Source organism: Podarcis filfolensis (assembly GCF_964270895.1).
Source record: "Podarcis filfolensis genome assembly, chromosome: 14".
NCBI classification, from domain to species: Eukaryota; Metazoa; Chordata; class Lepidosauria; order Squamata; family Lacertidae; genus Podarcis; species Podarcis filfolensis.
The window spans coordinates 11,202,359-11,274,174 of NC_139616.1; the positions used below are offsets into that span (position 1 = coordinate 11,202,359).

The 71,816-nt window shown below is 45.8% G+C and overlaps 1 protein-coding gene across 2 annotated transcripts; it reads right to left on the minus strand.

The window, feature by feature from the left end:
• Nucleotides 1-9,927: 9,927 nt before the first annotated feature.
• Nucleotides 9,928-51,677, minus strand: CYP19A1 (cytochrome P450 family 19 subfamily A member 1). Of its 2 annotated transcripts, none has more exons than XM_083586727.1 (10): nucleotides 51,303-51,677; nucleotides 28,913-29,088; nucleotides 23,350-23,500; nucleotides 20,155-20,309; nucleotides 18,111-18,287; nucleotides 16,445-16,559; nucleotides 15,602-15,716; nucleotides 13,544-13,706; nucleotides 11,908-12,149; nucleotides 9,928-11,344 (listed from the first exon to the last, which is right to left on the minus strand). In XM_083586727.1, the coding sequence occupies exons 2-10, from the start codon at nucleotides 29,049-29,051 to the stop codon at nucleotides 11,090-11,092; spliced, it is 1,512 nt and encodes a 503-aa protein (XP_083442853.1). In that variant the 5' UTR covers nucleotides 29,052-29,088; nucleotides 51,303-51,677; the 3' UTR covers nucleotides 9,928-11,089. The 2 variants fall into 2 exon arrangements, with proteins under 2 accessions (XP_083442853.1, XP_083442854.1); XM_083586728.1 differs by lacking the exon at nucleotides 51,303-51,677 and adding an exon at nucleotides 29,346-29,434.
• Nucleotides 51,678-71,816: the final 20,139 nt, after the last annotated feature.

Consider the following 71,816-nt stretch of genomic DNA (forward strand, 5'->3'; position numbering starts at 1 on the left):
GTTATCGAGTGTGGTGTCCGTGCTAACGTGGAGTTGCACCAGGAATAGCAAAAAATGGGAAGGGGGCAGAATGTTCAAGAATAAAAATGTGGCAAGCAGGACCAGCAACAAAGAGTTGCAGTGTGGAGAGCTCCAGTTTGGAATTCAAGTCCTTCTATTCCCCTTCCCCCACAGTTTTCTGTTTCCCTCTTTCCTCCAGAGAGTGTGCATTCTGCAGCTGCTGAGCATGCTCAGTGCTTTATTGTGTATGTATGTGGGGGAGAAGCTCTCCAATGGTCCGCATGCCCCCAAATATTTTTTGTTTTTCTGCAAACCTCAGGGCCCCCCAAAAGCTCCTGATCAACAGCAGTGGTAGGTAATTACTGCAGACCCACTGTTTTTCAAAAGCTAAGCCACCGGCCCGCTACTTTTGAAAATTTGGATATCTCTATGGGGACGCGGGTGGCTCTGTGGGTTAAACCACAGAGCCTAGGACTTGCCGATCAGAAGGTCGGCAGTTCGAATCCCCGCGACGGGGTGAGCTCCCGTTGCTTGGTCCCTGCTCCTGCCAACCTAGCAGCTTGAAAGCATGTCAAAGTGCAAGTAGATAAATAGGTACCACTCTGGCGGGAAGGTAAACAGCGTTTCCGTGCACTGCTCTGGTTTGCCAGAAGTGGCTTAGTCATGCTGGCCACATGACCCGGAAGCTGTACGCCAGCTCCCTTGGCCAATAAAGCGAGATGAGCGCCGCAACCCCAGAGTCGGCCGCGACTGGACCTAATGGTCCCTTATGGTAGTTTTTGTTGTGTGAAAGGTGCCACAGGCCCCCTGGGTAGGTGACAGCCCCTCCTGTGGTCCACAGACCACAAAATGGGAACCACTGGTCTAGAGAAATGACTTTCTCTCACGTTCTGAATTAAATGATGGGTGAGCCTGTTCAACCATTGACCTGGGGTCTGGGGACCATGATCCAGGCCATGTACCTGTTACCCATCCTGGCAACTGGTGCTCCAATCCCAGTGGATGCTGGTCCATGAGGGAAAACAGGGCACTGCCCCAGCAATCTTACTCTGCCCTCTGCTATCCCTCCCTTCCTTCTGCCTGCCTACTGACAGCCAGTCCAGGGTGAGTCCCTAGCTGTCAGCTGCCTTCTCCTTAGTCTCACTATTGCCTTGCAGAACTCCCAGTACGTTTCCGAGCACAATTCAAAGTGTTGGTGCTGACCTTTAAAGCCCTAAACGGCCTCGGTTCAGTATACCTGAAGGAATGTCTCCACCCCCATCGTTCTGCTCGGACACTGAGGTCCAGCGCCAAGGGCCTTCTGGCGGTTCCCTCGCTGCGAGAAGCCAAGTTACAGGGAACCAGGCACAGGGCCTTCTCGGTAGTGGCACCCATCCTGTGGAACGCCCTCCCACCAGATGTCAAAGAGAAAAACAACTACAGTACCAGACTTTTAGAAGACATCTGAAGGCAGCCCTGTTTAGGGAAGCTTTTAATGTTTAATAGACTATTGTCTATTAAACATTAAACCCAGCCAGATGGGCGGGGTATGTATGTATGTATGTATGTATGTATGTATGTATGTATGTATAAATAAATAATCATTCATCAGGAAGGAGGATGGGAACCAAAGCTCTTCTTCTCATTGGTTTTGGCTCCACCTAAAGTTTGCATTCTTGCCTTTTGTCTTCCTGGTCCCAATAGACACCAGCCACCACTGGCCAATCCTATGCACCATGGTTTGTTACTATCACCATTAGGGGAGTGGGTGGCACTGTGGTCTAAACCACTGAGCCTCTTGGGCTTGCTGATCAGAAGGTTGGTGGTTCAAATATCTGTGATGGGGTGAGCTCCCGTTGCTCGGTCCCAGCTCCTGCCAACCTAGCAGTTCAAAAGCACACCAGTGCAAGTAGATAAATAGGTACCGCTGTGACAGGAAGCTTTAGTTCTGCTGGCCACATGACCTGGAAAGCTGTCTGTGGACAAACACCGGCTCCCTTAGCCTGAAAGCGAGAGGAGCGCCGCAACCCCATAGTCACCTTTGACGGGACTTAACCATCCAGGGGTCTTTTACCCTTTTTACCTTTTACCTTACTATCACCATGCTCTTGGGTCAGAATGAAGCTGAGCTACATGCATATGGCTTCAGAGCAAGTGCAGAGTTCCAGCTGAACTGAGCTTCTTGGTAGCATTCCTTTGGGAGGGAGCTGCAAAAGGTTATGGTCAGGGTTGAGAGGGCATAGGGTTGTTGCCAAGGTAAAGGTAAAGGTAAAGGGACCCCTGACCATTAGGTCCAGTCGTGTCCAACTCTGGGGTTGCAGCACTCATCTAGCTTTATTGGCCGAAGGAGCCGGTGTACAGCTCCCGGGTCATGTGGCCAGCATGACTAAGCCACTTCTGGCGAACTAGAGCAGCGCATGGAAACACTGTTTACCTTCCTGCCGGAGTGTTACCTATTTATCTGCTTGCACTTTGATGTGCTTTTGAACTGCTAGGTTGGCAGGAGCAGGGACCAAGCAACAGGAGCTCACCCCGTGGCGGGGATTCGAACTGCTGACCTTCTGATCGGCAAGTCCTAGGATCTGTGGTTTTAACCCACAGCGCCACCAGCATCCCTGTTGCCAAGGTAGGTCTAAGTTAAAGTCACTTAGCAGTACATTTGTTCAGTGGGCAGCATGCTTCGTGCCAGTGAGATGTTCTTGCGCAAGAGAATGCATAAGCAGGTTGCTGGTAGCTTTTTGTGAAATATATTGCACAGTCAGTTGCACAAGAAGTTTCTGCTAGCGCAAATGTTGCATTGGATTCCTCCAGTGGATTCCTCCAATTGGATTCCTCCTCCTGGACCTAGCAGATAGAGAACACTGGATACAGCCTCCTATCCCTAGTACCTGCCAGTCTAACAACAACAACAACTTTTTCTTTAAAAATATTTAGGGGTACGCTCATTTTGTCTCAAGAAAATCACCATTTTATAGTTCAAATTGGGAAAAATAAATACAGTAAATGGACAAAAGATTCACAAAATGTTTAGGGGTATGCGTATTCTTGCATCCCCCAGATAAAAAGCACTGATAATAATAAGAGACTGATCTTCAAGGTGAGAAGCAAGCAAGTTCTCTGATGCCGATCTTAAAACACAGGCAAGTTCATATGGACACAGGTGGTCTTTTAAATGCGTAGGATTTTGTCCGCTTAACTCTGTTAGGATACTCTTCATCAGCATTGAATCGAGGTGAAATAGGAAAGGGTTGTTTCAGTCCAAAATGGGTTAGGCTGGCCAACCTTTGGAGTTCTATGATTTCATTTTCATATAATGTACAATGGGTCATAATTTCCCTCTGTGCCCCCAAGTAATGCACTTATTTCCCTTGTCGTTTATTGCATTTGTTGATTGCAAAATAAAATTTAAGAAGGATGAAATCAAATTTCCGTACAAACTACAAGTTTAAGGTAAGCTTTATAAAGCACAGCATGAGAGGTGGGCAGTCGCCTCCCATTACAATCGGAGACATCCGTGCTGCTAAAACTCTGAGGTCTCGTTTCTCAGCGGCCTGGCTGTGGAAGTGGACCCTGCAGACCCCATTAATCCTCTCTGCTGCCTTCCTGGCTAGGACGTCTTGATTCCCTGGCATGTTAGAATGATTACCTTAAAGACTGCATATTGAATTTCAAATCTCTCTCTCTCTCTCTCTCTCTCTCTCTCTCTCTCTCTCTCACACACACACACACACACACACACAGTTTTCAAAGACCTGAAAGCTCACCCTCACCTGTATTGACCTGTAAGTTCACACTTAGATCATCTGGGAAAAGATTTTATTCACGCCCCTGCACTGTACAGAATATGATAGGTTTGTGTGCTGGTGCCGTGGGTTTCCGTGAGGCGAGCCCAAGCGTCGACCCATTGCTGTCTCTGCACCCGAGCCTGCAGCGGCTCAGCCATGGCTTCTGGTTCTTCCCGAATGCTCCCCCTACGAAGGGGGAGTGTAGGTGTGGCAGGAGCAAACTGTGTTGGTCCTGTGGGTTTCCGTGAGGCGAGGTCCGAGTCCAGTCCGAGGTCGAGGGAGCAGTATTGAGGCCGTCCGTCAAAGCTGAAGCTGTGTCCAAGGCAGGGAGTCGGGTGAGGTCAAGAGATCCGGCAGGACAGGGTGCAGGCAGGAACTGGCTACCAACAACGTTGCTCCCGCAACCTGGGACTGAGCTGGCTGGCTTTTATCTGCCTCGAGGCATAGGGAGGCCCCAGTTCACAGGTGACTCGCCTCTCCTGGCCTGGAGGCGAGCACTCCTCCTGCGGGAACTTAGTTCCCTCCGCCTCTCTGCCCTGAGCCTCTGCAGCTCAGGAGAGGCTGGAGGGTTACCGGACCCAGAGGCAACCTCAGCTTCCTCTGACGGGGCTGAGAGTGGAGCACCTGCAGGCAATGGGTCCTCCAACACCTCAGGCACCAGAGGAGACTCAGCTGGTGCCTGCACCTGAGGATCCAGCACAGGTGAGGACCCTTCAGGCTCAGCTGGTTTTGGAGGCGGGGAATCCTGTGCAGGCTGGGATTCCTCAGGTTCAGCCTCCGAATCCAAATCCCAGGCCATCACAGTTTGTGTCTCCAGGGCCGGCTTAAGCATATCCAGCTCCTCCAATGGGGAAGAGGCGGAGGCTGGATGCGGCGCCTCCCAGCTCAGCTGGCCGCTTTGTGCCATGGTGGCCACAGCAGGCAGCACACCGAACAAGCGGGCCTGCGCTGCTCCCGCCATGCATCAGCTTGGTTTTTTCCCTTTTAACCTTCTGGCACCCCGCAGAATTCGGCGCCAGCAGGCTAAAAGGGAAAAAACCGAGCCGACGCTTGGTGGGAAAGCGCACATACCTTTGCTCACTCAGCGCGCTTGTTCCATGTTCCCCGGACTCTTGCCTGGCACCCTCCAGAACTTGGCACCCATAGAGGCGCCACTAGCTTCTATGGGCAAGACGGGCCTGTGTGTCTTCAAAATGGGCATTTCTCTCCATGGTCTCCTGCACTTGAAGCATTATCTATCAAAAGCTTCAGACATCTAGTAAAGTCCTTTCTTTCTGCCCATGCTTTCTGTGATGCTACTCCTGATTTCTGTTTTTATAATATTGCTTAACTGGTTGTTTTTTTTATGTTGTACAGTTCTGTTTTTATCACATTGCTTATTTTCCTACACCACTTTAGAGATATTAAGTGGTTCAGATTCTTCTTTATTTTAAAAGAGGCAATTCCTTCTTTCTGCCTTCCCTCCATTTACCTCCCACCCACAACCATAACTCTAGCGTTCTGTACTTAATCGATAAGCTCACACAATTTGGCTCATTTCTGCTTCCTTTAGACCAGATGTTTTGGGGTGCAAGCCCCATCACTCCTCACCGCTGACCGTGATGACTGTGGCTTATGGGCGGTGTTGTTCAAAGCACTCCGAAGGGAACAAGTTTGGGAAGCCCACAAACTATCTCTATCTTTTTTCCCACAATAGCTGTGATTGGGCAGCCGTACCCATTCCTCACTCAAAAGAGATGTTGCTCTCTTTGGCATTCATTGTGAGCCTGGAAACTCCATCTGCAACCGATGGGGTGAATTATTGAATAATTTCTTGCCTCTAGGGAGTCAACTACCACCCACATGCCATAATTCCTCGAAGCTCACTGGTCCCTGCTTTTTAACAAATGCACATGTTTGTGAATGTATACCACAGGCAGTGCTGTGGGTTAAACCACAGAGCCTAGGACTTGCTGATCAGAAGGTCGGCGGTTCGAATCCTTGCAACGGGGTGAGCTCCAGTTGCTCAGTCCCTGCTCCTGCCAACCTAGCAGTTCGAAAGCACGTCAAAGTGCAAGTAGATAAATAGGTACCGCTCCAGTGGGAAGGTATACGGCATTTCCATGTGCTGCTGCTCTGGTTCGCCAGAAGCGGCTTAGTCATGCTGGCCACATGACCCGGAAGCTGTATGCCGGCTCCCTTGGCCAATAAAGCGAGATGAGTGTCGCAACCCCAGAGTCGGCCACGACTGGACCTAATGGTCAGGGGTCCCTTTACCTTTACAACAGGCACACAAAAACACACCTTATCTTTTCCTGTACAAATTTCCGTACCTAGGGACACCCCAAGTGTGTAGAAATGCACCCAGCAGTGTTTATGGCCTGAGTTTCCATCCAAACATGGAAAAATAGCAAGAGCTCAGCTGAATTAGACCACAAGCCTACGTAGTCCAGTAGCCTCTCACAGTGGCCAGTCTGTGGCTAGTCAACATGGCAGCCTCCAGCCAGTGGTCAGGGCTGATGGGAACTGAAATTCAGCATCACCTGGAGGGGAAAAGCTCTTTTGGATGGGAGGGATTGTGAATTCAGAAACAGCAGAGGGGTCAACTTCCTAGCTGCTTCCATCACCCCTCTGTAGAGTTCCAGATACTGTACAGCATTTGCCCTGTCAAACATGGTGAGCAGAAGCAGGCAGGGCGGTGGATTCAGAGAGGCAAATCAGTGGGTGGGGAAAGTCTAGAACTGGGCTAGAATTCTGAGAAAGATAAGGTCCCGACCAGAGTGAAATGGCAAACTAAGTTTTTGGAGTACGCAGAGCTGGCAAAAATGACCGGGAAGATCAGAAATCAGGAAGGCCAAGACTTCAATAAAGATTGGGGAAAATTTATATTATACATGGGAGACGACTGTAAACAACTGGATTCTTTAGCAGGATTCAAATAACACTTGTAATGTAACAAAGACTTTGGATACAATGGATAATCAAACAATTAATAATATGCAGCAAAAAAGATTAGCAAAGAACCCGTGGGGGTTGGGGTGGAAGGAAGTCTAAAGATTTGGAAGAATCTTGGTTATTTGTTCTTATATGTGATTTGAATGTAATTATCAATTTGTAAAACCAAATAATTTTATATATATATATATATATATATATATATATATATATATATATATAAATATAAAGAATTCTGAGAAAGAATACCCCTGAACATCAATGAGCAGTTTTCTTTCTTCTTCTTCCTCCTCCCTCCTCCCCTTTCTTTCCTCCACTCACCTGACACCTCAACACTCCATGAATCCAGGAAGCTCACAAGTCCTTATCAAGTGGTGCCTTTCTTTTCCTTTTAAAAACCTTTCTTTACAAACATATATACTTCTGCATATGTTGGGAGTCCCACGAGCAAGTAGAAACCAGTACTTTACTTTTGGGTGTCCCCATTATGTTTCCAAACTGAGAGGTGCTCAAGCACTCTTGTTTTGCTTGGCATTTGTTATTTTATTTTATTTTTGATATTAGACGGAATTAGGATGATGACATTTTCTGTGTGCGCCCTCTGCTGCCTGACATTCAGCATAGCACTTAAGCTCAGGTCTCATCCTCACAGATCAACAACAGGTGACCCATAGACTTTGGTTTGCGTCTCTTCACAAAGGAACACAATCAACTGTCTTGTACTGAGTCAAATCATTGGTATGTCTAGTTCAGTATTGTCTAAACTCACTGGCCGCTGCTTTCCAGGATTCCTTCCGGTCAAGAGATCTTCCTAGTCCTACCTAGAGATACCAGGGATCAAGTCTAGGACCTTCTGCATTGCAAAGCAGATGTCCTATCCCTGCCATAAGGAAACATATTAAAACCTCTGTACAATAATTATTTTACAATACAATTTTAGAGTAATTTTACCTAAAAATGCTAGCAGTTGACGCATTACAGAAGATAGCCCTCACATTGCTTACTTTCACCCTTTAAAATCAGTTTTTTTGGGGGAAAGTCATGGAAATTTTGCTTTGCACCAAAAAGAAAGAAAGAAAGAAAGAAAGAAAGAAAGAAAGAAAGAAAGAAAGAAAGAAGTTTGTCATGGCTTTAGGTCACTGAATTAGTGGGCGTTTTCCCCTTTCTTAAAAATTTAAAGCAAGCTTTATATAAAAGCTTCCCCCAACGTTGTGTTGTGTTGTGTTGTGTTATGTTGTTATGTTATGTTATGTTATGTTTTATTATTTATTAATTGTGCAACCCACCTTCCCACCAAATGATGCTCAAAGTGGCTAACAGCAGTGAAATACAAAGTATAGTACAAAATAGCAGTCAAAAACGTACAAACATCAATAAAAATCAATAAAGCTGATTGAAACAACAGCCAGTTGAACAAATTGCAACACATTAATTATACCCATAACAAGTCAGCACGTGACATTGAAGGCTTGTCTGAATAAACACATCTTCACATGCTGGTGGGAGGCCATTGGAGAAGGGGCTTAGATGGTCCTCCCTTGGCAAGGAATTGCCAAGCCTGGGAAGCAACACTGAGAAGTGCCTCTCCTGAGTTTTTCCCAAATGGGCTTCACATGTTGGCCAGACCAGAAGAAGGCTCTCTCCTGGAAGAATACAGCCATTCAGATAATCTTGGCTTGTATCCAGCTAAGTTCTCCTTAGAGAAGACCCACTGAAGTGAAGAGACCTAAGTCAGGCTGCTATCCTAATCATAAGCCCATCTGCCCTATACATTTACAGTAGATTCATTCCACTAGAGTTGCTAGGAGTCCTCCTATTCCCCTCACAGAGCTACAATTCCCATAGTTCCTTGGGAAGAGGTGTTGATTGTTAATCTGCTCTGGAAATTGTAGTTCTGTGAGGGGACTAGGGGGGGGTGTCTTAGCAACTCTTGGTACCCTTAACAAACTACAGTTCCCATGAGCCTTTGAGGGAATCCATGACTGCTTATAGTGGAAGGATATAGCATTAAATGTATCAGGCATGTGGGGCCCCATCTACCATAGGTGTCAACGTTTCCTTTTTTTTAAAGGGAAATTCTCTTATTCTGAATAGGATTCCTCGCAAGAAAAGGGAAAAGTTGACAGCTATGCTATCTACTCAGACTAAGTCCCATTGAATTAACAGACAAGGCACACCTGCAATCCTAGCCCAATTTACTCCCAGTTAAATCAGACTAGGATTGTAGTTTAGTCATGTCCATTAATTTCAGTGACTCTACTCTGAGTATGACTAGTATTTGTTACCACTCCAAAGTAAGCAGTACCTTGAATGGTGCCCGCAACTGGATCAATAACCAGTGAAATTATTGTCACAGGGAAATCACATTCTCCTTATAATGACCCCCACATTGTAGGAGAGTACCAGTTAACTGCAACTGATTTTGAGAAGCCCTTTAAATATACCTCGCAAGCAACCTGACCACAGCAAACGTGTCTACGTTTAGAAAACGCCCCCCCCCCAGCTTTGATCTGTGCAACAGCCACTGCACAACAAGGTCATCCCCAAAGTCAGCAAAACCTTTCACAGGAACTGATCACAACAAAGCAGTGCTTGAATCCAGGGCAAGAGCGTGAGATCATACAGTCAGTTTAGGCATACATGTTTGCATGCAGAGTCAGGAAAAAAACAACACCACAAGAATAAATCACAAGAACCAGAAATCAGTCCTGCAGAGCTCAACAACTCTTTGAAATCAGCGTACTATCTGGTATGGATGTGTTTGGTCCAGTTCATCAACACAGAGCAAAAACCGCAAGGACCTCAGAAGACGGTGCCAGAGTTCTCCCAAGATTGGCCAGGTGGGGCCACTCAAGGGACGATCAGGCAAAAAACAGCAAGTTCCATTGCTGTCAAGGCTGATGGATAAAGGGGAGGGAGAGGTTCAACTCTTGGACCAAGCAACTTGCTGTTCCTTGAGCTTCGTCCTGGAAGAAGGAGGTAAGCTGAGTTAAGAATCAACGCATGGAGAGAAAAGGGGAGGCAGAGTTGAAGCCAAGAGTGAAGAGGCTGAGGTTTGAAGAGGGAACTCCTAGTTCTTCTCCCATTCTAAGGTATTCATGAACAGTGTCTTCTCAGTAGCATGGATATCCCTTTTGAACTTCATTTTAAATTTAAGACTGGAATGCCTTCAGCTCCCACCTTCCAGGAGCCCTGAATGGCTGCTGCTGGGAACGTAGACCATGGGGGTACCATGTTGGCTAAGCCTGGCCGAAGGCAGTCATCACGAAAAGGTGGAAACTCTGAGCCAGGAATCAGACGTAGCGAATGCTTCTATGACTGCCCAGAGAAGTCCCACCAAAATCCAGAAACCTTCATAGTCCTTCCAGATGTGAGAGAGCCAATGGACAGCTGACCCAGAAATAGTTATTTTGGAGCCCTGGGGAAATTTGCTGCCCAGGGAATGTTCCAGCCTGTCATTTCAGTGGTGAACCAGAAAGGGCAGGAGAACATAGATCTGTGGCCTGCCAGTTAGCCCAGGCAGTTGCTGAATGCCTATGCTGCAGAATGTGGCAGCACCTGGATTTTTGTCGTCCTGGCTCTGGCCATTAGCAGTGGCAAAGAAAAGATGGCGGCCATATGCTTCGCTGCAAGCACCCAGATCGTATTCACCCAACTCTCAGCCTGGAAAAATAGTTCTGTGAAAGTGACCCGAACCCCCACCCCACACACATGCACCCCACAACATACAAAACAAATGGGAGAAAGTCACTCATCAAGTCCAGAGAGAATATGGGTGCTCCTCTCTTTCAAATCAAACAGAAGTAGAAAACCAGTGCTTTGCTGTACCCCAAAGTGAATCAGGATGGCTTGCCATGATAAGACAGCAAGCACAGCCGTCAATGAAATCTTCATGACTCCATAGTAGAGTTACATTGTTCTGTTGCTTTCAAAGAAGTCTTATCTGTGCATGGTGCAGCTCAAAATTTGACTTCTGCTTCCTAATCAACAGTGGTGCGAGAATCCAGCTGCTGCCTCTTGCATAATTCTTATCTCATCTCATCTCCATGGACCTACATAAATGGGTTCTTCAGTGCTTCTTGCAGAAAGGAATTTCCATCACACAATTTCAGCTTCACAGAATAATTCGCAAAGATACTTGTAGGTCCTCCTTGCATGAATGTTAACTTCTTCTTTTTTTGTATACCAAAAAAAATGGTGCTCCATCCTAAACGGCAGCCAGAACCTGAGTTCTATCAAATGGCCACTTGCACCAGCAATTTATTCATTGGATGAGTGAATGGATGTTCCCCAGATGGATGAGAATTCTTCATTTGAGCAGTGTAGTCCAACCAATGAGTTTTCATTAGGGTAGCCCAAACAATCAGTGTTTGGAGACTTCATGGGCTGTTTTATTTATCATGATGGTTGTTGCTCACATTATTTCTTGGCATGAAAAGCATCTGCAGCAATGGCTGGCTTTCATCTGGATGCATAGACAAGTCATTGTTTTTTGGAATGTGGTTAAGACCTTGGTCTTTTCGAGTCCGGATACTGCACCTTCTCAGGAAAGTCACCAGGATAGCCTTCATCATCACCATGGCAATAAACTTCCCAACACAGCCACGGGGACCAAATCCAAAGGGCTGAAAGTAACGATGGGGGACCTTCACAAAAAAACAATTTTCAAAGAAAAGTCAGAATTAAAAAATTTCATAAACAACACCCCAAAACACTACACACACACACCAAGGGAGATCTGTTCATCCCCATTCCACAACTTTATTTTCCTTCCAGTTCACTCTTCCCTGAGTTCCACTCCAAAATTCTGGAGAAATTAAATAGGGAAATTACTAAAAGCAATTCTGGAGCACATGCAGTTTGCTGCAGTTTTTGTGTGACTCCCTTCCCATTACGAATCAGTTTCTATACACTGATAAAACACTACAGAAAAAGAAATCTTGTGTCAAAATTCTTTTTGGACAGTGTTTTACTGGTGGGCACACGTGCTCTTGTGGCAAGGTTGAATTTGAACTTATATCTAAGTCTGCCTTTACCTATTAGACTTAATTTTATCACCAAGAACTTCCCTGTCCTATATAAGACAGGACCCAGATCATATGTCAGCGGTGGGGTCTCGGGGCCCTAGCAACTACTTGAAGAGACCAGATACTGATGCTAGTGAAGCAACAGCCTCAAACAATTAAAAACAAACAAACCCCAAACTTACGTTTTTCTCAAAATTGTCAAGTGAGAATTCATTTGGCTTGGGGAAGAACTCAAGCTTATGTATGCGCCCGATGTTCAGAATGATGTTGGTTCCTTTCTTGACAGGATAGCCATCAATCACATCGTCTTGCAAGGCTTTGCGCATGACCAAGTCCACGACTGGCTGGTATCTCATGCTCTCGAGAATAAAATTCTCCACCACTTTTAGCTTTGGGATGTCCTCACTTTGGATATCTCTGTCACCTTTAGGAAGCATGTAAGATAAAACAGCTGGTCTCTGACATCACCACTGAGAAAGAGCTGAAATGACATTTCTGCACAGATTTGGAATACGGCAGAATTGCAGAATTCATTTGTACACTTTTAAAGCCAGCTTTTGAATTTTGCTTCAGTATAAAAACCTAAAACTTGAGTCTTGCTGATCACTTCTGAGAAACAGACTATCAAGACTACATCCTCACTTGATGTCTCTGTTGTGGGACTGAACCGCTGCAGATAGCAGGTGGGAGAATCATGTGAAAACAAAACAAAACCAACTCCCTGCACAGTCCAAACTAACAGAGCCATGGTGCTGAAGCCCTGAAGTTAAGCTGGCTGTTGGGTTTCAAAGACCCATACATAGTCCTCTGCAAGCACAAACAATCAGCGATCCTGTAGAGAGACCCTTGAAATGATGATCAGCTGGTGGTGCTTGCAGAGAGCAGCACTGAGCACTTTGAAGTTCCAGCCATCAGCTTATTGTCAGGGCTCCAAAGTGGCAAGAACTGATCACCCAATGTTGTTGTGATGTGAGGTGACCTACAGCTGTGTAGGAGACCATTCCCAGTTCCCCACTCCGGCTTTTGTTAGTTAGCAAAAGGGTAGCAACATTGCACACCAATGGAAGTTTCCAGAGTGCTTTGAATGCCACACAGAGAGTATCACAATAAATAATCCAGTCTAATTTTTTGAACATCCAGCAGTTATCAAAGGCACAAGAGCCATTCTATTCCCTGCCACCAAATTAAAGCGGCAAGCCTAGTGTTCGTTGGGGTTTTACAGAAAACTTTTGGATCATTATCTTTGGATCACTAATAGTTGGGACCCTTTTCAAAGAATATTTGAAATATAAATATAGTAGTTTAAACTCTGTTGCAGCATTCAAGGAACTTCAGTAATAGTTGCAAGGCAGATATAAGAATTAAGATATATTAAGAAAAAGTTTAATTATGATAAAAGTGTGTATTGGCAATAAGTAATATGAAATCGAAATATGGAATAGACGGGAGGTTGGGTCTTTAGTGTTAAGACCAATTTAAGAAAATTCTGTGTCTATGGTTTTTCCTATGTGTAATTTGGTATTTGTGTTTTCTCTTTTTCCTTCTGTATCAATAATAAAAAAAGAATGCCACAGAGAAAGTATCACAATAAATAATCCAGTCTAATTTTTGAACATCCAGCAGTTATCAAAGGCACAAGAGCCATTCTATTCACTGCCGCCAAATTAAAGCGGCAAGCCTAGTGTTCAGTGGGGTTTTACAGAAAACTTTTGGATCATTATCTCTGGATCACTAATAGTTTGGACCTTTCCTAGCTCAAAGTACATATTAGTTCATTAGGGAAATCACCCTTCTCTTCCAGTGTCACTGAGTGCTTACCCATCACAGCCTCTATTTCCTTCACCATCTCCTTTTCCACCTGAGGGTGTTCTGCAATCAGCACTAGCATGAAGAACAGAGTCACCGAGAGAGTATCTGGGGCAGCTATCAGCATCTCCAAAACACACTGGTTGACCATCTCACCAGTTAGGTCCCCACGGCTCTGAAAGATTGAACGGGCAGATGATGGCTACTAGACTTGGTTGCCAACAACAGTGTTAAATTCTACTCAGACCAGTGAGCAGTGAGAAAATAAACTCAGTAGGGCAGTGTGTCTAGGGCAATGCATCAATGCATCAGAGGACCAACAGCTGGTTGGTTTTGGAAATGTGTAAATCACTCAATTTTGGTTTCTCTCAGGTTCTCATTTTCCCCTCAGTCTTAACTCTAGCTCCCCACATTTCCACATCAGCATGTAGAAGTTTTAAAATGCTCTTGTGGAAATTTACCTGCAATTATGTGCAAAGTTCTCCTAATATACATGTGGCGTAATGGTTAGAGTATCGGATTATGACCTGGGAGACCAGGGTTCGAATCCCCGCTCAGCTATGAAGCTCACTGGGTGACCTTGGACCAGTCACTGCCTCTCAGCCTAACCTACTGCACAGGGCTGGTGTGAGGATGAAATGGTGAGGTGGAGAACCATGTACACCACCTTAAGGTCCTTGGAAGAAAAAAGGTGGCATATAAATGTCTTAAAACAAATAAATAAACATTTCTAATATGCATACTCTTGCAAGCCAGTTTCCCCAAATATAATGCATTTTTGCATGCAATTTCTGTGCACACTTTACCCTAGTATATGCCTTTTTGTACACATTACTTGGCAGGAGAAAAGTGCAAATTCCGAAGGACAGCTGCGCATAGCTGTCAACTTACAGATTTGAAAATAAGGGACTTGGAAATAAGGCATCAGCAGCCAAAATAAGGGATTTTCAGAGCACAGGTATGTTCGACCTCTGAGCCCCTCTGAGCCAAAGGCAGAAAGCCCAGCCAGCAGCCAAACGAACCCTCAAGTGGTGGTTCCCACAGTGCAGCAACCTGGCAAAGGGGATGCAGCAAGGAAAACCACCATCACCTCTCCTCTGGGAAGCGCTGAGCAAAGGCAAGTCCCCAGGCAACCTGGCTGATTTGATCGGCACAAGGCATGCAAGCTCCACCTCCCAGTCATTCTTAGACTCCTTATTGGAGCCTCCCTCCTCCCTGGCTGGCAGGGAGGGAGGGAGAGGAGCTGCTTCCTTTGAAACCCAGGAAATTTAAGGGACATCATCAATAAGGGACAGCAGCGGGACACGGCGCTGGGATAAGGGACTTTCCCGCCAAATAAGGGACGGTTGACAGCTATGCAGCTGCGTTTCAGTTTGCATACTGTTTCTGAAAGTGTGGATTGGGTAGGTTCACCGATTTCGCCGACGGAATCCCACCTCTCTCCCATCCCTACTGTGTTTGTGGTGGGAAAAGCCAGGAATAAATGAAGCAATTTGCTCATCACAGGTGGGGAGAAGTCATAGGTCCATGGCAGAACACATCCTTTGCCTGCAGAAGGTCCCAGGTTTCATTCCCTGGTGCTTCCAAGCATGGCCATAGCCAAGGGGGCAGGCCCCACTAGATCCACAGAAATTCCTGAAAAGCATGCCCCCACCATGATCCCCCCCAAAGCTTACAACTTTGATGGGTCTCCTAAAGAAAGCTCAACAACTACCTTCCCCCAACAAAAATCCTGGCATACCCATGTCTCCAGGTAGCAGATGAGGGGAAAGCTCAGTACTTTGAGAGCTGCTATATGTCAGAAGACATAATACTGAGCCATAGTCCCACAAGATGTAGCGATGGCCACCAACTAATTCATGGAGGATCTAGCTATCATTGGCTATCAGCCATGGTGAGGAGCAGGACTCTTCATGGTCTCATCTAGCGGGACGCTTCTTAAGTTCTTAAGATACATGAACTATCTGTTCTATAATTTAAAAAGGAACTTTCTATAAAAGCAGCATGTTTTGTGCCCCAATGTGAGGTGATCAATTACATTTCATGCGTTATTTATTTTTTTAAAATCACCTGAGCAAAAATCAGCTGTGATGCAAAATCCATGTGGTCCTCCAGTTTCTCAAGTTTGAAAAGCTCTTGTCGTTTCTTCTCTATTAAGATTTCGATGACTTCTTTCAAATCCTTCCTAAAACAGAAGGAATCCAGTATATCGCTTAGTACCTGCAGTGCCTTGGTGTAAGAATCAGACAGCCCTGTATGTTTCAACCTACACTGCAGCTGAACAGGATGTAAGTGACATTTGTCTACTGCAGACACAGACGTGCACACCCAAACAGACACCCCCCCAACCTTTCACAACCTGTGGAGACCATACCCTTCAATTGTCCTGATTTTCCAGGGACAGTCCTGGAATTACAAAAGCCATCCTGGTTTCTGATTTGATCCCAGAATATCCCGCTTTCCCTTTTTCCTCCCCTCAACATCTCGGGGAACAATTAAAAATGGTGTATGTGTGTCTGCAGATGCAAAAACAGAGTCCTGTTTCTGCTGGAAATAAAATACCTGCACCAAAGGTAAGAAATGGTGATGCTGACGTTCAAAGCCTTTCCTATAATTTTGAAGGAAAAGGTCACCAATCTACTTTAAATTATTTAATTGCAATGCTTTCTTAGGAAACGTGGAGCGTTTAGTCCTTGATTGTAAGTGGAGCCTTACATTGTCTACTCAGAAGTAAGTCCCGCTGTATTCAATTGAGCTTACTCCCAGGTAACTGTGTAAAGACTGCACACAATTACACTGCAACCCAAGCACTTTTTACTCCTCCCACAAACGAAGACTCTAGAGTAGGTGTGTAGGCAAGGCAAGCACTCCTGGCCCACTCTCAGTAAAATTGCTGCTGTTGCTGGTACTTACGCAGACTTCTCATATTTTTTATACAGCCAAGAAATCTTAAAGTAGATGTCAGGTTTCAGGAGCAGCGCTTGCCAAGCATCAAAGTAGTTTTGGATTTTAAGCACAACTTCGTTTTCTGAAATGACACACAAATGACAAGGGAGACAGAAACATAAATGGAAAGAAGCTCCAACACCGTGAACAGCAACCCATTGATGGGGCCAACCACATCCTTCTGGAAAATTGTAAGGCTAGGTTCTGATTCATGTATTCTTTTTTCCAGAAAGTGTGGATTAGGGAAGTTTGGTGAGAAGTGGATCTTAATTTCTGTACCATTCCAAGCAGGGAATTACATCCGGGCTTAGAGGGGGTCTCCTGTAGCTATCAATTCGGTCACTTATTTAGGAAAATTGCATTGCTTCCTATCAGTGGAGAAGGGGAAAAAACAAACCTAGAAGTGGCAGCAATGAATAAAACAAATGAAGGAGAAGGACCTCAACAGGCAACTGAAATGGTTAATTAGGAAGGAAAACTGAGACCCAACTCTTTTCGGTAGGTTCAGCCAGTCTAAGATCAGCCAGGTGATACGTTAAACCAGCTTTCCCCAACCTAGTGCCCTCCAAATATTTTGGACTACAACTCCCATCATCCCTAGCCAGCATGGCCCATTGCCAGGGATGATGTGAACTGGAACTCAAGACATCCACAGATCCCCAGGCTGTGGAAGTCTGTAGTAAACGCACAAGGATTAATTGACAATCTCACACATTAAGTGGGACATCAAGACTGTGCCCACCCACCCCAAAGGAGACAATGGGTTGTAGTGAACAGTCCTACTCAGAGTACACCCATTGAAACCAATTAACCTAAGTCATGTCTATTAAGTTCAATGGGTCTACTCAAAGTACTACTTCCAGTGCACTGGAAGAAGCAAAGATCATGAGTGTCAAAGCAATGATTCTTCAGCATCAACTTCGCTGGACTGGTCATGTTGTTCAGATGCCTGATGATCGTCTTCCAAAGCAACTACTCTATTCCGAACTGAAAAATGGAAAGCGTAATGCTGGTGGTCAACAAAAGAGGTTTAAAGACTCTCTCAAGGCAAATCTTAAAAATGTAGTATAAACACCGACAATTGGGAAACACTGGCCTGCGAGCGCTCCAGTTGGAGAACAGTCTTTACCAAAGGTGTCATGGGCTTTGAAGATGCTTGAACTCAGGACGAAAGGGAGAAATGTACTAAGAGGAAGGCACGCTTGGCGAACCCTCACCATGATCAACTCCTGCCCAGAAACCTGTGTCCCCACTGTGGAAGGATGTGTGGATCCAGAATTGGCCTCCACAGTCACTTATGGACTCACCGTTAAAACTGTGTTCATGGAAGACAATCTTAGTCAGCTATGAGTGATCGCCAGAGAAGAGGAGACTCTGAGTAGAGCTTGCACTGAATGGCTTAAATGGATGCATTCATATGTACATAGCCCGACATCCCCTCCCACCACCAAAAAAAAAAGAGATTTTGTACTTCTGCCTTTCTTGGGGTTCCACCACATCTCCCCAAATTTCCCTCTTATGTGCAGATAGTGATGATTTGGCTAAATAAGCATCCACACTCATCAGTGGACTTTGGAAATAGAGGGGATGATTATGGAATCATGGCGAAGCCTAAGAAAGATAATTTCAGTACCGTCAAGAGGAATCCCAAGAAAAAGTCTGTTTGACGTGTCCAGCATGATACGTCTCATGAGATTCAGGCTGTTGAAGTATTCAGGCTTGGGAGCCGATTCCGTTAGCTGGTTCAAATGTTCAGCCGTTGAGTCAACACAAATAGATACCATCCGCACGAGACCCGGGCCAGAGAGAGCTGCAATTTCACAAATTTCCTTATAGTCTAGACAGTTTGGTACTGAGCTATATATTTCAAGGGGAAGTGCCCAAACAAGGAAGCAAAATGGCAGTCTCTAGGGCTAGCACTAGGCTCCACTAAGCCTTTAATTAATATCACACACAATTTTATACCCCCTCATGTAATAAAAATCTCTAAGCAGTCTCCAAGCAACCATATGAATACAACTCTGGCCTTCAATACACTTTCCTAAAAACTACCGTATTTTTCGCCCTATAGGGCGCACCGGCCCATAGGGCGCACCTAGTTTTTTGGGGGGGAAATAAAGAAAAAAATCCCCCCCAGGGTTTTGGGCTGCAGGGTGCGGGCTCCCAAGGCTTGCGGACATCTGCCCAAAGCCCAGGGTGCGCTGCCTCGGGTTCTGCGGCTCCCGCTCCCTGCATGGCTTCTTCAGCGGGGAGCTCCCTGATGGCGCATCCTCGCCTCGTTGCGCAGCGGCGCCCCGCTTCCTGGGGCAGCAGGGCGGAGAGGGAGCCTCGGCTGGCTGCTTGCCAGTATCCCCCGTTGAAGAAGAGCAGCCGCAGCAGCGCTGCGCCAGCCAATTAGCTTCCCAATCCGGGGCGAGGTTCCGCGGCGATGGGGGAGGGGCGATTGAAGCTGCCAATTGAAGCCAGCCCAGCCCGGAGTGCGGGAGTTCCCACCAGGCTTCGGGCTGCAGGCTGCTGTCCGCAAGCCTTGGGAGCCCGGCGGGAACTCCTGCGGGCTCCCCAGGCTTGTGGATAGCTTCCTGAAGCCTGGAGAGCGAGAGGGGTCGGTGCGCACCGACCCCTCTCGCTCTCCAGGCTTCAGCGAAAGCCTGCATTCGCCCCATAGGATGCACACGCATTTCCCCTTCATTTTTGGAGGGGAAAAAGTGTGTCCTATAGGGCGAAAAATAAGGTAGGAAAAAACAAAGCACAACTGTCCAAACTGAACTAAGCAACAGGGGCAACAGGGGATTAAAAGCGAAGAGGCAAAGCCTAGGAAAACTTTGGAATATATATACTATATATACAATTTTTAATTACTATCTCTGCCTCATGAATTACCTAAGGGAAGGCAAGCCAAAGGGAGGATGCTCTTGCCAAGAAGGATGTCTTCTGCATCCTCACCAAGTGACAATAAACAAGCCTTGGACTGACCAGAAGGGTTTCATCAGAAGATCCTTAAAGGTCAGCTTGGTCTGCACTAGGGGAGGCAGTCTGCTAGCTATAATGGTCCCAAGTTGTTTAGGGTGTCTAGTGTCAGCAGAAAACCCCTCTGAATTTGGCTCAGGAGCTAGGAGGCAGCCAGAGCAAATCCTTCTGCACTGGTGTAATATTTGTAAAAACGGGTGACCCAATAAGCACCCTGGCAGCTGCATATGAAAGTTGCTGCATCTTCAGAACCTGGTGCAAAGGTGGACCCACACAGAGGACATTGCAGTAGTCTAGCAGTGAGGTTATCATCACATGGACCTCCATGGCAAGGCTATCCTGTGCACGAATGGGCATAGCTGGTACACAAACTGGAACGGGTAAAAGGTGATCGGAGCCACTGAGGCACAGTGGCAGCAGGGGCATCTGGGACTTCAGGTTGGCCCCAGTGGTTTGGCTGGGTTGGGCCAGTCAGTGAGGGTCTCTTTTGAGCCCCGAGACCCAGGGCAGGTCCTCATCCATGCTGAACCCTGAGACCAGGCCTGGAAGTATCTCAGTGGAGCTACTTGCCGTTGCTTGAGTTTGAGCTATTCTTGCTCATTTGGCATGGCAGCCATCCTTGCCTACTTATTTATTTAAATGACACAGACTGACTGCACTTTCAAAACAGGAATAGATGCTACAGGGAGAACCGGAACTCCAGAGCTTACCTTTGGTGAAGAAGGGTCGGATTTCTTTCCAGAGTTCTGGGTTATTGTTAAATATGATCCCATTCTCATGCATGCCAATGCACTTTAAGCCCAGCTTGCTCCCAAATCGAGAGGTGTAATGCCCGTATTTCATTACGTGGAACATACCTGAAGATCTAGCAAGCAGAAAAAGACTATTAAGACCACATTCACATGTCACTCATTTTCATGTTATTTGAATCCTGGTGAAAAACCACATTTGCAGCCCCCTTAACATGGGAATAAAATGACAAAATTGAAAACAGTATCCCAGTATGCAGTTATTTCCTGCAGTTTTCATGGGGGGAAAGTGGGAGAACAGAAGTGCACATGTGCAGAAATGATGGGGGAACAGCAACGTCGCTGAATCAATCTAAAAGTCACAGGGCCACGACACAACAGGTACTGCAGTATGAAAGGAAGAGGAGCCCTAGCGTTGTATTCTGGAAAACGAATGCAATATTCCCCATGTCAACAAACGCCCCCAATGTCAGCAATTTGCTATCAGTTAGATCATTGCCACTGGCCAATCTCTTCCTCTGATGGAACAAAATAAAACCCACAGATTTTTTAAATTTTATTTCTTAGCTCAGCACAGAAGAAGACATAACAAGTTGATTGGCAGAGTGTTTGACGTTGTCTTTTATTACAACAGCTGTACACAACTCCTTCTGTGAGATTTTGGGTCACTTTGTAGCACAGACACTATCTTTGCAGACCATCGCAGTCTTGCGAGATCCAAAACCTGAAGAGATGCTGAAAGCTAGGCAGGGATGTTGAGGCTGAAGACATGGGTGGGCTTGAACCTCAGCAGTTGGGATCACCAGAGGCAATAGCCTGGTTTGTTCCCACCCCTCAAGGATATCCCAGAGGGTACACTTGGCTTTCTCCAAAGAAAGGGTGAGCTGCTATTGGGAGTACCTTCATCAGACATCTGCTGAGGCCTCCGCCCTGCAAGGGGCAGTTTCTGATTTTTCCAATCTGATGTTCAGTTTTACACACTTCCACATCCGTTTGCAATTTTTATTTTTTTCCAAGGGAAGACGTCATGAAAACTCTTCAGCATTTTAGCACAAGTTTCTCCACAAACATTTCTGTAAAGCATTTTTCTTCAATACAATGCATTTCCGCACGTTCTTTTCACAAACATATGCACTTACATGCACACATTTCCCATAGTGTTTACACGTTGTTGTTTTTTTAAATTGAATTTAATTGTGACTACCAGGTTACAGAAAAAAGAAACGAAAGAAAAGTTAGTTTCAAAAAAGATAAGTTGCCGCAATTGCTAATAAAGAGCCCACATTTGAGAACATTTGTTGAAAGATGGTTCACAAATAAATCATGCCAATAACAGAAATAAATTAAAATGTACGATTCAGGTTTTCATTATTTTTCTGTTTGTGCAGCTGCAGTGGTTTATCCTAAGACCAGCAACTGAAGCTGAATGTCCTCAAGAGGGAGCTAAAAGCTAAGAAATATCAGCATGGTGTCAACAGCAAAGCTCCACAGTGCAAGCAATGTGATGAGGCTGGGTTGTCACATGGGCAGGAAAATGCAACCAAGACAACGCTCAACTTCTGGCCTGGCCTCCTCCCATCTCTTAACAGAGGTGCGCTTTGCAGAAATTAGCGGGTGACTTTTTAATGGCACAAAACTACATAGGACATGAGTCAAGGCATTTGCTTATGAAGGCTGGGTTTTTCTGATAGCCTAGATAGCTCAGTGGGATAGAGCATGGTGCTGATAATGCCAAGGTCACAGGTTCAGTCCCCGTGTGGGACAGCTGTATTTTCCTGCATTGCAGGTGGTTGGACTAGATGATCCTCACAGCCGTCAACTTTTCCCTTTTCTCGCGAGGAATCCTATTCGGAATAAGGGAATTTCCCTTAAAAAAAGGGAAACGTTGACAGCTATGCTCAGGGTCCCTTTCAGTTCTACAATTCTATGATCTATGATGTGTTCTCTGATCTCTACAGACTAGCCAGCATCGGGGGTCCTAATTTAGATTAGGATCCTGGCATGTGGCTGGTGGGGGGGGGAGTGCTTCAGTTCCCCCACACTGAAGCCCTGATTCAGATTGCGCCCCTTGCAACAAAAGCAGGAAGTGTTTTCTACTGCTCTTTATGAGCTTGGTATTCTTTACACTGGGACGTGGGTGGTGCTGTGGGTTAAACCACAGAGCCTAGGACTTGCCGATCAGAAGGTCGGCGGTTCGAATCCCCGTGACGGGGTGAGCTCCCGTTGCTCGGTTCCAGCTCCTGCCCACCTAGCAGTTCAAAAGCACGTCAAAGTGCAAGTAGATAAATAGGTACTGCTCCGGCAGGAAGGTAAACGGCATTTCCGTGCGCTGCTCTGGTTCGCCAGAAGCGGCTTAGTCATGCTGGCCACATGACCCGGAAGCTGTACGCCGGCTCCCTCGGCCAATAAAGCGAGATGAGCGCCGCAACCCCAGAGTCGGCCACAACTGGACCTAATGGTCAGGGGTCCCTTTACCTTTATTCTTTACACAGAGAAAGATTCCGTTTCAAATTTTCCTCTTTAGATCCTCCTCTCACTGCCATGGAAAGTCAGCAGGAAAAAGAGTGCAGTCAGCTCCATAAAACTAGTGAAGAAGGATCTAGCCAGGGCTGTGCCAGTATTGGATTTAGGGCGATGTGGGTGGTTCCCCCACGAAGGGGGTGCAAGATTGAGAAGATCCATTTTGGGGTACCAGATTTTGACCTCACCCAGGGCACCATATTAAAAAGATTGCCCAAGCCCACCCCTGGTTGTGCCCTAGGAATCAGACCTATAATGTCATTGTAATTAATCAGTATATACGTTCTCTCAAAATACACAATAAATAAATTAGAGTAACCAGATGCAAACACTAAGAAGTCTCAAATGCAGCACCCTTTCCTTGCAGAAATTATGTCAACCAGATCGCCTCATGCTCTCCGCTGTTGACACTCTCAACAGACTCTGAAAAGTTCAGGAGACAGGACTTGCCCTTGCAGAAGCCATGCTGGCTGTGCTTTAGCAAGGCTTGTTCTTCTACCTGCTTGGTTATTTTATTTTTAATGGTACTTCCCAACTGTTTTTTCAGGATAGATACCAAGAAATTTCCTCTTACATCTGGACACTCTAATAGCAATAGTTACTCTCCATCCAGACTTTCAGAAATCAAAGATTTACTTGCTAATAATGAGGGTCTCTTCTCCGTTGATCCAGACTCTCATAAATTCACCGTACATCTTGTTGTAGTAGTTACAGGCGCTGCCAATACCCATCCAGAGAAATCTCCAATGAGAAATAAGGGGACCAATCCCCATACAGTAGCCAGGGCCTAAAAGAAGAAGGGGGGAGGGAGAGACGGATTTTATCAGTAGCCTCCATTCATATATAATATTTTGTTTGTTACTATGTTATGTATGGGGGACGCAGTTGGCACTGTGGGTTAAACCACAGAGCCTAGGACTTGCCGATCAGAAGGTCAGCAGTTCGAATCCCCGCGATGGGGTGAGCTCCCGTTGCTCGGTCCCTGCTCCTGCCAACCTAGCAGTTCGAAAGCACATCAAAGTGCAAGTAGATAAATAGGTACCACTCCAGCGGGCAGGTAAATGGTGTTTCCGTGTGCTGCTCTGGTTTGCCAGAAGCGGCTTAGTCATGCTGGCCACATGACCTGGAAGCTATACACTGGCTCCCTTGGCCAATAAAGCAAGATGAGTGCCGCAACCCCAGAGTTGGCCACGACTGGGCCTAATGGTCAGGGGTCCCTTTACCTTTTATGTTATGTATGTTTGTGATGCTATATTGTAAACCACCCTGTGATCCCTGGATGAAGGGTGCAATAGAAATGGAATAATAAATAAATAAATAAATTGAACAATGCAGTGCTTCAAAATTTCCCTTATTGCGAGGATAAAAATGGGGAAGGGAGAACCATGTATGCCACATTGAGCTCTGGGGAGGGTGTGTGTGTAAAAGTGGCACTTTGATGTGCTTTCGAACTGCAGGGTTGGCAGGAGCAGGGACTGAGCAAAGGGAGCTCACCCCATCACAGGGATTCGAACTGCCAACATTCTGATCGGCAAGCCCTAGGCTCTATGGTTTAACCCACAGTGCCACCCATGCCCCAAAAGTGGCATAAGGTAAAGGTAAAGGGACCCCTGACCATTAGGTCCAGTCGTGGCCAACTCTGGGGTTGCGGCGCTCATCTCGCTTTATTGGCCGAGGGAGTCGGCGTACAGCTTCTGGGTCATGTGGCCAGCATGACTAAACCGCTTCTGGCGAACCAGAGCAACACACAGAAACGCCATTTACCTTCCTGCCAGAGCGGTACCTATTTATCTACTTGCACTTTGATGTGCTTGCAAACTGCTAGGTTGGCAGGAGCAGGGACTGAGCAACGGGAGCTCACCCCGGGTCGCGGGGATTCGAACCGCCGACCTTCCGATCAGCAAGTCCTAGGCTCTGTGGTTTAACCCACAGCGCCACCCACGCCCCAAATGTGGCATACACATGGCTTATTTCTCCAGCCAAAACTCAGTGGAACTCAGAATTCAGCCCCAAGCAGCTTGTTGTGTACAATAGGAGTTGTAGTCCTGCAACATAGGTTCCCCATCCGTAAGACTGTTACAGTAATTGAAAGGATATGAGAGGGCTAGTTTAATCCAGCCTGGCATTTGTTTCACTGCTTTGTTTATTTTGAGAGTATGCCGCAACCTTTTACGCCAAATGATCTCTCAAGGTTGCCCCAGTCATATGCTCCAAATGCGGTTTGAAAAAATGCAGACAATGTTTTGAAAACAGAGCGAGGCAAATGTGTAAGATATTGGCTCTTCTCCAGGTTGTGGAGAATGGAAAAGACCAAATGCATTTCAGCATGAAATTGCTCCACTGAGATCAATGAAGTGATGCTCTCACACGAACTTCTACAGTGTCAGACTTCCTGATTTCTCTTACTTTACATTTTTACAAGGCAGATTTAAAATAGCTTCTTGGCAAGTACGCATGTTTAGAGTTTTTGATATATCCTGTGCTTCTTGTAGGTAGATTTAATAAATGATAATATCCCATCCTAAACTTGCTTGCTTAGAAACAAGTGCTGGGATCACAACACTGGACTGGTATCTTAAGTCTTGTTTCCCTGAGAAATAAATGCAGCTAATTCAGTCTGGCTCCCACCCAGAGTTTCCAGTAGGCAGAATCATCTTGCTGGATGCGACAAAGCTGGGAGCAGTGAAATTTTTTCTAGAAAAAGAGGTGCTGGAACTCACCATGAACACCTCCCTCGTTCTCTTCAAATGGCAATGGCACCCACCTGAGAGTTCTGGCTGAAAAAAAGCCCTGGCTGGGAGACAGTGACTGAGCCAAGGTCACCCAGTGATTTTCACTGTCTGAATGGGGCACCCAACCCTGGAATGACAAAGGTGTGTGTCGAGAACACAGGGAGCTAGCCTAGTCTCCCTGGTCCACTGACTGCATGCCACTGGTGTTTAAGATTCCAAATTTGAAGGACCAGGCACTTTGAGAAAGGGAATTTCTCCCATTGATGGGCTGATGGGAGATGAGAATCCAGCAACCCTGGTTCATGTAATCCTCTGCTACAAGGTCCCACTCACTTGTATGGCTTTCAGAGGGAGTTAAACACCAGGTCAGAAGGGACCTCACAGGAACAAAGGATATGCCTTATGAAGAGTCACACCATTAAAAATAATAATATCAATATTATTATTAATAGTTATTACTTATTATTATTATTATTATTATTATTATTATTATTATTATTATTATATACCCCGCCCTCCCCAGCCAGAGCCAGGCTCAGTGCAGCTAACGCCAGTAAAATTATAGTAAAAACGTAATAGGGAAAAAAACCAATTTAAAATACAAGTTAAAATGCAATTTAAAAAGCAGCCTCATTTTAAAAGTAGCCCATAGATCAAACCATAAGATGAGGGAAACATAAGGGTCAGACTGAGTCCAAACCAAAGGCCAGGCGGAACAGCTCTGTCTTGCAGGCCCTGCGGAAAAATGTCAAGTCCCGCAGGGCCCTGGTCTCTTGTGAAAGAGCATTCCACCAAGTCGGGGCCAGTACTAAAAAGGCCCTGGCCCTAGTTGAGACCAATCTAACCAACTTGCGACTTGGGACCTCCAAAATGTTGTCATTTGTGGAACTTAAGGTCCTCCGCAGGCATACCAGAAGAGGTGGTCCTGTAGGTACGTGGGTCCTAGGCCGCATAGGGCTTTAAAGATCAAAACCAGCACCTTAAACCTGACCCTGTACTCCACCGGGAGCCAGTGCAGTTGGTAGAGCACTGGATGAATGTGATCTCGCGGCAAGGACACCGTAAGGAGCCTCGCCGCGGCATTCTGCACCCACTGCACCATGAGCTAGGTCCATCTAGCTCATGGTTGTCTATATCATGGGTAGGCAAACTAAGGCCCTGGGGGCCGGATCCGGCCCCATCGCCTTCTACATCCGGCCCGCGGACGGTCCGGGAATCAGCGTGTTTTTACATGAGTAGAACGCGTCCTTTTATTTAAAATGCATCTCTGCGTTATTTGTGGGGCATAAGAATTCGTTCACCCCCCAAAAAAAATATAGTCTGGCCCCTGACAAGGTCTGAGGGACAGTGGACTGGCCCCCAGCTGAAAAAGTTTTCTGACCCCTGATATTGACTGACAGCACCTCGTCAGGATTTCAGACAGGCACCTTCTGAAAGCAAAGTACAGTGGTACCTCGGGTTAAGAACTTAATTCGTTCTGGAGGTTCGCTCTGCTCTTAACCTGAAACTGTTCTTAACCTGAGGTACCACTTTAGCTAATGGGGCCTCCTGCTGCTGCTGTGCCTCCGCCACGCGATTTCTGTTCTCATGCTGAAGAAACGTTTTTAACCCGAGGTACTATTTCTGGGTTAGCGGAGTCTGTAACTTGAAGCGTCTGTAACCTGAGGTATCACTGTAGATACGGGAACTGACTTCCGGTGAGTTCCAACTGAAAAAAACCAGCCCTGGCTGGGGACAGTGACCGAGCCAAGGTCACTCAGTGATTTTCATTGGCTGAATAGGGCATCAATCCATGAAACTGACTGACTATCTATGACCAGTTTATCCCGGTGGCACAAAGGATCGGTCTATCTGGCTCTTAACCAGAAGGTTGGTGGTTTGAGCCCAATCAGGGTGGCTGTGAGCAGGAACCCTGCATTTCAGCGTGTTTGACTAAATGACCCTCTGGATGTCTTCCAGCTCCACAATTCTGTGATTCAGTAATATGCAAAATCCTGTCTGAACATGGGAAATAAGCAAACAATTAAAGTGACACCAATGCCAATAGATATGTACTGGGAGCGAGGCACTAACAGCAGCATCCTGCAGAGGTCTACTCAGAAATGAGACTGAGTTCATCGAGAGTTCAGGCTGCAGTCCTAACACTGAACGCAAGAGGACTGGATTATAAGGAAACAAGGTTAGGACAGCACTCTGCTCATGCCTCAGATCAGGGATCAGCAAACTTTTTCAGCAGGGGGCTGGTCCACTGTTCCTCAGATCTTGTAGGGGGCTGGACTATATAGTGGACGTCCGGGTTGCGAACGTGAGCCGTGCGGAATGCATGTTTGCAACCCGCAGTGTTTGCAACCTGCGTCTGAGCAAGCGTGGGTTGCAATTCGGTGTTTCTGCGCATGTGCAAAGCTTGATTTAGCGCTTCTGTGCATGCGCGACTGCCGAAACCCGGAAGTAACCCTTTCCGGTACTTTTGGGTTTCGGCAGTCCACAACCCAAAAAAACGCAACCTGAAGCGGCTGTAACCCGAAGTATGACTGTATTTTGGAGGGGGGGAAAGGAACGAATTCCTATGCCCCACAAATAACCCAGAGATGCATTTTAAATAAAAGCACACATTATACTCATGTAAAACCACGCTGGTTCCTGGACCGTCCGAGGGCCAGATTTAGCAGGTGATTGGGCCAGATCCGGACCCCAGCCCTTAGTTTGTCAACCCATGCCTCAGATGAATCAGTGGCAGGGACAAGTAACATGAGGAGATTAGTTCTAATGGGATGAAGTGTGAAGGGGAAGATTCAAATTGCAATGTGCTTTCAGCTCCTGAGAGAGGCTATGCACTTTTTTAAAATTGCAAATAAAATAGAAGATAGCCCAGATTATAATATGATTGCTTTCATTTGCCATTTCTAATTCTCCTTGAAGGAGAGGTTTTTTCCCCTGTCTTCTGCATATATTTAAAAGTGGAAATTATAGGCTATCTCATGCACAATGGGTTGCATTCAATGTTAGTCAGAGTAGTGTGACGCAGGATGTTGGACCTGGGAGACGTGGGCTCAAATTCCTACTCTGTGCCCTTCATCACCAATCAGCCTGGCCTACCTGCTAGGGTTGTTGTGAAGCTCATATGAAGAAAGGAAGATCCATGGATGCAATATTGAGATCCTTAGAGGAAAGGCAGGGTATAAATGCAGTAACCGGTGAACGAATTGAAATTCATGAACATGGTTAGGAACATATGACTTATCCTAAGTCAGACTATGGTTCCATCAAGTTCAGTACTGTCTACACTGACTGCCAGCAACCCTCCAGCAATTCAGGCAGTAGTCTCTCCCAACCCTGCCTGGAGATGAACCTGGGGTCTTTTGCATGCAAAGCTTCAGCCCCTTTCCCAATTATCTCAGAGCCTTTACTTGCAATGGGTCTTCTCTGAGTAAAAGTTGGATGCAAGCCTCTGCTTTGAAAGAACTTACCTGGTATGGTTGTTGCTTCTTCACAAGTCCACATCAGGAACAGGAAGCCTATGAGGAGCAAGACTGGGACTGTGGCAATTGGCATCGTCTCTGAGACCACGCTGGTGATATTGTACTGCATCGGATTGAAGGCTTCCATGATCGTCTTTGCCCAAGGCCCGAGCCAATCGATAGTCCTGCAAGAGCAAAATGAAAATCCAGCGTGTTGGGAGAGCACTGACAAAACACTCCGTCACTTTGGGTTGTTATCGTGGCTCCAACTGATGCCTTGCAACGCCCCTCTTCTCCATCCCATAAACTGAGAAAGCCTGTCCCACTACCAGCTTTACTTTATGACAAGGCCAGTGGTTTAGATTAGACAACGGCAGCAACAAGTCAAAACAAGAGAAGATACGCTCTTTCTTTCCCCCCACCAAACAAAAGGGTCTCTGACCTTGGAATTGGCGCGCAGGTTTGTTCGCGGCATTTCAAGCCAAGGGAGTTACTATCTCCCAAGCTTCCCTCGAGTAAGTTGGTCGGCCGGCCAGGATGCAGACCTGGGACCCTGTGCCAAATTTCTAATCAAAGGAAAAGGAAATTAAAAACCCTCCGCTGCGAGCAGAGCCCCGGAAAGCCTTTCATCCTCATCACCTTCCGACAACCATTGCAAGGAGTGACAGGAGCGTCCTTGAATTTCAAAGACGACTGAACATATTTCCCCGGCCACACTGGGAAGGCTGGGCCATGCCTGTGAATGAAGAATTGGCAGGGTTTGCGACTAGAATATCTCTGCGTGGATTGTGCAAAGCTTTAATTTGCAATGGCCATCCGTTCGGCTGTCAAGGCTGGCCCAAAGAACTTTGCTGTCCGTGGCAAAGAACAAAACGGTGCCATGCGAACACCCATTCTGCGTAGAGTAGCCGACAGGACCGGCTGCTGAATCCTACTTCAGTGCTGGCAACGGGGCACTGCCCTGCCCTGAGGGAGATTGTCAAGGTAGTTATAAAAATAGAGGGCAACACACAGCTCTCTTGTCCAACAAAAGGGCCTGGTTCAGGGAGATCGGGAGCAAGGGCTGAGGGGCAATAAGACCTACACCAGCACCTGATACTCCGAGGAGGCTGGGGAAAATACCCTCCAAGTGTCCTGATTTTCTAGGGACAGTCCCATGGCTGCTGCTGCCAGCCTCCTCTCTTGGGCAGCTGTTGGATAGTGGGTGAGGAAGAAGGAGAGGCTGCCACCTCTGATGCCCAGCCCTGCATGGCAAACTGGCTCTGGGGGCAGGCAGAGGGCAGGGCTGCCCTGAGAAGAAATAAAGGAGGAGCTGAATGGAGTGCAAGGAGTCTTGATTTTTTTTAAAAAAATGCTTTGTGTGTCTTATCTTGCCCCTTTCTAAACTGTATTTATTGGTGTGTGTTTTTCTTTTTGCAAATCGACCCAAGGAAAAAAATAAAATGAAACTGGGATTAATGTGTTTTCTCAGGACGTTATAGGGCATGGCATGTGTACTGTGTCCCATTCGGGTGGCGCCGGTGGCACTCACCCTTCTTCTCATAGGAAATATTCTGCATGGGGGGTTGGGGACAAAAATTGGGAGGCCAAGGAGAGCCAGTAGCAGGGGACTGAAAAATGTCCCTATTTTCATCTGTGGAGTGTTGGAGGGTATGTGGGAAGAGACTGACCCTCATTGCCAGTCCCACCATTAGCCTTTTGCTGTGGACAGCTTCCTCTGGAGTAAGGATATGAGACCCTGTTCTATTCCACCTAGATTGGCAAGAGGACCCCTACTTTCTGAACTGTATTTAAGCCAGGATCCTTGCAGACCAAGAAGACCAGTACAGTGGTACCACGGGTTAAGTACTTAATTCGTTCCGGAGGTCCGTTCTTAACCTGAAACAGTTCTTAACCTGAAGCACCACTTTAGCTAATGGGGCCTCCCACTGCTGCCGGGCAGCCGGCACACAATTTCTGTTCTCATCCTGGGGCAAAGTTCTTAACCTGAGGTACTATTTCTGGGTTAGTGGAGTCTGTAACCTGAAGCGTATGTAACCTGAAGCGTATGTAACCGGAGGTACCACTGTACCAGAAACTTTATTGTCAGTTAACTCTCGTTTTGCTTTGCATTTGTGTACTTAAACCGAGATTGGGCATTTGTTTTTGTTAGGTAATGATTGAAATTACCCTGTGTTTGACATGCTCTATATTTCATATAAGGGATGTTGGTGGCGCTGTGGGTTAAACCACAGAGCCTGGGGCTTGCTGATCAGAAGGTTGGTGGTTCAAATTCCCACAATGGGGTGAGCTCCCATTGCTCAGTCCCTGCTCCTGCCAACCTAGCAGTTTGAAAGCACATCAAAGTGCAAGTAAATAAATAGGTACCTGTCAGGGGCTCGGGAGCAGGAGCACAGGGGAGAGAGGAAATGGAGAGCGAGGGGGAGGAATCCGAAGGCAGCGTAGGGGAGTATGACAGTGACCCGAGAGATTCCATGAGCTTCTCCAGCGAATCAGAAGATTCCCAGAAGGGGGTGCCGATGGTCAGGGCAAGGGGGGTCCCAGGGGGGACGCACCAGAAACAAGGAGCCAGAGGGGAACCCCAAAGCAGCAGCGGGGGATCAGGACCAGTTTCCCCACCAGAGCGTAGTGGGGGGGAAGAGTCACATGTGTCAGGACCAGCGTCTCCTCCAGCGGGGAGAGGAGATGAGTCAGGGCTGACCACGCCTCCATCGGAGAGTGGGGGAATGGAGGGGAGGTCAGTTGCAGCTAGCCCCCCCCGAAGGGGGAAGCAGTGACAGCAGCAGTGAAACGGTCAGGAGGAAAGTTGTGCAGGCGCGGGGGACAGCAGGAGACCCGGATGGGGAACCAGCTACTAAAGCCCGCCGGAGGGAGGGAGAAGGCTCAGGGGAATCAGCGTCAGAAGAGTCTAGAAAGGGCGAGACCCCGACGGGCAGGCGGACCCAGAGGAGGAAAGAGCAGAGGAAGAGGTGGAGTAAGACGAGAGTCTTAAACTGGTGTATGGGGGGGAGGAGATTCAGACGGAGCATCAGCGGTCTAAAGCCTGAGACGTAGGGCTGCGCGCTGCGGCTGTGGAAGTGAAACTGAACTTCAATAAAGACTTTTGTATTTAACAACGAAGCAGCGTTGGTCCTTTGTGAGCTGGGACCTCGGGCAGCTCTGACAGTACCGCTCTGGCGGGAAGGTAAACGGCGTTTCCGTGTGCTGCTCTGGTTCACCAGATGCGGCTTGGTCATGCTGGCCACATGACCCGGAAGCTGTACGCCGGCTCCCTTGGCCAATAAAGCGAGATGAGTGCCGCAACCCCAGAGTCGGTCACGACTGGACCTAATGGTCAGGGGTCCCTTTACCTTTATATTTCATATGGTTTGATGTTTTGAATGTTTGCTGTAAGATAAAGCAATTTAAACAGAACAGTAGATAAGGACAGACGACTTTAATATTTTGTTGAGATACATCTGGCATGAAACCAGTGACAGACTTTTGGTTAACAAGAATTGTTCCTGGGCCAGAAAAAACACATCACAATTTCCCGCCGCATTGTTGCAACAACAGGAAAGAAGCATGTTTCATCCTTTCCTGGGATGGACTGACGATTGTCTGGTTAAGTTTAGACAGACAGGAGCAATTGCCCCCTGTAAAGGGGAGGGGACATTTGGGATGGCCCACCCTCAGAGACTAATGGAACCTGATGTGTTCCTAAATGCTCTGTGGGAATTTCCAGTGGAGAAGGTTGGCAATCTGGTTGAAGCCTTTGTCTCGGTATGGAACGGTAAGATTAAGTGAGCGGTTGACACAATCTCGCCTGAATGCCCTCTATGGCATTTTGGAGCTTGAGCAGCCCCTTAGTATTCTGAGTAGCTCTGGGTTATGAAACATGCCTGATCAAATGATGCATGATTTCCCACTTGGACTACTGCAATGTGCTCTACATGGGGCTACCTTTGAAGGTGACCCGGAAACTACAATTAATCCAGAATGCAGCAGCTAGACTGGTGACTGGGAGTGGCCACCAGGACCACATAACACCAGTCCTGAGAGATCTGCACTGGCTCCCAGTACGTTTCCGAGTGCAATTCAAAGTGTTGGTGCTGACCTTTAAAGCCCTCAACGGTCTCGGCCCAGTATACCTGAAGGAGCATCTCCACCCCCATTGTTCAGCCCAGACACTGAGGTCCAGCTCCGAGGGCCTTCTGGCGGTTCCCTCACTGTGAGAAGAGAAGTTACAGGGAACCAGGCAGAGGGCCTTCTCAGTAGTGGCACCCGCCCTGTGGAACACCCTCCCACCAGATGTCAAAGAGAAAAATAACTACCAAACTTTTAGAAGACATCTGAAGGCAGCCCTGTTTAGGGAAGTTTTTAATGTTTGATGTACAGTGGTACCTCAGGTTACATACGCTTCAGGTTACATACGCTTCAGGGTACAGACTCCACTACCCAGAAATATTACCTCAGGTTAAGAACTTTGCTTCAGGATGAGAACAGAAATTATGCAGCGGTGGCGCGGCAGCAGCAGGAGGCCCCATTAGCTAAAGTGGTGCATCAGGTTAAGAACAGTTTCAGGTTAAGAACGGACCTCCAGAACGAATTAAGTACTTAACCCGAGGTACCACTGTATTTATCGTGTTTTTAATATTCTATTGGGAGCCTCCCTGAGTGGCTGGGGAAACACAGCCAGATGGGCGGGGTATAATTTTTTATATATTATGATTATGATTATTAGTATTATTACTACTTATATTACTACATCTAAGTGGTGTGCGTCTCACTCAGAAGCAGAGGTGTACCTAGGGGCTGACCAGGTCGGCCCCCACCAAGGGTACAGGACCAGGGAAGCACAAAAATTGCATCTCTGCACTCTGCCTCAGAGTGGCTAGGAGCCCATTGGCACTCTGCCTGTGTGGTGTAGTGGTTAAGAGCGGTAGTCTCGTAATCTGGGGAACCGGGTTCACATCTCCGCTCCTCCACATGCAGCTGCTGGGTGACCTTGGGCTCGTCATACTTCTTTAAAGTCTCTCAGCCCCACTCACCTCACAGAGTGTTTGTTGTGGGGGAGGAAGGGAAAGGAGAATGTTAGCCGCTTTGAGACTCCTTCGGGTACTGATAAAGCGGGATATCAAATCCAAACTCCTCCTCCTCTTCCTATTCTTCTTCTTCTTCTTCTTCTTCTTCTTCTTCTTCTTCTTCTTCTTCTTCTTCTTCTTCTTCTTCTTCTTCTTCTGCCTCAGAGTGGCTAGGAGCCTGTTGGCCCATCTGTGCATTCCCTAGGCTGCTCCTCCACTGCTTTGGGTGGCCGGGCGAGGTGCGCAGGCTCCTCTGGGCATCTCAGCAAAGGAGTCTGGTCCCTGGCATGGGCCATTGCAACAGCCCTGTGGGGCCCCTACCCAGTCGGTCAGTGGTGCTATTAGAAGTGTGAGTGGAGCATTCAGTGGGGCTTGGAGGGAAGAAAGACGGAGAGTGTAGGTGAGAGTTGCAGGAGGAAGGAAAAGGAAGAGATGGAGGAGGCAGAAGGGAAAGCAGTGTGCAGAGGGAGGGAGGAAAGTAGGGCGGCAGGCAGGCAGATGGACCGATGGAGGAGGAGAAGGAGGCAATTGGGAGGTGGAGCAGAGCAGACCTGACCCCAATGACTACTGAGGAAGTCACTGGTGGAGAGTGAAAGAAGAAGAAGAAGAGTTTGGATTTGATATCCCGCTTTATCACTACCCAAAGGAGTCTCAAAGCGGTTAACATTCTCCTTTCCCTTCCTCCCCCACAACAAACACTCTGTGAGGTGAGCAAGGCTGAGAGACTTCAAACAAGTGTGACTGGCCCAAGGTCACCCAGCAGCTGCATGTGGAGGAGCAGGGAAGTGAACCTGGTTCACCAGATTACGAGTCTACCACTCTTAACCACTACACCACACTGGTCACAGGCAACCGAAAGCAAACTTTTTGCACTTCTGGTCCATGGTCTTTCCTGGTTTTGGAGGTGCCGATACATCTCCTTGCCAAGGGTCCAAGGGATGTGGGTGGGTGCCAATACAGCTCCTTGCATAGGTGCATGGCAGCCTAAATACACCTTTGCTCGGAAGCCAGTTGAGCGCTGGCTAGAGCACAGAATCGTGCCTACCATGTGGCCATATGAGCTGCAAAAAAAGGGGCTGATTTTGCAGCTTGCATTGCATCCTCTAGTAGCTGGCTGGCAGAAGAACATCACCTGGAGTCCATTATTCCATATTCTAGTGCTTTACCAGTTGCACTGGCTCCCAGTGGAGTATTGGGTCAGGTTTAAGGTGTTGGTTTTGACCTTTAAAGCCCTTTGTGGCTTAGGGCCCTCGTATTTACCGAACCGCCTCTCCTGGTATGCGCTGCAGAGGACCTTAAGGTCCATGAATAATCATAGTTTAGAGGTCCCAGGCCCTAAGGAAGTCAGATTATCCTCCACCAGGGCCAGGGCCTTCTCAGTGATGGCTCCGACCTGGTGGAATGCTTTGTCCCATGAGACCAGGGCCCTGCAGGATTTAACCTCCTTCTGCAGGGCCTGTAAGACAGAGCTATTCTGCCTTGCTTTCAATTTGAACTTAGCCTGATCTTTTATTCCCCTTCCTTCCCTCCCCCTCCCCTTTTTATGAAGATTACCCACTCTAGGATCCCACAGCTAATTCCCCCCTGGTCTCTTCACCGGCCCAAATAGGACTGCTTTAGCCAGCTAGCCCTGGTGATCATCTAATGTTTATTGGATGGATTTCCCCCCTAAACTGATTTTTGAATTTTGCATTTATCGTTATTTACATTTTATATTGTCTTTTATGCTGTTTTTGTTGCATCAATTAAGAGTTTTAATTTTGTTGTTAGCCGCCCTCAGCCTGGTTTTTCTGAACCGGGAAGGACGGGGTATAAATAATTTTTATTTATTTATTATTAGTAGTAGTAGCTATCGTGACCTTATCTCTGAACTGACTCTCTTCAGCTAGATATGTGTTATATGTGTGCATATCTTCAGTAAAATGAAATCTCCTTTTATCTATGGATTGTTCCCTCCGGCCACCCTTGCAAATTGCAAAGCAAGTGTGGGGAGGGTGATTTCCATCAGGATTATGATTTGGAAGCTATGCTCCTAATGGAAATTGCCCCCCCCCTGCAATGTCCAAGATTGCATTTTAAAACCCATTGACAGGGTTGCAAGCAATGCAATTAACATAGCGTGTAAGTAGGGCTGAGAGACTGTGACTTGAATTTGAACCCGTGTCTCCTTGTGTTTAGTCTGATACTCACAGGTGGACTACAGTTCTCATCACCTCCAGCCGTTGGTCATGTTGGCTGGGGCAGATGGAAGTTGGAGTCCAACAATCATTGGGAGGCGACAGACCACCCACTCCTGCTCTAACCACTGAACCACACTGGCTCTCATCCTTATGCCAAGGCTGCAAAGTAGATCAGTAATGTTTCAAGCGTGGGCCATCGCAGCTAGCCTCAAATGGTGCCCCCTTCACAGAAGCTGATGTCAATACTCTGGGGCCCCATGTAATTTACTTTGCCAAAGCCGCATCTAGCAAGTTGGTGGTTGAGGTGCAATTTGAACAGAAGAATTTACTGATATTATTTTTAGCCAATGCGCTATGGCAATGGTTCCTAATTATCTAACTACTGTGGACTCCCTGTTTTGTAAAAGCTACACTATGGACTTGCTGCTTTTGATTTTCTTTATATCTCTGTGGTAGTTTTTGTTATGTGCATGGTGCCATGGACCCCGCTGTGGTCTAAAGCACTGAGCCTCTTGGTCTTGCTGATTGGAAGGTTGGCGATTCGAATCCCCACGACGGGGTGAGAGCTCCTGTTGCTCTGCCGCAGCTCCTGCCAACCTAGCAGTTCGAAAGCACACCAGAGCAAGCAGATAGATAGGTACCGCTGCAGTGGGAAGGTAAACAGAGTTTCTGTGCGCTCTGGTTTCCATCACAGTGTCCTGTTGTGCCAGAAGCGGTTTAGTCATGCTGGCCACATGACCCAGAAAGCTGTATGTGGACAAATGCCAACTCCCTCGTCCTGAAAGCGAGATGAGTGCCACAACCCCATAGTTGCCTTTGACTGGACTTAACTGTCCAGGGGACCTTTACCTTACCTGGGTGGGTTACTCTGTAAACTACCAATTGGGAACCAATGCCCTATAACATCCTTCCTGTGTGTTAAAGCACATTTTTCTTAATCTCTGTCTTCCTTTGCTGTCTAAGATGAGGCAGCAATTCAGAGATTTTCATTGTCCTTGAATCCGGGCCAGATGAGATTTTGCTGAGTAAGAATTGCAGAAAGTTTTCAGATATAGGGAGAATCCATTTATCCCTTAAGTCTCTGCGCAAATCACATTCCAGGACACAGTGTTCTACATTTTCAATGACAGAATACGAAGACCGACAATCTCTGTATCTGTGGTCTATTAATTTACTTAAATCTGAACGGTGACAGGCAAATAACTATTGACTGAAACCCCCCGGCTCCTATTAGATACTGAAACCGACCTCTTATTGCTTCCAGAATGAAAGAAACATTCAGTTGCTACCTGTAAGCTGTGTATTTGGGCTGTGCCATGGATCTTGGGTTGAGACGGGGGAGAATTTTGACTTGGTTCACATTTAAAGGTGTACCTACCCAATTCACACTTCCTGAAGCAACTGAAGAACTGATACACAGCCATCTTTTGCAAGGATCTGACTTTTGTGATGTAGTTCCCCAACCGAAACACATTTACAAAAATGGTTTCTGTTCTTCTTGTTCATAAATAGTGGGCAAGGTTCTCTATATCCCTGGTCTCTCAGGCTCCAGTGTCAAGAGGGCACATGGGGACTCATTGAAAGTGGGGCAATATATGAGGCACAGGATCCATGCGATAAAATAAATCTCTAAATGCATAGGAGCAGAGTGATCACAATATTATGCTGGCAGATACTTTCCTCGATTTGCCTTGTACAAGCTTGCAAGTGTGCATAGTTTAATGAAAATTCATGCTTAATGGGAATATAAAAATTGTTTAAAATGTATTTATTAGGGATAATCTGCACAAATACGAATAAACCAGTGGAAATAAGATGCAAACATTTGTTAAGGGAAAATAGCTTGCAAAAATGGATCCACTAGTCAAAATGGCATTGTGAAAAATGTGTTGGGAGATATTTGCGCTAAAGAGCATAGCTGTTGTGGCTAGTAGCCATTGAGAGCATTATCCTCCCCCCTTGTCCCTTAATATTTTTTGAATGCAATCTCTTTTTAATGTAGTTGATGGAAAAAACAACAACAGCAACAACACACACATACCAAATGCAATTTTGCCATGGCATTCATTGGAGCCGTACTTCTTTGAAAAGACACATTTTATGGGTTCTCCAAAGATGAGGACACCTGCCCACAAGTATTTAGACTTCCCTGTTGGTTTGCCCATCACATTTTTTTAAAAATGTACCACTTCTTTAGTTCTTGTTGTTGTTTAGTCGTTTAGTCGTGTCCGACTCTTTGTGACCCCATGGACTAGAGCACGCCAGGCACTCCTGTCTTCCACTGCCTCCCACAGTGTGGTCAAACTCACGCTGGTAGCTTCGAGAACACTGTCCAACCATCTTGTCCTCTGTCATCCCCTTCTCCTTGTGCCCTCCATCTTTCCCAACATCAGGGTCTTTTCCAGGGAGTCTTCTCAGGAGGTGGCCAAAGTATTGGAGCCTCAGCTTCAGGATCTGTCCTTCCAGTGAGCACTCAGGGCTGATTTCCTTCAGAATGGATAGGTTTGGTCTTCTTGCAGTCCATGGGACTCTCAAGAGTCTCCTCCAGCACCATAATTCAAAAGCATCAATTCTTCAGCGATCAGCCTTCTTTATGGTCCAGCTCTCACTTCCATACATCACTACTGGGAAAACCATAGCTTTAACTATACAGACCTTTGTTGGCAAGGTGATGTCTCTGCTTTTTAAGATGCTGTCTAGGTTTGTCATTGCTTTTCTCCCAAGAAGCAGGCATCTTTAAAGACTTCTTTAGTACATTTATATAAAAAAGAAAAGGTAAAGGACTCCTGGACAGTTAAGTCCAGTCAAAGGTGACTATGGGATTGCGGTGCTCATCTCGCTTTCAGGCTGAGGGAGCTGGCGTTTGTCCACAGACAGCTTTCTGGGTCATGTGGCCAGCATGACGAAACCACTTCTGGCACAACGGGACACCGTGATGGAAACCAGAGCGCGTGGAAGTGCCGTTTACCTTCCCGCCGCAGCGGTACCTATTTATCTACTTGCACTGGCATGGTTTTGAACTGCTATGTTGGCAGGAATTGGGACAGAGCAATGGAAGCTCACTCCGCCACAGGGATTCAAACTGCCGACCTTCTAATCGGCAAGCCCAAGAGGCTCAGTGGTTTAGACCACAGTGCCACACGTGTCCCATAGTACATTTATGCCCAAGATTTCTCACCACCACCAAGCAACTCAGTGCAGCAGACCAGGGAGATGGGTTGTCCAATCTGGGCACTGACCTGCCTCCGATCTGCTTAGCTAAAGCAAGGCAATCGCGCCACAAGTTTCTTGTGAAAGCCATTGGCTAGAAGCATTAATGTTCGTACACAGTGCACTTCAGCACATGTACCAGTGGTAGTAAAAGAATAGCAGCGGCAATGAACCGTTAAGCTTCCAGCAATGGTGCTGTGCTACTTCTATAGCTGTGCAACTTCTGAAACTGTAACAGCTGACCACTTTGCAAATGGTTCCTGCAAACTTGATGTTCTGACTGTGAGAGATACCAGTGTAGCCACAACAATAATTGCCCTAAAATCAGCAGCTGCACTGTGGCCGCAATCTGAAATATCATACGAAGTAAATCCCATTGAAATCAGAAAGGCCAGGGTGATTGTGAAGGTTAGATAGCAAGATAGCAAGAAGTCCAAAGGCCAATAGCCCTCTAGCTATTCTGGCTTTTGGATAGCCCCCCGCGAAGCCTCCGTAGGGCAGCGGGAGGAAGGCTCCGCGCTGCCCTACGGAGGCTTTGTGTGGCTCTTGTGGGATGTGGGGGGCTCTGTCACTTCCCCCACCTCCCAGAAAAGCTCCCTTTAAAGAGCGCACGGTTCTTGCGGGAGATGGGGGAAGGGACAGAGGGCAGCTTACCCATGCGCAGCCTCTCCCAGGCAGGGGGAGCCTTCATCCCGCTGCCCGGGAGAGGCTTGAGCAGCTATCCCAGAAGCCAGAACAGCAAGAGGCTATCCCAGAAGCCAGATCCCTCTTGCTGTTCTGGCTTCTGGGATTCAGAATTTTTCCCCCTTGTTTCACCCCCCCCCCAAACTAGGTGCGTCTTATCGTCTGGTGCGTCCTATAGAGCGAAAAATACGGTAGTTTTTTGTTGCTCTAGAGCAGGGGTGGCCCTCCAGATGTTGCTGCCCTCCAATGCTCATCAGCTCCAGCAAGCTTGGTCAATGGCTAGGGCTGATGGGAGTTGTAGTTCAACAACAACAACAAACCTATGGTTACGTAAAACATACTCAATAAACACAGAAGACGTAACTGGCTGTACTTTTGAATAAACAAGGTATACTATTCATTGTATCAAACTGTAGATTTCAACGGAAGTTTCATAAAGTTCAACGAAAAAAGCGGAAGACCCAGTAGATCAGTTCCACCTGTCTGTTCATAGAGTCCAATAATCCACATGAAGGGTTGTTACAGTTCCACAGAATCCTTTCACAGAGTCTAAGACAAGGTTTTTCCGGAATATTAGCCTTGTTTCGCCATCCTAAGCTTCATCAATAGAACAGGCTCATATGTAAGATTACAGGATATTGGATCTTATAGCATAGTAGTGGTTGCAGTAATAAGTGATTGTTATCAGTCTGTTCTACTGATGAAGCCTAGGAAGGTGAAACAAGGCTGTAACAACCCTTCATGTGTATTATTGGACTCTATGGACAGGTGAATAGACACTTATACATGTATGGACCTTATGTATGAACTGACTAGAGAATGAACTGATCTACTGGGTCTTCTGCTTTTTTCGTTGAACTTGATGAAACTTCCGTTGAAATCTACAATTTGATACAATGAATAGTATACCTCATTTATTCAAAAATAAAAAAGGGACGCGGGTGGCTCTATGGGTTAAACCACAGAGCCTAGGACTTGCTGATCAGAAGGTCAGCTGTTCGAATCCCCGCAATGGGGTGAGCTCCCTTCGCTCGGTCCCTGCTCCTGCCAACCTAGCAGTTCAAAAGCACATCAAAGTGCAAGTAGATAAATAGGTACCGCTCCGGCGGGAAGGTAAATGGCGTTTCTGTGCACTGCTCTGGTTCGCCAGAAGCGGCTTAGTCATGCTGGCCACATGACCTGGAAGCTGTACGCCGGCTCCCTCAGCCAATAAAGCAAGATGAGCGCCACAACTCCAGAGTCGGCCACGACTGGACTTAATGGTCAGGGGTCCTTTTTACAGCCAATTACGTCTTGTGTGTTTATTGGGAGTTGTAGTTCAGCAACATCTGGAGGGCCAAAGGTGCCCCAGAGCAGTGGAGTGTGATGACGACGCCAGCACCACAAAACACAGCAGGAGAGCAGGCATTGCTAGGATACCCACAAATGTCAAAAAAAGAGCAAAAGTATCACTGCCAGATCAGGCATGTGCGCTCTGCGAAGTACTGACAGGCCACCTGAGCCAACCAATAAAGGCAATGGCTCACAGCCATGGAATGAGGAAAAAGTGAATGTTTTACCCATCAAAACAGTGAGAGGTGGGTGTTTTTCAGGTGGGTGGGGCTTCTTCAAAAGGGGATCAGGAGCCAAGCAGAAGTCGTGGTGGGACAACCATGGGTGGTCAGAGGGAGAAGACTGGGAAGAAGAGGGGTCAGAAGCTGAAGGGGTTAGTGAGCTGGGAAAGTCGTGGAAGAGAGATGTCCAGAATCAGAGACATTAATAATAATAATAATAATAATAATAATAATAATAATAATAATAAATAAATAAAAATATATATTATTTATACTCCACCCATCTGGCTGGGTCCCCCCAGCCACTCTGGGCGGCTTCCAACAAAACACTAAAATACAATAACCTAGTAAACATTAAAGGCTTCCCTAAACAGGGCTGCCTTCAGATGTCTTCTAAAAGTTTGGTAGTTATTTTTCTCTTTGACATCTGGTGGGAGGGTGTTCCACAGGGCAGGCGCCACTACTGAGAAGGCTCTCTGCCTGGTTGAAGTTGAAGCTGGTGAGTGGGAGGAGGAAGGCCAAAAGCCAGAGATGTGTCAGGGTGGGGAAGAGTCACAGGGTGGTGAGAAGCTCCCCTCCGGCTTGTTTCTCAGAACCAGAAGAGGCATGAAAAGGGTGGAGAAGTGGTTGGCTGCACAGAGGCACAGTCTCTGACTGCTTGGGAAAAACCCTTTGCTCAGCGCTTCCCAGCGGAGAGGTGACGGTGGTTTTCCTTGCTGCATCACCTTTGCTGGGTTGCTGCGCTGTGGGAACCACCGCTTGAGGCTTTGTTTGGCTGCTGGCTGGGCTTTCTGCCTTTGGCTCGGAGGGGCTCAGAAGTCGAACATACCTGTGCTCTGAAAATCCCTTATTTTGGCTGCTGATCCCTTATTTTCGAGGCTGCTGGTCCCTTATTTTCAAATCTGTAAGTTGATAGCTATGCTGCTGACTGGGAGACATAGGTGACAAGTCTCTGGGGCCCTGGGTGCCTGAGCACCCACAAATTTCCCCATGAAGGGGCCGGATTCCCACAGATTTTGGTGGCGGGGCTATGCACGCTACATGGCACCCATGGCTTTGGGCACCCATGGTTGCGGAGTCAAGTTGGCACTCCTACTGGGCGAGATGCCAGCCTAAAACAATGGAAAGGCACCGCTAGTCTGTGTAGACAGTACTGAGACAGATGGACCAATGGTCTGACTCTGTATAAGGCAGCTTCCTTGGTTCCCACTTCTCCCAAAGTTACCTGGGAACTGTAGTTTGTCAAGGGTGCTGGGAATTGTAGTTCAGGGAGTAAAGTACAATTTCCAGGATTCTTTTTCTGAGTGGGGAAATGGTTTTAGATGTATGGTGTGTACAGAGCTTTGGTTCCTCCCTGCTCTCTACATTGGGCTACCTTTGAAGGTGACCCGGAAACTGCAACTAATCCAGAATGCGGCAGCTAGACTGGTGACTGGGAGTGGCCACCGAGACCATATAACACTGGTCCTGAAAGACCTACATTGGCTCCCAGTACGTTTCTGAGCACAATTCAAAGTGTTGGTAAAAAAAAAAAGGTAAAGGTCCCCTGACAGTTAAGTCCAGTTGTGAACGACTCTGGGGTTGCGGTGCTCATCTCGCTTTACTGGCCGAGGGAGCCGACGTTTGTCCGCTGACAGTTTTTCCGGGTCATGTGGCCATCATGACTAAGCTGCTTCTGGTGAAACCAGAGCAGCCCACAGAAACGCCGTTTACCTTCCTGCCTGAGAGGTACCTATTTATCTAGTTGCACTTTGATGTGCTTTCAAACTGCTAGGTTGGCAGGAGCAGGGACCAAACAACGGGAGCTCACCCCGTCATGGGGATTCGAACCGCCGACCTTCCAATTGGCAAGCCCAAGGCTGAGTGGTTTACACCACAGCGCCACCCCTAAACAGCCTCGGTCCAGTATACCTGAAGGGGCATCTCCACCCCCATCGTTCAGCCCGGACTCCGAGGTCCAGCTCTGAGGGCCTTCTGGCAGTTCCCTCACTGTGAGAAGCGAAGTTACAGGGAACCAGGCAGAGGGCCTTCTCTGTGGTGGCGCCTGCCCTGTGGAACGCCCTCCCTTCAGATGCCAAGGAAATAAACAACTACCTGACTTCTGGAAGACATCTGAAAGCAGCCCTGTTTAGGGAAGTTTTAAATGTTTGATGTTTTATCGTGTTTTTATTATTCTGTTGGGAGCTGTCCTTCCCGCTATAAAGCGGTACCTATTTATCTACTTGCACTTAGGAGTGCTTTCGAACTGCTAGGTTCACAGTAAAAGCACAGTAAACGGCGTTTCCGTGTGCTGCGCTGGTGCTGGCTCGCCAGAGCAGCTTCGTCACGCTGGCCACGTGACCCGGAAGTGTCTCCGGAGAGCGCTGGCCCCCGGCCTCTTAAGTGAGATGGGCGCACAACCCTAGAGTCGGACACGACTGGCCCGTACGGGCAGGGGTACCTTTACCTTTACCTGGGAGCTGTCCAGAGTGGCTGGGGAAACCCAGCCAGATGGGTGGACTATAAATAATAAATTATTATTATTATTATTATTATTATTATTATTATTATTATTCCTCCCCTCTTTCCTCCCTCCCGATCTTTCTCTTTGACTTATTTTCTTGCAGCTGTTACTTTTTCTTCCTGCCTCAGCAGAGGAGTCAGAAGGTGCAGTTTGCAGACACAGTCTTACGGAATGATCATGTTGCAGCAACAAACAGCAGCAACCACCCTGAGATTAAGGTCCCTGTCACTCTCTTAGGAACCATTGTACTCCTGCTCCTATTTCATTCAGCACACTGGACAAAATATTGGACTGAGTCATACGTTCAATTAGAGTAAAAAAAAAGTGTGGCTTTTTACTATATTTCCTTTCAAAACACTCTCAGCAAAGTTCAGTCAACAAGTCTAGCTGTACCTTGGACAGAGCTGTCGTGTGTCCCCATGGGGAATAGTTTTTCCCTGCTGATATTTTTGAGGTTATTTGCAATAACCTGAAGTCACAAGAGTGATGCTCCACACACACCCCGTCCCATTTGAATGGGAGTTAAAATAGTTCAGACCGAACCTAATCTAGCTAACCCAAGGAGCGGCCAAAAAACGAAAGGGAAAGTTTGACGGAGAGGGAAAACAGGAAGGAAAAAAAGTGGGTCTAGGTCTGCTGAATCAAACTTCTCCCCTTTCTCTAGCCCCCACTGCTCTGGCTGCTACGGTTTCCAAACTTTTATTTATTATTTATTTATTCAATACAATTTATACCCTGCTTGACTGTAAAAAGAAGAAAGGGGGCGGGGGCTGGAAACCCTCAAAACGGTTTCCAAAAAAGAAGAAGAGAGAAAGCAACAAAATTATCAATAAGAAAAATTAGCAACAATGAAGTAAGGCTTTCGAAATGGAATCACAGAACTGTGAAGGGACCCTGAAGATCATCTAGCCCCCTGCAATGAAGGAATATACGCAGCTGCCCCGAATGGGAATCGAACCTGCAACCTTGGCATTATCAGCACCACCCTCTAACCAACTGAGCTATCCTAACATTACTCTAAAAACAGATTAAAACTCGCGGCAACTTTCTTAACATCTGGGCAGGCTTGTCTAAAGAAAATATAAATATGTGTGTGTATATATATAGCAGGTACTGAAAAGTGTACAGTGATATCAATAGGCAGGGAGTTCCAAAGATGCTGCCACACAAAACGATCAAGTTATTACAAATTTGAAACAGGTATTTCTGTGGTACTTGTAGCAGTGCCAGTTCTGCCAATCACCTTGCCAGCAAAGGTCCGTATAGTAAAAGCTATGGTTTTCCCAGTAGTGATGTATGGAACTGAGAGCTGGACCATAAAGAAGGCTGATCACTGAAGAATTGATGCTTTTGAATTTTGGTGCTTGAGGAGACTCTTATGTATGGAACTGAGAGCTGGACCATAAAGAAGGCTGATCACTGAAGAATTGATGCTTTTGAATTTTGGTGCTTGAGGAGACTCTTGAGAGTCCCATGGACTGCAAGAAGATCAAACCTCTCCATTCTGAAGGAAATCAGCCCTGAGTGCTCACTGGAAGGACAGATCGTGAAGCTGAGGCTCCAATACTTTGGCCACCTCAAGAGAAGACTCCCTGGAAAAGACCCTGATGTTGGGAAAGATTGAGGGCACAAGGTGAAGGGGACGACAGAGGACGAGATGGTTGGACAGTGTTCTCAAAGCTACCAGCATGAGTTTGACCAAACTGCGGGAGGCAGTGGAAGACAGGAGTGCCTGGCGTGCTCTGGTCCCTGGGGTCACGAAGAGTCAGACACGACTAAACGACCAAACAACAACAACAACAACATATCTACTAAGGCAGTCTTCATTCATACTTCTGTATATTGGCCTGGAATCTTTTGTTGAAGGTCCAGTTGAGAAACATTTTTAAATTAAAATAATAGGACTGCGTCCTAAGGACATGTAGCTGGGCTACAGACAGGAAGGGAAAGGGGTGGAGTATAAATTTCCAAGTAGCAGCCAACAATCACAATAGCTTAAGTGGCTATTATTTACAGAACACAGAGCTGTTAAGTGAGGGACACAACATGCCGCTCAGATACCTAGGATAATATAGGGGTAATTGCTTCCCTTTTAAAGGAGAATGGTACAAAATGAGGATTTGCAGGATGTTCTGTCTTGAGTCGTTAATTCCACTGTGATACATTTCCACCTCTCCTCTCCCAAAGCACATCCTACAATGCCAGCTTTGTTACTTTTCAGAAAAAGAAGACCAAAAACAGCAATCATCAAAAGTAGCTTCCAGAATAGATGGTAATTTCACATTGCACCTTTCGCCCTCCATTCAACAGCTTTTTGAAGGAGAACAGTGGGGACATCAGCTCAAAATAGCCATCAAATGGAGCAATTGGTACCCTGCATCTCTGTTTATTGTGGGGTTTTTTGAGAGGGAGAAAATCTGTTCTGTGTGACCCTCCCTTTGCACACTGTAACATTATTTTGCAAAATCCCATTCTGTTGCTTCCAAGAGCTGCCTTAAAAGTTAGGGAAGCAAAATAAAAATACACTTAAGTTTTCAAAGGTGCTTGGTGGGGGTGGGGGAGAGAATGAAATATTTTATTAAATTTCGCCGAGGCTCAAGCTACATTTCCCATAGAATTGAATGGTCCTTTCCTATGTTGGAATGCTGCATGGAGAAAAAGGCTGGCTAACTCTCTGCTTTCTCTGCTCTAAGTCACCCTCCCAAATATGCTCTATCTCACTGTCCCAAAATGACTGGTTAATCATGGAATCAGAGAGCTGGGAGGAACTTCAGAAGTCTTCTAGCCTAACCTTCGGTGCATGGAGGAAATCTACATGGAATCATAAAAATACAGAGTTGGAAAGGGTACCAAAGAAACTCACTGATTTTTAACTAGTCTGTAATTTTGTATTTTAATAGTTTCTGTAAAGGCAGATGCTTCCAAGCCTACTCCATCACAACGAAGGGTAGCACAACTTTTGTCACACTTTCAGTTTCTTTACTTGCCTGATTAGGAATTTGAGGGACCAAATGGATGGAACGTCAGTCAAATCGCCAAGAAAATCTCCACGTCTAATGACACAAGAACCAGTACAAAGTCTGCGGTAGAGCGCACTAGCCAAACGTTCAAATGTGTCACCATCTGTTAACCCCCCAAAATCAGGGAATTTTTCTCACTTACCAGGGACCAGTTCCCTAACTAAAAATGAAGGGAATGAGACCATGGTTAATAAATTCACTTCTGAAATGCTTTCAGATGAAAAGGCAAACAATAAAACTGAGGAAAACTGATGAAACTAAAATGGATGAGGAAAGCGAGGAAAAAGAGAAGGCTGATACTACTTTTGTTACAACAGCTTATGAGAAGGCAAGTGAAATTCAGGAAACCCCTTCAGTTCATCCCAGTTTTGTAGATGGAGCCTGTGGCTCAAACTTGCCAGCTCATCAAATCAGCTTGCCAGATGACAGAAAAGAGCCTTCAGATGACTCTAGAAAGGCTGGGTTGAAAGATCTTCCTTTAGGTAGCATGGAACTTGACCAGATTGATTCAAAAGGTGTTAATACCACTTCTGCCAAATCAGAAGCAGAAGGGTTTCGTGGTACATGCTGGTTGATGGAATATGAGAGCCATATGGAGAAAGTGAGGTCCCTCAAGCTTGAGGGAGGGGGCAAGCCAGGTGTGTGTGTGTGTGTGAGAGAGAGAGAGAGAGAGAGAGAGGGAGAGAGAGAGAACTAGATTTCATCCCATACTGCAAATCCAGCTGATTTGGGGTGTCTTGTGCAACAAACTCACTCCTCCCCCCCACACACCAAAAAAATCAGAGTTTTTGCATTAAGGATGGATAAATGCACTGAAGTGTGTAGAATAACTGTTGCTTGTTGCAATGTCTCACCTCCCTACAAAGAAATCAGAATGAATGCTCAGTCATTAACCAATGCCATCTACAGTCATACATCATGTTACGTTTGCTTCACGTTACGATTTTTCAGGTTGCGTCCCGTGGCGACCCAGAAGTACAGGAAAGGGTTACTTCCATGTTTTGCCGCTCGCGCATGCACACAAGTGCCAAATCGCGCTGCGCACCTGCGCAGATACGGTGCTTCGGGTTGCGGGCTTTTCATGTTGCGAACAGGCCTCCAGAATGGATCCCGTTCACAACAAGAGGTACCACTGTGCTCTCCCAGCAAACAGATCCAGAGGGATGAACAACCAACAGTTCAACTGGAAGCAACTACAGGATCACAGAACTGTAGAGTTGGAATGGACCCCACCCCCCCAACAGCCGTCTAGTCCAACCCCCTGCAATGAAGGAATCACAGCTAAAAAAAAAATAAAAAATCCTTGACAAAGATTAATTCAACCCATTAAAAAACCTTCAAAGAAGGAGAGTCCACTTCATTGAGAGTCTGCTTCCCAGGTAGACTCTCAAACAGCTCTAACCATCAAAAAATTCTTCCTGTTTGGTTGGAATCTCCTTTCTCGCAAACGGAAGGAAGTTTGAGAGAGTGAGAGGATGCTGGGATTGATAAACTGTTTACAGTGAGGGGGAAAGTATTTGATCCCCTGCTAACTTTGCCTGTTTGCCCTCTGACGAAGAAATGACCAGTCCATAATTTACAAAAGATGACTTAGTACTTGGTGGCAGAAGCCTTGTTGGCAATTACAGAGTCAGATGTTTTTTGTAGGTTGCACACATCTCAGGAGGTATTTTGTCCCACTCCTCTTTGCAGATCGTCTCCAAGTCAGTAAGATTTTGAGGCTGATGTGTAGCTACTTGAACCTTCAGCTCCCTCCACAGATTTTTGATGAGATTAAGATCAAATACTTCTTTCACTCATTATAATGCACATCAATCTCTGACTTTTGTCTTCTGGGTTTCTGGGGTTTTTCCTGTTGTTATTCTGTCTCTCACAGCTATAATAAACCTACCATTAAAAATATGGACTGGTCATTTCTTTGTCAGAGGGCAAATGGGCAAAGTTAGCAGAGGATCAAATACTTTCCCCCTTCACTGTATATGTAAATCTCTCTCTCTCTCTGGGGTAGGGGTGGGCAACCTTCAGAGCTTACCTGTCGAGGGCTGCATGGTGCTGGTGTGCAGGGCAAGAGCTAATGATGGGCAGAAACAACAGTGTCCTGGATGAACTAGTCTGTTATAATGGCCACCTGCTAGTCCCTGTTCTCTGTGACTATCTGAAATTAGAATTCAAAATCCTATGCAGAAATGAGCCTCACTGGGATTTCTGGGATTAATCTCAAAATTCAATGCACTTTTTTTTTTAACTACAGCAGACCCATGCATTTGCTGTCCTGGAAACCGAGGGAAAGTAATTCCTTTCTGACTTTAGTGTGCTATACAGACACACTTGGTATAGAAGCCTACCAGTTTGTCCTAATGCAGCTGAGCAGTCTATTCCCCAAGCCATGCAACCAGAAAAGAAGGTTTTGTTTAAATTATGTTTATGAAATAAATTACTCTTTGAAAGTACATAAGAAGATAAACACTTCTGAAAGCCAGGAAAAATAAGGAGGGAAGGAATTTGGGTGGAAAGGGGAAATGGGGCAACTTTGGGTAGTTCAGGGGCAACAACAAAAAAATGAAGCTTTTCTTCTTTTGGCAAACCAAGGTTTCCTAATAAAATGCATTTTTAAATGTTATTTTCACAAATATATGCATTTTTGGGCACACAGCCCCCAGTATACACATTCTTGTATGCATTCCTTGGCTGGAGAACTGCATTGCAAAATTCGGAGAAGTGTGACTTCTGAAGAGTGGCTGCATTTCGATTTGTGTATTGTTTTCGAAAATGTGAGTGATGTATAGTAGGTTTGCTGTTAAATGCCATCTGAATTGATTTTGCCCCCCATCCCTACCTGCCCTCTAGGGAGTTATTGTGGGTCTGTTGATTTGCTGCTTCTTAGGAAGTGTCTCCCTCCAGTTAGGCTCACTTTTATACTTGTAAATAAAACTTACAGATTGCAGAGCTACCTTAAGTCCACCTTAGAAGAAACCCTGGGAAGTGCTACCTCTCTAGACTACATCGCTGGTCGGAGAAGTGGAGAAGAACACATTAACAATACAACAGAGTTTATATCTCATGTACATGGCTGGTTTTCCAAATAGCAAAAAATATTGCCAAGGCATTTAATAATCCACAAAGTGCTCTCTCTCTCCCCCATCTGAATCTGGGTTCTGTCACTATATCCGAAAACTTCTTTTTCTTTGTTCAAAACAGATGATCATCAACACCTCTCCTTCCTTCCCCAAATCAACATAGAACAGTATCAACAGAATGCAAAGCAACTCAGGGATTGAATGCAATTTTTTTTGCAACATTCTAGGGAGCTATCAGGCATGGTAGCCCCTGACAGAATTATTTCTTTTAAAAGAATAACCTTTGGGTTCGCCCCTTGGTATTTAAATGAATATCTAGGGTGTGAAACCCATGGAAACATATGAAAACAAGGAGAGAGAACATACATTTCGGAACAACAAAACAAACTTCTTTTTAAAACAACAAAAAGGGAAGAGCAAATTTCATTTAAGGGGCTGACTGAGGAATTTCTCTTTTCCAGTAAGCTGACTCAAAGTGTTAAAAAAGAATATCAAATTAAAAATAGGCTTGTAGGTCTTGCCAATGTCATCAGTGGAGAGTCACCAAATCATTCATCCCTCCAGTTCAGCTACAGGTAATTCTTTTGCATGAAGGTCTTTTAAATTTATCAGCTTGGTCAATTAAGTTCTCCTTGCAGAAGCTGAACCTCTCACCCCCCCTGTCTAATTTGGAGTAACAAAAACCAACCCAAATTTCAACACGATCAACAAAGAAAAGCTTCTTCCTTTTGGGTGATGGAAATAATGGAAAAAGTAATGAAGTAGAGAAGCAAGTTTGCCTTGGGAAGCAGTCACCCTGTTGCTCTAGCATGCCACACCATTAAAAGTTACAGAAATAGCCTTCTTTTGCTGCTTCTCTCAGCTCAAGAAGATTTAAGCCCAAAGCAAGTTTGGAGGGAAATTCTGATCTTCACTGAGTTACAATAACTACAGTTGTTCAGGCAGGGGGAAAAGGTATCTCCCCCCGTAAAAAAAAACACCCACCCCCAGATACATTGAGATGAAGGCAACTCAATAAATAACCCACAATCAAAACTCCAATACTTTTTCATATTAGTTTTTCATCCCACTATAACACATGTTAAAATAGAAAAGTTTAATAAAGTTACCTGGCTGTTTTCTCACTTCCGTTTTCTAGGTTCTGCTCTGGAAGTCAGGTGCAATAGTTAAATGATGTGTGTGGTCTTTCAAAAGATCAGAAAAGATTTCCTGGTGATCACTCTTTTTGTAGCATCTTTTCCTGTCTCTCCTTTTTTTTTAAACTAAAGGTACTCCTTGTTGCTAAGAGATGGGTTGCTAAGAGATTTTTGTGTATGAGGAGGTGGCAGGTCAGGGGGCTATGCAACCCCAAAGAGAATTTTGTAAATTAACCTCTCTAGCAGGATGTACTTAAGCCCCTGCCCCAAAATCCACTGGCGGTGGATTAAAAAAGGAATCCAACTGAAAAGAAATTAACCTGTTTGAATGCTCAGTGGCTTGACGAATGGGTGAGGGAGCTACAAGAGATAGTTTGGCGAAGAGCAACGATACGCTGTTAGTTAGGCAAAAACTTTGATGCTAGGCATCACAATGTGAAGATGAAGGTGAAATGAGACTTAGGATTCACGTGGCAATTGCAAACTTGAATGTAGCAATCCTGGCCATCGCTCCCTGTCTGGTTATATAGCCTGGAAGATGTGCTATCATTACATGGGGCGTTTCCTTGCCCTGTGAAGGGGAAATGGAATGGAGAGTAGCATCCCAACATGATAGTGTGGTACCTCAGGTTACAGATGCTTCACGTTACAGACACTTCAGGTTACAGACTCTGCTAAGCCAGAAATAGTACCTCGGGTTAAGAACTTTGCTTCAGGATGAGAACAGAAATCACGTGGTGGCGGTGCGGTGGCAAGCGGGAGGCCCCATTAGCTAAAGTGGTACCTTGGGTTAAGAACAGTTTCAGGTTAAGAACGGACTTCCAGTGTTCAATGAGCATTTGACAACAAACCACAGAGCAATGGAAGCTTAAAACTCTTTAAACTAGCTCATAATCTGTCCAGAAGAGCACTCCTATCTTTTGCATGTGTCAGGCAGACAAAACATAACTGCCAGCCCTAATGTGCATAATGCATAACTGGGGGAAACACACAAGGACATGAAGTAGGGCTGCTGTTTGTGTGGCCTGGGGAGGGATCACAAGGGCCAGATGGAAAAGTACAAAGGGCCTGCACTAGATTCTCGATTGTTGTTGTTGTTTATACAGTAGTGGGACACGGGTGGTGCTGTGGTCTAAACCACTGAGCCTCTTGGGCTTGCTGATCGGAAGGTCGGCGGTTCGAATCCCTGCAGCTCTGTGGTTTAACCCACAGAGCCACCCATGCCCCAAAAGTGGCATAAAGGTAAAGGGACCCCTGACCATTAGGTCCAGTCGTGACCAACTCTGGGGTTGTGGCGCTCATCTCGCTTTATTGGCCGAGGGAGCTGGTGTACAGCTTCCGAGTCATGTGGCCAGCATGAGTAAGCTGCTTCTGGCGAACCAGAGCAACGCACGGAAACGCCATTTACCTTCCCACCTGAGCGGTACCTATTTATCAACTTGTACTTTGACATGCTTTCGAACTGCTAGGTTGGCAGGAGAGGGGTCCTTTACCTTTACCTTATACTGAGCACTGTGCATGCTCGGAATGCACACATCTGATGTGATCCAGGGCATGATCCTGCACTTTGGACTGACCCCAATGCAGGCCAATCTGGGACCGTCCTGACCTGCACCAAGGCCCTGAATAGATTTGGGGTCTGACCCTAATGCTAAATTAGGATTTAACTAAGCATGCAGTCAGGAGACGGGAGGAGGAAGAGGGAGATGCTGTGTTTCCTCTCCCCACCCATGGCTGCACTGCAGGGAACAGGATTGAATCTTGTGCTCACCAGCTGGTGAACGGAGAATTCAGTCCTGCCAAGTGCCGCTCTGGCAGGGAGTTCTCTGCTGGGGAAGCAGAACTTGCGGGCGCTGCCTGCCTCTCCTTCTCCACCCCCTCCCTCCCTGACCACCCCACTTTTGTCTGCCCCGAATCACTCTGGTTGGGCATTCTATCTCAATCTGATTTGGCTGCTTCAGCCCAAACTGGTTTGGATTCAGGCTTCAGATCATCTCCATGTACAGCCTCCTATTATTTCACTGCTCTTGCGCAAATATTTGTAGAAAAACCCTTCACCGCTGCTATACTGCAGCAATCATTCCCGGGATCCACACACAGCGGTAGCAGCCGAGACAAACTTTTCTAAAAATAGGCAGCACGGCAGCTGTAGAAAAATTGTTTGGTGGCCCAGGGCAATTGTTGGTCTTGCATTCCCTTTGTAGAAGTTCTGCATTTACTTATCAGTACAAACTCTTTTGCATTCAAACCACTATGCCACAACGAGAATGCGAATGTGTCTCGTAAGGTCAGCATCAAAGCGGTTAAATAATGCGAAATATTTTATTTCTTTATTTTTATAATGAAACTTGATTCAGTGAAGACTTCTTTCATGCCAAAAGAATTCCTGGAACTTTGTATAATGAAATCGGAATAACTGGCACTGTTGTTTGTGACAATGATCTCTAGGTTGGACGCTAAACATTCTTCACCCTGTGTAGGCTTTTGAATGAATTAACAAAGTTCTTTTTTATGCCATTTAAAATGAGGTAAGTCTTGTCGAAATTGACAATGGACCTTTGTGGAGGGAGGATGCAAAATGCTTTCTAGAGCAGCAAGCAGAGTATTTTCCTTTTCCATGACACCCCACAGTTCTTTATAACTACATCTAAAAAGAAACTTCTTTTTCTGCATGACTACTGTCTTGGGTGTTAGGGAAGAGGTAGTACCTCTGGTGGGGGAGATGCCATACTCCTTTTGGGGGTAATTTATCCACCTTCGGTCCCCACCCTGCACTCAGCTCTCACCTGTGACTCCTAGAAGCTGTAAGCATGTGACAGAGGCCACATCCTGGGAAATGGCTTTGGCTGGCTGGCTAAACCAGGTGAGAGTAGCCGGTGTATCTCAAAACCTTTCAGTTAGGGACTTTGCTTGCATGTGAAGGCAGGCTCTGGTGAATTGAGCGGGCAAGACCAATAGTGGATCCAACAGTCAAGAAGACGGTTTCTGCACATGCTGTAGAGGGAAGCGAGGGGCAGATGGGGCTTGCCAACCTGGAAAGGTAGCCCATCTAGGTGAAGGAAAACTCTTATCCTATACCTCCACTGCCTTGCGGGTTATCTTCAGGAGAAGAAATCCTGCACAAATCCAGAGACCCTAAGATGGTTGGATGGTGCCTTCCATGCCTAATTCCAGCAACTGCTGTAGCTAAACTGCTGCCAAACATATTGCTCTGCTTTCCTTTGGACCATATCAGTGAGGCCGAGAGAGGGGTCTTGTCCTCTGGGCAGCCCAGGACCTCCAGACACACTGCCCAGGTTTGCATTCACTTCGGTGCTGCTAACAGAAGCAGAGCGGGCTGGGAACGTGGCGTATTTTGCTTGTTTATCTACAAATATACAAATAAAGCATGGAATCTCCAGCCAGCGGGCCAGTCTTGGCCCATCGGGAGGTCCATGCCCACCTGCCCATCAGGTGACATCACTGGGTGCCATCCATCAGTCAATGGTCAGGAGCGTGATATTCAACCCTGCTGGGTCCTGCTTTGCCAGTGTGTTTCCTGAGAGTGTTAATCTCAGGTAGTTCCACTGTACTTAGAAGTTCAGATTGTGGTGACCTGGAAGAGGACAATCTCTGTGACAGTCCCTACACTGTGACCTTCCCTTCCCACTTTCATTATGGAGCTTTCATTGCATGCTGAAGATCCACCTCTTTACCCTGGCCTTTCACTCCTGAGATTGATGCTTTTAAGACTCCGCTCTATGCTCTTGAGTGTAATTGAGTTTTAAACTGATTTTTAACATCTTTAAGTTGTTGTAGTCCGCCTTGGGACCTCAGGGTAAATAGTGAGTAAGGAAACGAATCAATCACAACAGCAGCAACTTCAGTGGGATGAAATTGGCACCCATCAAAGTGGTCTGGGAAAGCTGGAGAGAGGATTAATTTGTTTGGCACCTCCACCAAGGTAAGCCATGCAAAAAGTCCAGTGGGTTGATTTGAGTTCTCAAGCATGCATTTGCAATCCTACTGCATGCCCTTCCCACACAGCTATAATTCTCACGCAACCATAACTAGGCTGAAGCCAAGGAGCTCACTCACTGTCACATTTTCATATTTTCTAGTCGGTGAAGCCAAGTGGAAGAGTTTGCGGCAGGAAAGCTGAAGGTGGAACTGATGGAGTGAGAGTTCAAAGGTAATGCAGCTGAGACATCTGATTTGGAAGTCTGCAAAAGAACAGCTTAGGACAAGAATGTGCAGAAGGAAACAGCTGTGGTTTCCTAAAGCCGGGGACCAATCAGGAGAAATCATGAATCAGGAATGCCTCAGAACATACCTGCCCTACAATGTCTCAGCTTGGTGAAGGTGCTGAGATTTCTATTTGAGATGAGTATCCCTGCCTCCCCTTTTTCAGAGCTACAGTTCCTAGATTTGATGGGGAAAGTAAAGGGTTATTAATCCTAGTCTAGGGATGGAAGGATCTGTCACTCTGGGCTCTTCCTTACTTTCCCACTCATAAATTCAGTTCTCCACATTTCCACATTAGTGACCCCCCCCCACTTTTTAAAGAGCAATCATGAAAGTTCATCAACATTTTAGTGCGAATTCTCCAAAATTTCTCCTAATATTCTGTTGTGCATGATTTTGCCTAATGTACACATATTTGCAAAGCAATCTATCCTAATGAAATGCATTCTTGTACAGTGGTACCTCGGGTTACATACGCTTCAGGTTACATACGCTTCAGGTTACAGACTCCGCTAACCCAGAAATAGTGCTTCAGGTTAAGAACTTTGCTTCAGGATGAGAACAGAAATCGTGCTCTGGCGGCACAGTGGCAGCAGGAGGCCCCATTAGCTAAAGTGGTGCTTCAGGTTAAGAACAGTTTCAGGTTAAGAACAGACCTCCGGAACGAATTAAGTACTTAACCCGAGGTACCACTGTATGTCATTTTCACTAACATATGCATTTTGATGGATGTTTTACTCTAGTAAATGCCTTTTTGTAAACATTGCTTGGCTGGAGAACCATATTGCAAAATTCAGCAGAGCAATTAATTTTGAAGAGACAGCTGTGTTTCAGTTCACGTATTCTTTCAGTAAGTGTGAATTAGGTAAGTTCATCTTTAAATGCCAACTGAATCGAATTCCTCCCCCATCCCTATCCTAATTTGAAGAGCAGATACGCCCTGAGAATATATTTTGATATCTTGCTTGAGGTTTTATAACTGCAGTTCCTGCTCTTGGCTGAAGATCATGCCAAAAGGACGAGCTGTGAAACCAGCTGGTAACCTTTTCCTTAAACCCAGTAGTTTCACTGTGTAAGGGATGGAATTAAAATTGGCATTATTGCTTTCTCTTAAAAAGAGAGAGAAAAAAGAAACATGTTGTTCAGTTCAAGAGGTGTTCTCCAATGCCTAATTCAAAGCATAATAGGACCCCATCAGTACTAGGAAAAGCGAATTGGGTTAAATTGGCCTCTTTTATGGCTTTCTTCCCTGTATCACACTTAAATGCTTCCTTTCAGCAGAGAAGTTAATATATCACATCATTATGACATATTGTATTATTATGTACTCCCTGCACCCTCTGATGGACACCCAAGCCAACCTCATACTGAGTTAACAAGTCTGTGCTTTCAGACCACAGGATCAAATGCTCCGTACAATTTTTCCCTGCACATAGAAAAGTAGGGTATCAGGAAGGCCCACCCAGACATGTGACATCCCCACACACTTGCAGATTGAATGTCAAATTAAATGTGACAAAAAATAATAATCTGTGACTGGATCCATGATGGGATCTTCTGACATCTTTCTTTTATAGGCTTAAAAGCCGCCATCTTTACAAGCACTCGGATTGGGCTCAGTGCAGCAGCCCAGGGGTGGGGTGGGATCTTGTGGGGTGGGTGGAGGGTTTTTTTAACCCTCTTTTCTTTCATTTTCCTGATAGGCAGCAGGTACCTCCAGGTTGTCAGTATTTTGCAGGAGGGATTCAGACATATTCCGGGAAGTTTAGGTAAAGGTAAAGGGACCCCTGACCATCAGGTCCAGTCGTGGCCGACTCTGGGGTTGCGGCGCTCATCTTGCTTTATTGGCTGAGGAAGCCGGCGTACAGCTTCCTGGTCATGTGGCCAGCATGACTAAGCCGCTTCTGGCGAACCAGAGCAGCACACCCCGTCACAGGGATTCGAACCACCAACCTTCTGATCAGCAAGCCCTAGGCTCTGTGGTTTAACGCACAGCGCCACCCATGTCCAGGAAGTTTAGGTCTGGGCAATTAAAGTGGAAAAAGGCGCTCTAAGTTAAGCCACTTTAAAATAAGAAACAGACTGCAGTTAGGAAAGTGACAACTGAATGCATTGAAATACGAGTGTGGGGTGAATGAAAGATCAACTGTATAAACACCCCAGAAGCAAATGCCCATTGTAATCTAACTTTTCTGCAAACAAATCAGAACAAATGCTCAATAAAAAACAGGGTATCACCTAACCTTCCTGCAAACCTTGGGTAAGCAAGTCAAGATGAATGCTCTATAAAAACTGGACGTAGTCTAGGCTGGTTTAGAAATAGTAATAATAACAACAAGGGACGCGGGTGGCACTGTGGTCTAAACCACTGGGCCTCTTGGGCTTGCTGATCAGAAGGTTGGCTGTTCGAATCCCTGCGACGGAGTGCGCTCCTGTTGCTCTGTCCCAGCTCCTGCCAACCTAGCAGTTCGAAAGCATGCCAGTGCAAGTAGATAAATAGGTACTGCTATGGCGGGAAGGTAAACAGCGTTTCTGTGCACTCTGGTTTCTGTCACGGTGTTCTGTTGCGCCAGAAGTGGTTTAGTCATACTGGCCGCATGACATGGAAAACTGTCTGTGGACAAACAGTGGCTCCCTTGGCCTGAAGAGAATGAGCGCCGCACCCCATAATCACCTTTGACGGGACTTAACCGTCCAGGGGTCCTTTACCATTACCAATAATAACAAACAAACAAACTTCGTGTTGAGTCCCCCCCCCCCCCGAAAAGAAGCACTGGGGATAAGCAATAATAATCATTCCTGGTCATTACTGAGAGAGGTTACTCAAGGCTGTAGCTTTTGACAACAGCCACATATTATCTCTTTGAGTTGGTTCAACCACAAAATATTTCTAGAATACCATTAATTCCTGTACACTTGAATATTTTGTGCACTTAAAAAAAAATCTGCATTAGACTTGTTCCATAATAAAAAGCCTAGAGCTAGATTGGATATTTCTTGGGATTATTTATTAAAGAGGTCAAATATTTCTCAGGCAGAAGCAATTTTCTTCCTAGTATTGTGTGAACACCACTTGGAGAACAAGAAGGACCTCTTTGAGATCTCAGCCAAATGCAGTTAGATCTCATGCACTTGCAAAGACTCCACTTGTCCCAATCTGCCCCCTCTCCAATCAACAGTTGTAAGATTCAGACGTACTTCATGTGACTTTTATGGTACCAAAATTCAGGAGTTCACACTCCTGAATATTTGGGCCTTAAGTGATTTTGTGCTTCTTGTTGTAAAAAACACACAACAGAAAACAAAACAAAACCATCATTACCTCTCCTGTTCAATGTGTGTTTGAAGTTTCCACTGTTCAGCAGTTGTTGTTTTCTCACTTTGCCCCCTTCTTGTTGCAAATTACTTTCAAGCTTCATCGGCACAATGGAGGTCAAAATGACCCATGCCAAAACTTCATACTGAAGCACCAGGTGCATCTTATCCATTCTGTTCCTCTATTATATGCATGGCTTCTTCTTTTTAATCCAAATTCAAGCTCTGATTTACTTCTATGGCCAATAGGTTGACTCAAGATTGGATCTCCTCCCTCTGGACTAATTGTACGTAATTTCTCCTGAAATTAACTCATACCAGGATCATTATTAGGCACTCAGTGGGATGAAATGAATTATCTAGACCAGAGATGAGAAAACTTTGGCCCTCCAGGTGTAGCTGGACAGGTGTAGCTCCCATCAGTCTCAGCCAGCATGGCCAATGTCCCTTTACCAATATTGGGAGAGCCAACAATATTAGCCACCCATGATCTAGACCACCGATGAACAGACTTGGAGGGTTCCATGGAGGTCAGCATCCGGTGGGACTGGCAGGGGAGAAGGCAGGGACCCTCGGGGTGCAATCATGTTGGTGGCCCTAGAAGTCCCATGATTCCAGAGGGTCCTCGTTGATGCTGTGGAGCATTCAGGAAGGTCTGCAGGAAGGTCACAAGCGGTGAAAATCGCTTGGCCAAATGCAGGTAAGAGATCACTTCTGCATCTACGATGTGGCAGTGATTATGGCAGATGCCCCCAATGGATCAGAGGTGAGACCATATTTCAGGTGTCCTGGTCCCAAGCAGTGCAGGGCTTAATGCACCAGAACCAGCAAGTTCCACTTGGCCCAGCAGTTAATTGGCAGCCAGTGCAATTCTTTCAGCAAGACAGCAATACCAGACCCTCCAAGTATCCCTATTTTCCAGGGACAGTCACGGATTTACAGAAGCCATTATGGTTTCTGATTTGATCCCGGAATGCTCTGCTCTTCCTTAAATGTAAAGGACCCCTGACCATTAGGTCCAGTTGTGACTGACTCTGGGGTTGCGGCGCTCATCTCGCTTTATTGGCCAAGGGAGCCGGCGTATAGCTTCCGGGTCATGTGGCCAGCATGACTAAGCCGCTTCTGGCGAACCAGAGCAGTGCACGGAAACGCCATATACCTTCCCGCCGGAGTGGTACCTATTTATCTACTTGCACTTGGACTTGCTTTCGAATTGCTAGGTGGGCAGGAGCAGGGACCAAACAATGGGAGCTCACCCCATCGCAGGGATTCGAACCGCCGACTTTCTGATTGGCAAGCCCTAGGCTCTGTGGCTTAGACCACAGCGCCACCCGCATCCCTATATAAATAATTATAAATAGTATTATTATTATTATGGAATAGGACGTCCCTATTTTCATCCGAGAAATGTTGGAGGGTATGCAGTATCTTGCCCCAGTGAGCAGTTGAGCTGCAGCTTTCAGACCAACCTCAAAGGCAGTCCCACATCATGAATGTACATTAAAGGGGCAGGGTAAGGCCCTCACAGTAAAAACTGTTGTGGCATCCACATCAAACAAAATTCTGATCCTTGGAGAATCCTGTCCCTGGGGTTGCACTGCATCTTGCTTAACTGGATTGTGACCAATAGAAACCCTGTGCCTTTGATTTTGTGCTGGCTGAGGCACCTGCCCATTTGAAGCTCTGCTAAAATGCCTGGCTCCTTTCCCACAGCTTGCCAAACAGATGCACACCAGCAAGGCTATCTTGGTTCGAGCCCAAACTCCGCAGCATTTTTTCTTGGTGACCCAGAGTTGAAAGGCTCTCTATCTCATTGTCATCCCTTGGACATTCCCCACCATTGGTCTTCGCATGCAGGAATGTTGACATTTTGATTTCCGTCTCCTACTCCTGCCTCTTCCTTGCTGAACTGGCACACGAGAGGAAAATGCTACTTAGAAGCTGCCTTTATCACCCTTTGCCTGCAGAGAAGGGGCTGCTGCTGTTAACTTTGCAGCTGCAAAGAATATCCTGGTTTGAGCCAAACAGCTGCAGAACCATCTGCAGAACAAATAAGCGGTCCTTTCACAAGCTTCCTCTCTTCGGTACTCCCTCGCTGAACATTTCTTCAAAACATGTTCCAGTGGCGTGGAAGAGGAAAGACGAGTGCCAGGCTTATCTCCTTGGGTACTAAGCAAACAAAAACATGACCTGTCTCCATCTTCCCTGAATCATTAATCTTGAGATGCAAGCAAGACTTGAGTTTGTGTCATCCAGAGGCAGATGTTTGAACCACTTACAGACAGATCTCTTAGAAAGTTTCTTTGAATGCCTACATTTCCAACCCCAAATGGGTGGACAGGAAGCAGGTGGGGGGAGATACAGGTGGTGCCTTTTCAGGATCAACATGGCTACATCTGTGAAGGTGGTCCATGGGAAGGGTTTTCTAGCAGCACTTCAGAACTTTTCTGTCATTTCTCAAGGCAGACAGAAAAACACTTGGCTTTGCTTGCTTTTGTTTCCCAATGACTCTTCAAGCCGGCTAGCCAGGGCATTGCTGCGCAGATGGGAAAACTTCAATCAACGCCGTCTCTTGCTCAAAAAGTTGTTGGTTGGCACATCAACCACAAATATAAGGGGAAGGAAGGAAGCAGTTTCTACCCAACAGGTTGCTTCTGCCTTCTAGTGCTAAGGCACTGAGATAAATCTACAAGCACTTGACTCTTAGTTTAAATTTAAGCCTATTTAACTGCTTGTGTTTAGGTTCTGGTGGTTCTACATTGATTCTCCTCCCTCCTGGTATATATTTCCCCTTGCACTCCCCTCTCTGATTCTCTGATTGGCTGGGGCCAGGCCTGGACCTATATCTCCACTGAAGCTTCTACATCAGTTGTCCAAGGTCACAAGTGAAATAAGTCAATTTCTCCCCTTTTACCCCTAAAAAGCAAACTTAAGGACACAATTATTTCTTCCTGGCCCCGTGCAGTTTGCTTTTCGTAAGGACAAACTGATCCGATTTGCACTTTCCGAAGCACTACCGGCCTTCAAAACCCCAGTCTCCTTCAAATTTTGCAATGCAGTTCTCCAGCTGAGTAAAATGCTTGCACTAGGATGTGCATTTGTGTAATGTGTGCATAAAGATGCACACACGAGTGAAAATATTGTACAAAAATTCATTTTAATAGGGGAGATTGCATTGAAGAATGGAAATATTGGGCAAAATTGCACAGAGAAATGCATATCTTAACAGGAATCGGCATGTTCCCCCATATGAACTCCCAACTAACTTCACAATATCCTGTTGGCAAAGATGAAGAAAGACGACATTCCTTGAGGAGATGGTGAGGGGAAACAACGCAAGTTGACAAGAAGTCCTCTGCTGAGAAGTGGTTTCAGGACTTCTCCTGCCCATGGTTTTCCCGCTTCCTCCTGGCTTCTTGTGGAGCAAGCAGGCTCTTGCCTGAAGACAGGGAAGCCTCTTCCTCTATTGCTTAGCAGTGACTCCAAGTTTTTCATGGCATCCTCATTCCCCTGTTCATTTTTTCCTTCTTCACACACACCAAGAGGCCATCCCATTTCATCTGCAAAGCAACCCTGTGGAGTGCATTCAAATGAATGGCTATCAACCAAAGACTGGAGCAAACCACATGGCTGAGGACTTGGAAACCAGAGCTCCCAACTCCAAAATTGTTGTTGTTTAGTCATTTAGTCGTGTCCAACTCTTCGTGACCCCATGGACCAGAGCACACCAGGCACTCCTGTCTTCCACTGCCTCCCGCAGTTTGGTCAAACTAATGTTGGTAGCTTTGAGAACACTGTCCAGCCATCTTGTCCTCTGTCGTCCCCTTCTCCTTGTGCCCTCCATCTTTCCCAACATCAGGGTCTTTTCCAGGGAGTCTTCTCTTCTCATGAGGTGGCCAAAGTATTGGAGCCTCAGCTTCAAGATCCGTCCTTCCAGTGAGCACTCAGGGCTGATTTCCTTCAGAATGGATAGGTTTGATCTTCTAGCAGTCCATGGGACTCTCAAGAGTCTCCTCCAGCACCATAATTCAAAAGCATCAATTCTTCAGCGATCAGCCTTCTTTATGGTCCAGCTCTCACTTCCATACATCACTACTGAGAAAACCATAGCTTTAACTATACGGACCTTTGTCGGCAAGGTGATGTCTCTGCTTTTTAAGATGCTGTCTCCAATAATATAACACTCAAATTTCGACCTGTCATTGGCTGGCAAGTGGCTCTCTTCTTAGATTCCTTCCCTACTTGACAGATTGAGTGAACCATTCCACCTCACACCCCTGTTTCCTCATGTGGAGTACAACTCTCATCACCTGAAGGGATGTGACCATTTTGCCGTGTATTCTGCCTCCCATCCTACCATACGTATGTTATGGAGGTTTCACCGCAATTTTTACCACATATGTCGTCAACTTCTCCCTACAACAGAACTGGATCTGGTCAAAGAGCCAGCCAGATGCAGAACTGGCCCACCCTCTGCGAGGCATTTGGGCAGGTGATTCAAATGTTAAGCTGTGGGAGAATCTGACAACCTAAAAGCAACACAGCAGGCTAATAATTTGATTATAACACTAAATTGTATCTTCTGTGGGAGAAGGCAGAGTCTAGTCTCTGATTTTAGTGCTATGCTCTCACAGCTCTAGGGATGTGGGTGGCGCTGTGGGTTAAACCACAGAGCCTAGGACTTGCCAATCAGCAGGTCGGCAGTTTGAATCCCCGCGACGGGGTGAGCTCGCATTGCTCGGTCCCTGCTCCTGTCAACCTAGCAGTTCAAAAGTACTTAAAACAGCAACATCACATAAATTCTCTGTAAGGGACGCAGGTGGTGCTGTGGTCTGAACCACTGAGCCTCTTGTGCTTGCCAATCAGAAGGTCGGCGGTTTGAATCCCCGCGACGGAGTGAGCTCCCATTGCTCTGACCCAGCTCCTGACAACCTAGCAGTTCAAAAGCACGTCCAAGTGCAAGTAGATAAATAGGTACCACTCCAGTGGGAAGATGAAGGACATTTCCGTGCGCTGCTCTGGTTCGCCAGAAGTGGCTTAGTCATGCTGGCCACATGACCCAGAAGCTGTGCGCCAGCTCCCTCAGCCAATAAAGCGAGATGAGCACCACAACCCCAGAGTCGGCCACGACTGGACCTAATGGTCAGGGGTCCCTTTACTTTTACCTCACAGCTCTAAGGTTGGAGATATCCCTGACTCCAATCTTAGCCCTGTGGTGATTAGCGTTACAACTGGAGAGAAGATATACCTGATCTTGGATGGTGATAACAGTTCTTCATGCCTGCCATCATATAACACCAAGTGACTGACAGGTGGGTGTGGTTTGCCCAAAACAGGCCAAATTCAGAGGCCTAGCGGAGTGGACATGGCCCACCACTGCCCTGCAATTTCTCAGAATAGCCAAGTTACCCTCAGTGAGATGAGATAATTCATCCCAGACTAATTTGGTTATCTTTATGGACTCAAGACAACAAGCTTACCTGCATGCACACTACAGTGAGTCACTCTTTGATAGCTGGTCATCTGTGCAAATCTAGCAGGGGGAACTTTTTTCCTTCTGGATGCTGCTGAACTACATTTCCCATAATTCCTGGCCATTGGCCATGCTTACTAGAGCTGATGGGAGTTGTAGTTAAATAACATCTGGAGGGTCAAAGGTGGCCCACACCTTATCCAGCCAGCAACCGAGAACTTTGTATGCAATCCTCAGTCCAGTGGCTGACCACTGGATTTAATGGTGCTACTCTGGGGTAAGAGATTTCAGAATTGCAGTGCTTGTAATCATTCAGCAACGTACAGTTCAGCTTCTTAGGCTTATTTCCAGCGAGTATTGGAAGAGCTGTTGGCTTCCATTGCTCTTCATTTCAACAGCAATTTTGTCTCTTAGAGCTGTCAGCATTTGGTACTTGAGCACATTAGCGTCTGCTCAGGAAACATGAATGGCGCATGATGGACTTGTATACATGAGAACCCGGGGCACAATTAGAAGCCATTGGACTTAATTCAAAGCCCATCCAAAATGATTGCAGACATTATCTCTCTCTGGAACGACTTTGCAGAATTGCTACTCGGGGAACTTTAGATTAGGGAGGCTTTTTTGTCTCCTTGAGAATTAGAAAGTTGAGTGTGAGCGTTGCGAAATGTAGCCCAGCCTCAGCAATCGGCGAGAAAGGGTGGATGGAGTACCTAAAAGCGAAGTCTCCGAGATATTGAACAGCTCCTGAACTCTGGATGGGACTCACCACCCATGATAAAGGCCATCACATGCCATGACTATACCACTGCAAGGAGTACAGGAGAATCAGTCTCACAGTGGTCTTGGTGGCTGTTCCTGAGTCTGAATTAGAGGCTTAAGTTGGATTCCAATATTTGTACCTTCTGCCCTCAATACAGATGCCAAGAGTCAGCATATCAGCCTGCAACATTGGATTGTACATTTGAAGGAATGATCCTAGCATCTCAGAGGGATGTTGGTGAGGAGCCTCCTCTGGTCTGAGGGTCTAATCACAATCATCATCATCATCATTTATTTATTTATAACCCACCCATCTGGCTGGGTTTCCCCAGCCATTCTGGGCAGCTCCCAACAGAATATTAAAAACACAATAAAACCTCAAACATTAAAAACTGTCCCGGTTTCTGATTTGATTCCAGAATATCTCACTGTTCCTTAGGATGTCTCTATTTTCACTGGAGAATGTTGGAGGGTATGGAGTTATGTGACCCCTGAGCCAAGCAGATAAGTAACTATACAACCTTTAGAAGACATTTGAAGACAGCCGTGTATAGGGAAGTTTTTTTAATGTTTAATGTTTTATTGTGTTTTTATATATGTAGGAAGCTGCCCAGAGTGGCTGGGGCAACCCGGTCAGATGGATGGGGTATTATTATTAGTAATATTGAACAGGGCATCCCTATTTTCATTGGAGAAATGTTAGAGGGTGTGTTCTTATGCTTTTATTTTTGGAGGCTGAAATAATATTTACTGATACAGGAAGGCAACGCATTAACAATGGTGCATAGAAATGTTTTCTCACACAACTTAGCACACACTTCCTATTTTCCTAATTTATTTGTTTTAAAATTATACCCTACCCTCACCCTTCAGGGGGAAAAGCTCTTAGAGCAGGTGGCAACCAGTAACAGCAAGGCAAAACCAATGAAAACACTAAAACAACCTCACATAATAAAAACAGCCACATCAATTAAAAACAGCAGGGATTAAAGCATTGTCTCCATCACAGGAGGGGGAGAAAATCAAGCGCAACAGATGTTTTAAAGAAAAAGCATGGGAAACGAAAACGTATCGTATTTTTCCGTGTATAAGACTAGGTTTCCCCCCTTTAAAATAATGTCAAAATTGGGGGGGCATCTTATACATGGAGGTCATCTCCCCCATTTTCTTAAATCGGAGTCCCCCCAAAATAGGGGGCGTCTTATACATGGTGGCGTCTTACAGATGGAAAAAATACAGTGTATTTTCATCTGGTGTTGGAAAGACATCAGGGCTGTTGCCAGAGGAGACACCCTGAGGTGATTTTATCCCATATGGGGGCCCATAGCTGATGAGGCCTTCCTCCTAATCAGCATCCATGTCCACCACATGACAGGATGAAACGGGTGGTAAAAACTCTGGTGTGTGGTAAAATTGCCCATATTTGGCCAGATGATATTACCATTTTGCCACACATTCTGATGGCAAGACATTTTCTCCTGAAGGTGTGATAAAATATGCAGGTGGCAGGATGAGTTGGCCAGTCCGCCTTGCATTTTACCACACAACTACCCCTAACATGTGATGAAAGTCTCCTTAGACATTGACTGCATGAGGAGACCATTTCACTACACGTTCTACCTCATTTTATCACTCATCTTTCCTTCCTGACGAGATTAATATCTGAGTTGCAATGGTGGTGATGGTGGAATCCTTCCCCAGCAGCCTGGGCAAAAACTATTCATGAAGTCAGCCCAACAAAACATTATGCAAGTGGGGCTTAGCTGTCAGCATAATTCAAATAGAAACAACCTTCTTACCTGCTACGTTCCAGTGTGAAAAAGAGAGACTTACTTCAGCCAGAGATCAAGTGAAGAACTATTATCCATCCAGCAAATTTCTGATGGATTAGTCAAACTGTGTCGTTGTCTTCCTGCCTTTCCCCCCTTTGCGTTAAATCTTCCTACTTGGCAGCCAGGGGATTAATGTCACTTTGAGACCAATATTCCCCAGCCACGGTTTATATATTACAAATATTAGTCCATTGCAAGTTGGAGGAAGCGGCTGAGAAGTAACGGCCATCTCTGCCCAGCCCTGTGGCATCTTGGCTTCAGAGCCAGAATTCACAACTTGGAGAAACCACTTTGCCGGCTGCTTGTCAAGTTTACCAATCCTCGCATAGTAGGTTGCTTGTCCGTGAATGCATTTGGATTGGATTGGGTTCAGCTAGCCTTACCCATTTAGCAACTTCATCTGCAAGGAATCTCAGGGCAATCCAATGGAATAAGGTGCAGTTCCAACGTAAGCAGAACCAGGCAGCTGCCTGCTGGAGTTCCAAGAGAATCTGGTAGTCGCAGGACTAAAACTGCAGAGCTTTGAGAAACTAAAAAACAAAGTGCGAGATTGGCTTCATTATTATCAGATAATGGAGGCATATAATTTGGACAAGAAAATTGGCTTCCAGGTGGAAAAATCAAAATTAGAAACAGAACTGTTAGAACCCAAAACTAAGATCTTGTCAAGGATGTATAACTTGCTGTTGAAATGGAATACTCAGGATGAAATGGTGAAATCTGCTATGATTAAATGGGCACAAGATGTCGGACATAACATTATGTTTGCTGACTGGGAAAAGTTGTGGACCACAGGTATGAAATTTACGGCATGTAATGCCTTAAGAGAGAATATTATGAAAATGATATACAGGTGGTACATGACCCCAGTCAAGCTTGCAAAAATATATCATTTGCCCGATAATAAATGTTGGAAATGTAAAGAAACTGAAGGTACATTCTTTCACCTTTGGTGGACGTGCCCAAGAATTAAGGCTTTCTGGGAAATGATCTATAATGAAATGAAAAAGGTATTTAAATATACCTTCCTGAAGAAACCAGAGGCCTTCCTTCTGGGCATTGTCGGCCAATTGGTGCCAAAGAAGGACAGAACTTTTTTTATGTATGCTACAACAGCAGCAAGAATACTTATTGCAAAGTATTGGAAGACACAAGATCTACCCACTCTGGAAGAATGGCAGATGAAGGTGATGGACTATATGGGATTGGCAGAAATGACTGGCAGAATCCGAGACCAGGGAGAAGAGTCGGTGGAAGAAGATTGGAAGAAATTTAAAGACTATCTACAGAAATATTGTAAAATTAATGAATGTTAGAATGATGTTGGATAGAAATTAAGTGGTTTCCAGCTGTAATGCCTCAAGAGAATATCAAAAAAGGGTTATAAATAGGTAAAAACATAATTAAAATGATGTTGGATTGGAAATAAGTGGTATTAGCAACAAAGTGAATAAGAATATGTAAAAATGAATTGATAATGGATGAAAATACAGAGTTATAAAATGTTAAGATATAGAGTTAAGATAAATGAAAGAGGGTAAGGATTTGCTGATTTGATTATTTAAATGGGAGTACAAGAAGGGGAGGTGTGAGGAGGTCAAAGAAACATGCAAATGAGTTTTAAGTTAGGAAAAATGGAATTGTTTTTAATTTTTCTTATTTTTTCTGTGTTTTTATATGTTGTATTTTTATTTTTATTTTTTATTTTATTATGTGTTTTTGCATGTTTGTTTTTGTAAAACTTCAATAAATATCTCTTAAAAAAAAGAGAGAGAGAATCTGGTAGTCGCAGGTAGGATCAGATGTGGTGACCCCGTTTGCCAATCTTCCTTTGGAAACAAAACCCCCACAAGTTTCCAGTTGTCTTGTTTGTCAGTATTTAGTCAAAAACATGCAGTCACATTAGGGCAATTCAGCTGAAGTTGACTTTCTGGTGTAACCCAAACATATTCCATTAAAAGTCAGTCCATCTACGCCCCTGAACGCCAGTTGCTGGGAATTGCATGTCGGTAGAGAGCACTTGGGTACTGCTTGTGGGTTTCCCATAGGCATCTGGTTAGGCACTGGGAACTATCTTCCACCAGGGTCAGGGCCTTTTCAGTGATGGCTCTGACCTGATGGAATGCTGTGTCCCATAGACTAGAGCCCTTCAGGATTTAACCTCCTTCCGTTGGGCCTGCGCCTGGCCTTTAATTTGAATTCAGCCTGATCTTTTACAGTCATACCTCGGGATAAATACGCTTTGGGATGAATATTTTTGGGTTGCGCTCTGCGGCGACCCAGAAGTAATGGAGCATGTTACTTCCGGGTTTCGCCGCGCGCATGGACAGGCACTAAAAATGACGTCACGTGCATGCGCGGAAGCACCGAAACACGACCCGCGCACGCGCAGACGCATGGACACAGGTTATGTTCGCTTCAGGATGAGAACGGGGCTCTGGAACGGATCCCGTTCGCATCCCGAGGTACCACTGTATTTCTCTTTTCTTCCCTCCCCCTCCCCTTTTATGAACATTACCCGCTCTGGAATCCCACAGCTAATTCTCCCCTGGTCTCCTCGCTGGCCCAAGTAGGACCAATTCAGCCAGCTAGCCCTGGTGATCATCTAATGTTTATTGGATGGATTTTCCCCCTAAATTGATTTTTGAATTCGGAAGTTATCATTATTCACGTTTTATACTGTATTTTGTGCTGTTTTTCGTTGCATCAATTAAGTGTTTTAAATTTGTTGTTAGCTGCCCTGAGCCCGGTTTTCTGAACTCGGAAGGGCAGGGTATAATTAATTTATTATTATTATTATTATTATTATTATTATTATTATTATTATTTAAAAAACCACTGACTCTAAGGTAACACCCAACTGTCCCACTTTCTATAATCAAAAATTTGTTTCATTCCTCAAATCCAGTTACACAAGCTGACATTCCTATGAGCAAAGGCCCTTCTTTCCCTCTTGCAGCCACCGAGATATTGTCGGATTCCAACTGCCATCGTCCCAGGTGATTGGCCATGCTGGTTGAGGCTGAGGTTGGGGGAGAAATTTGATTCTGTTCGCATTTCAACAAGATACAACTGAATTCGTACTTATTAGACCAATGCATGAACCGGAGCACACCGATCCTTCAAAAGTTGCGCTTCTCCGAATTTTGTGGTGCAATTCTGTGATAAAACAATGTGCATTAAAGAGAAAAGTGTGCATGCAAATACAGGTACTAGTAAAAAATATATGTATTAAGATGCATTGTATTAGGGGGAATTGTTTGCATTAGTCTGCATACACAAATGTGTTCTTTTGGAGAAATTTGTGATAAAATGCTGACCATTTTTCATGGGGATTTAATATTGTTATTATTAATATTTAATATAATTAATATTTAATGTTGTTATTATTTTAGTAAAGGTAAAGGGACCCCTGACCATTAGGTCTAGTCGTGGCCGACTCTGGGGTTGCGGCGCTCATCTCGCTTTATTGGCAGAGGGAGCCGGCGTACAGCTTCCGGGTCATGTGGCCAGCATGACTAAGCCACTTCTGGCAAACCAGAGCAGCGCACGGAAACGCCGTTTATCTTCCCACCGGAGCGGTATCTATTTATCTATTTGCACTTTGACGTGCTTTCGAACTGCTAGGTTGGCAGGAGCAGGGACCGAGCAACGGGAGCTCACTCCGTGGCGGGGATTCGAACCACCGACCTTCTGATCAGCAAGTCCTAGGCTCTGTGGTTTAACCCACAGTGCCACCCACATTATTATTTTAAAAATGGCTAATTGCATCGGAAATGGGGAGAACTGAGCTGAAGATTAGAACGTGAGGAACAGAGAGAAACCAAAATTGACAGCTTTGTAGCTGGGGCTGATGGGAAGTGGAGACCAAGAATGTTCCCCAAGTCTAAGGCCTTAGGCTCTGGGTGAGTTTTTAGAGCGTTAACATCTTACTCACCCCACCAACATTTGGAGAAGCTCGCAGACAGGCACAGTGAGGCATGTGAATCTAAACATTCATCTCGTGATCTTGGGAGTTCTCATATGAGCTCATTTGCAGTGTATGCATCCCATGTGGGCGGGGTCTCGTGCTTTTGGCTTCCCACCTCAGGAATCCGTCTCAGGAATCCCATGATAGTTTGGCATGCTGACCTTCTTTTGTGATTAACTGGGCATTGCAAACGGGAGGAGAGCTGTTGTGCTCAGGATCCGCTTCTGAGCTTCCCACATGCATCTGGCCGACTGCTCTGAGAACAGCATGCTGGACTAGAGAGGCATTTTGGCCTAATCCTGCAGCCAGGCTCTTCTTGTCTTCTTCTTGTTTTGTTTTGCTTTCAGTTTTTCAAATTTTATTTGTACTTTTCAAGTTTATGCATCTCACCAGCTTTATACATTTCACTAATTTTACAATCATTTTAACATTTCAAAACTTGGCTTCTTTCCATCTCTTTCTGTGGTTCCTTAAATTTATTTTTAATATCCTCTGCAAATCCAAATTAATTTACCATATTTTTCTGTATATAACACGCCCCAGTGTATAAGACACCCCCTATTTTTGGGGTGTCTTAATTAAGAAAATGGGAGGAGATTGTATATAAGACTACCCCCCCTTTTAAACATTTTTAGTAAAAAAAAACTAGTCTTATAAACAAAAAAGTATGGTAATTTGCTCATTTGTTCATCTACTTTAAATATATACTCTTATAAAACTGTAGTTTATTACAATAACCCTGCCAATGATCTTATCTGTTTACAATTTATATGTAAATATTCAATAAACCATTTCCATTCAATTATAAAAAGTTTGCTATCTTGATTTCTTTTTCTTCCGGTAAGTTTCGCCATTTCTGCATATTCCATAAGTTTCTGTATCCGTTCTTCCTTTGCTGGGATTTCTGCTTC

Coding starts and splice junctions, on each gene's coding strand:
- CYP19A1 (XM_083586727.1), bottom strand. CDS start 29,051: ATGGAAGCCTTCAATCCGATGCAGTACAATATCACCAGCGTGGTCTCA. Junction 16,560..18,110: donor TCTTGGGATTCCTCTTGACG/GTACTGAAATTA, acceptor GTGTCATTTCAG/AAAACGAAGTTGTGCTTAAA. Junction 11,345..11,907: donor TTGACAATTTTGAGAAAAAC/GTAAGTTTGGGG, acceptor TTTTTTGTGAAG/GTCCCCCATCGTTACTTTCA.